We start from the raw sequence: 56,156 nt of genomic DNA, 5'->3' as shown, positions 1-56,156 counted from the left end.
TACTTATATAGGGACAACTTAGGTTCACTGGAGTGGTACTCATACTGGTTGTACGTAGATTTACAAAATTTTGTCTGTCTTTCCACCATTTCAGTCATGTCTAAGCAATGTAAAATGAATATTTGTGATATGGTGACAATATAGAAGTTATGTGTGGTCGCTATTGTGGTAAAATACTACTAGAGTAACACAACGTACAGGGTATGTCATAATAACTACTTAATCCCCCAGTCAGAGTGAGTTGTCAATTATTGATAATCAAGGCTGTCAATCAAGTTATTCTTGGCGATGATTGTTCATCCTCTATTCACAGTGGATGACTTTGAAACACATTACATACATCACTCAGAGATGTGAACAGATGATGGACGCTAGCTGTAGATATAAACTGTGTCTATAAACTCCGTATGGTTAATAAAATAACTTTATTGAAGTCATGAAGTCATTTGGTCTATTGAATAAGTAGTTTTTCCTTTGAAATGTTCTATAAACAAATTGAAAACGGAAATATCATGTTTTTAGTTGTAAAATGAGGCAAACCTAGCTTAGCCTTATTCTACCCCATTTTACAACTAAACATCGTGATATTTCAGCTATTTGTTGTTCGACATTTTTGAGTTTGGTGTTGTTTGATAAGGAACTTAAAATGCTAAATAAAGGTGTTCTTAAAATTTTTTCATAAAATCAGCTATATTTTTAGTAATTTACGATAGCAAAATTAAAGTTGCCACCATTTTGAAATTTTAAGTTGAATCAAGATAACTTTTCGAACTTCAACCTGGAGGCGAGTTAGCGTAGCGAACGAGCTAAGCTGAAGGCAAGTGAGCGCAGCGAACAAGCTCCAACCTAAAGGTGAGGGTGCGTAGCGAAAGAACTTCAACCAGGACGTGATTGAGCCATGCGAACGAACTCATCTTGAAAATGAACGAGCTATTGACATAAAACCACATTAGGACAAGACGACTCTGTCGGGCCAGCTAGTTATTTCATAAAATCAGCTATATTTTTAGTAATTTACAATTACAAAATCAAAATTGCCGCATTTTGAAATTTTAAGTAGAATTAAAATTACTTTTTTCCTAACATGGGTCTCTTCTCTACCTTAACATACATACCATGTTTCATAAAGATCAGTTGAAAAAATAAAAGATAAAATGAATGGCGATACCCTTATAAAAACAATCACATCGGTTTAATTTCTACATTTGCCGGGTTCTTTGTGTGTAATAACGAACATTATTCAGTTATATTCTAATTCTACCATTTAATGAGGATTGCATTAAGTAAGCGAGTGTATAATCGTTCTAGTAGTTCCCTAAACGTAAGCGTCAATGGTTAATTTATTACATATATACACAATTGATTCAGTGTTCTTGATTTTCATTTGCTTTTCGTCCTTTATTTACTTTGAGTAATAAGTTAATTGCATTCAGTTCTTCCGTTAAATGCATATTCTAATTACTTAATATTTTGTGATAAATTATAAATGTAGGCCTAATGTGTTTCGTTTATATTTCTCTTAAATCATAATGTCAGTTCTTATAGCAGATAAAATGTATATACAGGGTGAATCTTCTAAGCTGTCCTAAACAGATTACAGACGAATGGCTTGGCATACAGAGATGAAACAAAACTTTTCCCCAATAATTCATACCCAAGGAACAACGTAAAAATATTTTTAACATTTTTAAAATACAGGGTGTTCAAGAAACTGGGGGTCATGGGTTCGAATCTCAGAGTTTTCAAATGTAAACATATGTCGTATTATGCATCATTTTAAAGCTCTAGACTAGGCAAACAATTTAGTGAAAACATAACTCATTTATCTTTGTCCGTTTGAAAATGGCGGCCATTTTTATAGAAAATATTGATACTTACAGAATACCCTGTATCTTGAAAACCACTAAACTTATTTTCGTTCTGTTTGAAAATTCTTAATCCTCGTAGGTTCAGCTTTAATTTGATATACAACAAGTCAACATTTTAAAAACTAAATATTTTTTCTATGATTTTAATTTTTTTTTAAGTTGGTAGCCTTGTAAATGAAAATTTTTTACTGGCAACATATGTAAAATTGTGTATCATTTTTAAGGTCTTGTAAAAACAAACAACTTTTAAATTTACATCTACCGTCTATCTTTGGTTGTTTTCTAGTAATTAACCAAAAATTCCAATTGCCTATATAAAACTCATGTTAAACGCACAGTATCATGGGAATAGTGTATCTGCATCCATTAATCTTCAGTACTGCACGTTTAAAAATGATGCATAATATGACATAATATGTTTACATTTGAAAACTCTGAGATTCGAACTCATGACCCCCAGTTTCTTGAACACCCTGTATTTAAAAAATGGTAAAAATATTTTTACGTTGTTCCTTGGGTATGAATTAGTGGGGAAAAAGTTTTGTTTCATCTCTGTATGTCAAGCCGTTCGTCTGTAATCTGTTTAGGACAGCTTAGAAGACTCACCCTGTATAGTGCTTTGAGAAAAATATACCAGTAAATTTGTAAAAGTTACAATGACTTAATAATGCAATTTTTAAACCTGGTCCAAAATTCTCATTAGGTTTTAACTATTTGGGTGCAGAGTAAACTCAGACAAAAGAGTAAGTGTCGTCTGATCTGCTAAAAATCTAGATCATTGAAAGAACGACTTGCAATTCTGTCACTCATTGAATTCATTGGATATTTAGAATCCTAAACCAAATGTGGACCTCCTTAACATGAAATGTACGGGCTAAATCTATGCATTTTACATACTCCCCTACATTATATCCTTAGAAATTCGCGGAGTTCAATGTATATTTCCATTAATTTATGTATTACTTTGTTGTAATTCTTGTAAGTTAACCAACAGCAAAACTACGAAAAAGTAAAAGTTACGAAGCAATTGTGTATCCTATGGTACTATGACTTAGCTTAGGTTAAAATTGTGAGGGTTAAGTTTTATCGGCAGTACACTCAATCATAATTTGCTTTAAAACACGCATCCAAACTTCAGATACAAGTCTACTTTGTACGCTACTATCCAAAGTCAACGATCCTCGCCGGTACATCAGCATCGATGGCCTTGGCCTCAGCAATGCTTTGTCCTGATGATGATCGGAATGGGGCGTTACAATTGGTCGTGAAACGTTTATAATTGCACATCAGCCTCAGCACATATCAGGATGTAGCGTCCTTGAAATGGTCAGTTGGGGATCCCCGACTTCGGCGAACTGCTGCACTACATGCCAGGACACCGATATAAACGAGTCCTTCGTCCTGAAGAGTCCTAGAGTCCAACATGAAGGAGATGTGGGTCGTACTCCTGGGGCTACTGGTGGTCCCTGCACTCGCTGAGAACAAAGGTTAGTTTATGTGTAAAATATAGGTTAAGGTGTGGAAATACTTGTTATTGGTGCGTCTTTAATTATTGTATTGTGAAAGTGGATTGGTTGATGCTTATTGAAAGGTTGGTTGCAAAGTTTTGTAAATCAAGTTGTGTTCAAGAGTTTTTATTGAAGTTTGTTTGTAACAGATAAGGATTAAACAAGGCGTATTTATACCTATAGTCTGGACTATTTATTTAAAAGCCTCCATGAACAGCCATGGACAGTTTCGAAAGCGCTCATCTTCTTTTTGAAAGAGCTTCTTCTTCTTTTCTGATCGAATCGGCAACCTTTAAATTGTTGGTTAGTTATGAATCATTCATAAACATTTTGTAATTAAGGTGAAGAAATTTATCCACGCAATTATCTAGCCATTATAGACATCAAAAAGACCAAACTGTCGAAAAGGTTCACTTAGCAAAAGATAGATTTGCAATTGATAATATTATACCTACTTAAACTATCATACTGTACTGCTTTTCTTGTAGGATGTAAAACTGAGTAGGTAATTGCAATACATCCCTTGCTACGATGCATTTTGCAGCACTGAAATCTCTTATCACTTAAATTATCCTTTGAAGTGTATAAACACATATAACTTGAACATTTTGAAACTCTTATGAATTATTGTAGTTGTTTAAATAACAAATGAACCGCAAAGTAGTTAAAACATTTTCTTAATTTACGACGTGTTTAATTCTATTGGATTAATATAAATAAAATTAAGTATAGGATTAACCCCTCAAACTATTAAAGTTAATTAATTTATTTTTGTATTTATGTATAAAAAGGGCATTGTTTATGATGTCCAGTACAATTCTTGGAAGACACAATATAAAATGGAATTCGGATTGAGACCAAATAGAGCACATCTGCAATCATCTAAAACTCAGTCAAATAGGAAAGTCCAGAAAAATACTCATCACGCGTTTATAATGCTCTTATATCATCTTAAGGATTACTTTGAACCTAAACTTCCGAAAAAAATATAATAAAGAAACTGTCCAGGGAATTATTAACAAAGATAACGACTATCTTTATCTAGTCAATGGAATTCTAAGATTAACTACAACATTCAATCGAACTGAAGGCAATAACCTATCTAAATAATTTTAAGTTTTCTATCTAGATACAGATTTTGCAAAAAAAAAAATACTTTTATTATGATCAATCTATTTTCCATCACGTATCATGAATGTGTTGGTGTAATTGCACTGGTATAAATATTACACTACAATAAAGAATATTTGTGTAAAATACTACCGGAGTACATATTATATAGTTTTATATTTAAATTATTATATTATTTCTTTACAGATGATGCTGATTTTCAAGTATTAAATTTAGAAACAGATGCTCAGAAAAATGTAAGTATGGTTTGTTATTGAATTTTGTTGTATGGCATTCGCATTTCAATTTTTTATCTGTATGTTTTTTGCCTTAGTATACAAGTTAAATTTCAAACAAATTGCAGCCTACTGCATATTATTTTAGATACCTTTAAAAATAAAAAGTTATTTGAATTATTTTGCTAACAAAAATAGAGGATTTATTACTAAGGAATTAATAATTCAGACTCGAAAACCTTGAATAACCGTTATATTTCCAACTAGCAACTGATTTGTTTTATGAACGCTTTTTTATGAATTTGTTGACAATCATGACAATGAATGTGACTCTGCATGTTTCAGGCTGCAATAGAAAATGTATCCCCACTGTTAGCTAGGCTGAGGAGGTCACCAACCCATCATCACAAGAAGACCTACGGAGGCGGCGCCTACTGCTCGGTGTGCGCCGGGGGCAGTGGCCCTGGGGGCGGCTATGGGGGTGGCGGCTATGGGCAGTAAGTTACACCATACTTTAGGATTAAGCCATGTAAACGATGTCTTGGTCTCTGATTTAATGACTTAATGACTAGTTAATTAAGTCCCTTAAATGGGGTTACTATCAATACTTCAATTAATCTTTCTCTCAGTTGTTAATTTAAAGATTATTTAAAAGATTGTAGGAGACTTCAAATTTGCAATTTTACTGTTGTATGCTACAAAATAGTCCCTTTCGATTGGGAAATTTCATCAACAGAACATATTTCAGTTTGGCAAGAATAAAACGTTGATGTACAGTATAAGATAGGAAATGGTTCTTGATACACTGAATAATTGGTGCATTTCAGCTATGTACCGTCAATGGCACAGCCTTACTAGAATTGTATACCCCTAAAATAGAATAGTCCATGGAAAAATGTATACACAGTGGTATTGTACGATTTACTTAGTTCTTTAGACTCTGATTACATATGTTTTACCGAACCTCGTCGTCTTTTCGTCCCTAGGGAACACAGTGGCGGTGGAGGTTGCGGCCCCAGTGGATGTGGAGGTGGCGGGGGCGGCGGTGGACATTATGGAGGCGGAGGCGGAGGTGGAGGTGGTGGAGGCGGCACAATAGTCGTCATCCCTATCAAGACTAAGCCAGTTTACGGGGGTGGAGGTGGATACCCAGGAGGTGGTGAGTTATATTCCTCTCATTTACCAATTGAAAAGGAAATTTTAGAAAATGTTTGCTTTTGGTAATTTTTGTAAATGGTATTTTAAGTTTTTAAAGAAAATTGAGGATTTTCCCATTAGGTACCGGTACAGTAAACATTATATTCAAAGTTATATAACATTATATTTCCTTACAATATAACGTAAACATACCAATAGCGTAAAAAGACACATACTAAAAGTAAAATAAAAATCGTGAAAATTATATTATTTTTAAATGAGCAGATTTTGCCATACTTCATCAACACAAATATACTTGCAGTTATGATTGACATTGTTTACATTACTGAAATGTTACAGGTGGTAGCTACTATCCAGGAGGCGGTGGTGGCGGTGGACACTATGGCGGCGGAGGTGGCTGTGCTAGCGGCAACTGTGGAGGCGGTGGAGGATATCCATCAGGGGGTGGAGGTGGACACTATGGCGGCGGAGGTGGTGGCTATCCGTCAGGGGGTGGAGGTGGCTACCCGTCTGGTGGCAACCACATAGGTGGTGGAGGTGGCGGATGTTCCACCTGTGGTGGCGGCGGGGGCGGACATAGTGGCGGGGGCGGTGGCTCATACTCTCAATCTTCTGCGTCCTCTTCTGCCCAAAGCTCCTCAGGCTCCTTCTCCGGAGGATGGTAAGACGGGGTTTTCATTGTCAATTATTAAAAGGCGTTTTTTCCTAGGACGCTAGGCATGAGGCTGGGATTGTTTTTCACATTATATCAGGCCTGACCTAGGGGTTGCGACATTATCACTTATATAAAATCCATTGGTGACTTGGCGGGGATCGAACCCGGTACCTCAGTGACTGAAGTCCCGCGCTCTAACCACTGCGCCAGCTCGCTCCCCAAAAGGAATTAAAAGGCGTTAGAGGTCCTACATCTGGTCACTGCTTATAAAAACCTTTCTCATTTTGTACCTTAATGTTTTTTTTTAACATTTATAAATTGCTCCCATAATCAACATACAACTGAAAAACTTGACACCTTGTAACATTGCATAGCTAATTTAGTTACATTGTTAGGATAGCATTGTACAAGTTAATGGTTTGTGGTTACTATCTTGGTTTCCTAATTGCCTTTAGCGGTTTGAGGTTTGGGTTGTTTTCCCATAAAAAGTGTTAGTGTATAATTAAGATATCAAGAAAAGTCTTTCGTCTAGGTCCTAGGGGTCAAGAAACAACTTTCTATATGCAATGTAATCTCGTAATATTATGTACTGCTATTAAAGTAAGAACTTTGGCAGTCTGTGATAAAAAATATTACAAATTAATCTAGTTAAATAATAATAGTTGGATAAAAATTAGGTTTATATACATTTTTCTAAAGTTTTCTTTAGCTCTTTTAAATTGGTTCATTGTTCATGAATTTGGGTTACCATAACTAACTGTTAGCTGTTGTGGTATTGAGAGTCCCCTATTGAAATCGACAAATAGATTACCTACGGTTTATCATTAACGTTTTTATCGAGTTAATTAAAAAATATGGTATTAAGAATACTGTACGTCTAATAGTGGTTTTATTTAAATGTACGACAATTAATCGTTGGTGCATTGCGCATTTGGAGATTTAAACTCTAACAATTGTTTTAAATCCAAACTAATATAAACATAACTATTCTATAAGTTTTTTTGTTTGTACGTAAATCTTGATCTGACTTCTAGCCAAGGAATTTTCAACTCTAATTCAATTTACAATCATACTATAGCCAATCGAAAGATTAATTTTTAAGGGACAGATTTAGGGATTGACACTCAAAGAACAAACACCGATAGTTCAACATCAGCTACATAGATATAAGTGAAGTCTTGCAGATACTTCATGTCTCCTCTGCAGTAATTACGCGTTTGTTTACAGGTGATGACTGTGTAATGACCTTGAACTTCCTAAAAGGTCAAACTGCTCAAGGATCAAGCTGCGCGTCATCCTCTCTCCTCGATTTTCCCGGTGAACCTCACAATAAATGTTTTGTACTTATGTATGACTGGATTTTTTCCCTTGGTTCATGTACTCTACACTAATTGCTATAGACTGCGTATTCTAATTTACATTGAGTATACAGGGTAACATGATATAGAGATGAGATTTTGAATAAAGGATCGCAATTGTAAATTTACTGTACTCTGACATTGGATCTAATTGACGTTGTATATTGCAAGTAGTTTTTCCACCTTATTCCACAACCTGAAGCCCGTGTTGATGTGGACCAAGTCTGATGATACTTGAGTATCAAATAAACGTTTCTAGTTACGTTTAATAGTGCGTGCATTACTATAATTTGGTTGAAATACCACTATATTATAGAAAGAAACAATTGAATATAGAAGTCAGCCGTGCTGAGGTTACCATAGGGTCTGGTGCACACCGCTGGGAGAGCCATGTAGTTTCTTAGTTCGTACGCCATAACTACATGGCGCTCCTAGCGGTGTGCGCCAGAACCTATAGTAACCGCAGCACGGCTGACGGTCTATATTTAATTCGTTTTGTCTATGACTATATACACGTGTAGATTACATATAGGTAGTTTAACTTCAATTTTGTAATTTCAAAGGTAGTGAAATAAATACCTAAATAGTAGGCTTCAAAGCACTCATCCGGACAAAAACATAACTCAAAACTGCCTTATCCTTTAGGAATATCAATATGCCTACATAGGAGAGCATGTTTACGTTAGAAAGAATTAGTGTATTGAAGCTTATAAAAGGTTACATAAAATAACTACAAAACAGATAACTGAAAATGGTTAAAAAATAAAAAGTCTGTTACATGACTTTTGGAACAATTTCTCAACATTGGCTATACAAACATCTCCGTTGCATTTGGGATTTTCATGCTGGTGCTCATACTAATATATTATATTAATAACTAGCTGCTGTACCCGTGCTTCGCAACGGGAAGAAAGATATGTTTCACAATCATTGAAATAGATGTATAATAAATCATCTATCATAAAGTTTAAGATGAAATAATCCTACCACATAGTTGTGTAAAATATATTTCATTGCTTTGGACCAGCTGTCTGAAATTGTGAAATGAGCAGTTCTGGTTGTTTATATTTTGAATTTCAACACAAAGGTAAACATTGTGAATTTTCTCATGCTTCCATTGAGGCCAATTAATACTTACTTTTGAAAACCTCAACTCAAGACTTTGGACATCCAATGGGCGTAGCCCGAGAGGAACTCAGGAACGTGAATAGGCCTATGACATTCCTGGATATGTGGACCATCTTTGTTCTTAATTTTGGCTGTATCTGTTTAGGATTTTAGTCGTGACAGCTGCCCAGACAGACAGACAGACACCATCTCAATTTTTTAATAGTATGGATAGATAACAGTAGCTTATAATTATATCAACGTATAAAACGGTTGCCAAATAGCTTTGAGATGTGAATAGGATATAGGATATAGGATATAGGATATAGGATATAGGATATAGGATATAGGATATAGGATATAGGATAGGATATAGGATATAGGATAGGATATAGATTAATAACACCAGATCGACGCATACTACTACTAATTTCTCGATCATTAATATTTTACTAGCAGAAAGAGTTCGGTTTCTAGACAATTAGTATTTCTTGAAACAATATGCATAAGTAACAGATATGCAATATGTTATTTTCTTCATGCATGTAAGTACAGGCCTATATTAAAATTATAATCATCTTTTGTACGTTAACATTTCAAGAACGTGATGGTGTGGTTAATGACGCAGTCATTTTCTGAAAATTAGAATTTTACGCGTTGAACGTAAGATGAGACACAGTACATTCATCGTCCGATATTAATAGTAGTAGTTGTTTGAAAACTTAGTGTTGGCGAGATTCCATTGCCTCCGATAATAATTTAAAACCACCCATACATAGTTATCGTTCTTACCTTGGAGGCAATTCTAGGAGAGCGTTGATTGAGTCGTGACCATGTATAGTGACGTCCCATCTTTATCGACCAACTAAGGTTAGAAAAGATTCTTTGAAAGAATATAGTTGAATCACCCCAAAGAGAGCGTACTTTTATCAAAGTTATTCCCTCTTTATGTTTTTCACACTAAAATCCTGTGTAGAAACATAAAAGATAGTGATGCATGATTTAAAAGGTTATTGAATTGACCTTTGACGGCCATATTTATAATTAGGATGATGAATTATTGATATGATTAATTTTTTAAGATTAAAATTAAAAGTAATGTTGACGATTTAAAATTCTGAATACGCACATTTGTCCGTCGGTTATCTTACGGTGGGATAATGTGCTTATAGACGGTGGATCAGGTAAACAAAACCCATATACAGTAATTATATTCATGATCCTTCCTGGGCCCACTAAGCACCATGAAATACACTACCCAAGCATTTAGTGATTCAATTACACTCATAGTAATTAGATCGTGGCTGAATTAGTTATTGAATGTGTCGGTCGGACGTAATAATTAGCTAAGCTACTAAATTCTTTCCATCACATTCGATCCCATCATGCAGTTAATGCATGGGATGAATGCACCATATGGGATGGAAACTATTCAATACATGGAATAAATGCACCATTTGGAATGGGAATATTCAATTCATGGGATAGGAACTATTCAAGGCAAAATTGAATATTTAATTCAAACTGGACTAAAAATACTCTTAAACAGGGCCAAAATCTATGAAAGATCTTAAGAAGCAAAATATATTCCAGTTTTTAGAATCTAATTTCCAGAAATCCTTTTGTTATCACCATGAATATTTTATAGGGACCTATATTTTTTAAATACTCAGTATGTACTAGTAAGGTACCTAACTATTAATCAATCTAACAAAAAAACCACTAAGTGGTAACACTTTCCCCGCCAAGTCAGCAATCCAAAAAAGTTAATAAATCATTACTTTTTCCGCCAAGAAAAACAATGTAATGTATGTAAGTTTGGCAACTTGGCGGCAGACTTTTGCTTGGTTTTTTTCATTTAAGTTACGTTCGTGGATAATTTCACAAATCAACTTCTCTAATTAATTAGTCCAACTAAGTATAATTTATGAAATGTGGCACAAATAAGGTCAAATTTTGTAAAATAAGCTCTCACCTAGCAATGTACCAATGGGAGGGATACTTGCTCAATGAAACTAGTTTTATGGTATTTTTTAAAGGGATCGAGCAAAAGTCTGCCGCCAAGTTGCCAAACTTACATACATTACATTGTTTTTCTTGGCGGAAAAAGTAATGATTTATTAACTTTTTTGGATTGCTGACTTGGCGGGGAAAGTGTTACCACTTAGTGGTTTTTTTGTTAGATTTTATTTATTTTTGTAGAAAATTAACAGTTAAAATAAAAATCCTCTTTTCTCTGATATATAGACCACGGCAAAACTACATCTCATTTAATTTCAATAATATTGTTAATGTAGAACTAAATTCTACATTTTTGGTCTTATCTGCTTTAAACAGATTAAAAACTTTTTGACACACGTACCAAAATTACTATTTAACAAACCCAATGGGCTTAAACTCAGTTTCAAATTTCATCAATGCTCATCTTGAACAACATAAAATGTGTTGATGTTACATAAGTGTTCTAATAATTAAACCCGTATATCTAAAGACTAGTGTAAATTGAGTCCTTATTAGAGATGTAAAAATGTAATCAAACTAATTAGGTTTGTTAGAAATAGCATAAGGCAAAACAAATATTGAATAACTCATTTATCCTAAATTTACATATCACTTTTTAATTGCTTGTTTAACATATGTAGAGTGATTTTCCCGATCGTTTTATTTGTTTTAGTGTATCAAAACATAGAACAAACCTTATACTAGCGTAAAAAGTACTAAGTTTCAAGTTCCTAGGTTTCATATGTTTTGATAAGCAGTATTAAACTGTTAAAAATGACGAGCTGCTGTACCAGTGTACCATCGGTACACTGCATTTTTCAATGGAAAGTATCGGGGAATATCACTGCTCTAAGTAATTTTATATAGTAAGTAGTTCAAATCATTCAGTATACCTGAAAAAAATACTTTATAAAAGTATTAAAATAATTTTTCAGCTGTTCCTATGAATTTCTCTAACATTTAATTAATTAAGATTTAATCGCAGCTGGTCCTTCTTTTGTTTTGATTTTAATCCCATGTAATTTAAATGGGCCAAACTCGTACTTTGAGGGCTTGCCAAGGGTTTATGGGTCAACGCACCGACTTGAGACCCTCAAAAGGCACATCTACACGCTAAGGGCTTTCAAACAACATAAAAAACATTAAAATTGAGCCAGTGGTTTGGGCTGTAGGTCCGTCAACATTTAAGGAGAAGAAGGAGAACACGGAAAATTTGTGAATTTTCAAACTAGTTTTTCTTGGCTCAAACACAACCGTTGTTTAAATTCTTTTTTTAAATTTTGTTGAGAATGATTGCCCCTATCCAGTAGATGAACAATTATTTTAATAGCTTTTGTTTCTTCAGAGCTATAGACGAGTAAAAAAGCCACTTTGTCACGTCATGTATACATACACTGCAGCAGCTGTGTACCGCTGGGGGACTTGGCGGGGCGGAACGCTGCCGCGTTCCTTAATACCTCATTTTACAGCTTAAACAACTATATATAGCACTAACTTGATTAAGCAGCTAAAAAGAAAGATTAAGCTGGCACTGTACTCACATCTTTCTTACTACACTAAGAGGTTTGATACTGTAAACAATGCAAACCCTCAATTCAGATTCCTCTCCACCGTAATGACGTCACAGTTTGATTACAAGTTTGTTGGTCACGTGCCGTTTTACCTGAGATAAGTAATGCCGAGATTGCAGCCGCAACAGAATGTCTGGGATTTTCCCACTTTAATTTTGGATTATAATTTTTTCAATTACTCCATTACTTTTCTACCACGTACCCGACCTTGGTGTTTAGGGGAACTCCTTTTCCCGGTGATTCAAGTCGTCAATTGTTTGGGTAATATAAGCTGCTGCTCCTGTAGATGTCAGCAGTTCGTGCAGATGTGCCCCAGGATGCTCAGGTCTTGTGTATTCTTGGTCCTGCTGCTGGGTGTGCTGACGAGAGGTGATGATGGAGCTACCAACAGTATCGTCCCCAATGGTGAGTTTATGTGCTCTGATAAAACCACAATATGATTTTCTTTACATTTTATCTGGTAAAGTCAACGGTTTTTTGGAATTTGGATCAAATATTTTAAAAGCCCGCCATTTTGAAGATGTTAATGATATTTTATTAGAATACTTTGAAAACATACGTCTCAGTAGAATAAACAGTCATGTAATATCTCACTCTGTACCTTAAACCATTAAGGAGTTATGTTTGTTTTTGTAAAAAAAAAACACACATACAGACATATAAACGGGAATCTAGGCACCAGGGACCACCCTGTATGAATGATCTCAAAAAAATTTGCTGTAAAATGCAATAAGAGCTATGTTTTGGAATTTCTATTATCCCTCATGAACATAAAACCTACTACAAGATAATAATTTCAAAACATCATATTTACTTATTGTTTAATACAAAACAGATTGTAAATAAAACTATGTTAAAAAAAATAATAATAATTTATGAACGTTAACCTCAAGAGGACTCAATTTCAACGTTTTTCTCTATAATTAAGTAGTCCTATACACTTTTTATTTTAAACTCACTTATTAACTTGGTAAATTCTGTGCACATTTGGACTTACCTTTTGGACAACATAAAAATTTGATTTTCATTGTTGGAATGTTGTAAGTTAAACACTTTAATTATCTGGAAATTATTTAATTCATTCATTCTTTGCATTCAAGCCAGCACGACAACTTACACTGAGATAGAGCCAATTTAAATTAGACTTTTGTAAATTTAAACCTAATAGCCATACATTTAAAATTAATCTTCCACTTTATTGTAAGCCCACATTCCATTGTCAGTCCTTTCATTGTAGCCTTTTAAATTTCGTTACCTGTCTGTTAATTTTATTTCAATAAAATAGCTTTTTGCATATCGTTCTGTTTTGTTGTTTTCAAACATAGAATAGGCCTAACCTAGAAGGAATATTGTGTGGAGAATTTACAAAATATAAGTGCTTCAATTAGGATTCATCATTAGCAACACAACGACTGTATTTTTTGTCATTAAGTATTTAAATATTCCTTGCAAAACTTTAACTGACCATTTATACTAGCAAGGCCAGGGAATTACATGTTTCCGTTTCCGGAATAATAGTCGTATTAACGCCACTGAATAACAATCGTACAGTAAAGTTTGCGGTGATGAAAAACCTCCACAGAATATCAATTAGATGGAAGAACTTTTCTGCTCGCTGTACGATGTATTCCACATCCTAAACTTGATCTAATACGTTATTCATTCAGTGTTCTTTGTTTAGTTTATAATTTCAACAATTTTGCTTACTGAATTAAGAGTTAAGATAGTCGATAAGTTATCTGATTACACCTAGATGAATATCTTACTAGTACCATAGATAAAAGGACTCCTTTTATCTATGCTACTACGATGAGATCCATTTTTTATCCATCCTATCACGTAAAAATAAAACTTCCTTCCCATCTCACCTATTAGTAGCTTAAAATATGTGTTTAAATCTGTATAGTTTCACCGCAAAGCCCAACCCGACTCCAACCTGCGATGTCCCTTATGATGGACCTCCCTGAATCCCCAAGGAATGGCCTCGGAGAGTCCCGTGGGATTGTCCAGGATACCCAGGAGTCTCCTGCAGCTCCTATGCCCGCTATTGAGATTCCTGTTTCCAACGGACCAGAAGAAGCCGTCATGGGCCTAGCATCAGGAGATAATTTGGTGGTAAGTAGGAATATCATAGTATGACCACTTTAAGTAGTTTTTAAATATGTTATTGAATGTAAACAAATTATAATTAAGGTAAATTCAAGAGGATTGTGACTGGGTTTTAATGCTGGAACTTTAATTACTTATATAATACTAGTTCAAAAGATATGTGAATTAAAAAGATGATGTACCATGGTTATAATTTATAAGTGGCCAACTATGTTCACATAGAACTCGTTTAAAGCAACAATAAAAAAGTCCGGATCCAGAAAACTCCTCATATTTGTACATCTAATCACCGGTTTCCACTTTCAGAAGGAGATGACCGAAGAGATGCAAGGCAGTCCTCGGGAAGTTCCTCTAAGCGAACAAAAATTGGCGCGGAGGAAAAGGACATTCTCCAAACATAAAGGCTGCATGATTTGTGGAATGATGCCTAAGATTCTGTAAGTAAAAGAATCTTGCTAAGCAATAATTCTTTGGTCATAAACGAGCTATCCTACAGCACAGTTTTGAGGCGGATTTTAATCAGGAATTTTAAACAGGGTAACTTGAGGACGAGTTTAAGATTGCGAAGTTCAAAGTGCTTTTATCGTTTAATATTAAACTCGTTTGTCAGGGTGAGAAACAAGTTCGGATGACTTGTAATTCAAGTCAGTCATACATAAAAAGAGTTGAATTCTTTTGTTAGAATTATTCTTACGTTTAAAAGATACTTGCTTTTCGATTAATGTTGAACACTGTTGCCAAAATGTAGTTACATACAATAGGTTTTTAAACAACTACTACTATCGGACGATTAATGTACGGTCTACTATATTTATGTTCCCTGAGCAAAAATTCTCATCCCAAGCTGTATCTGTTCAGACTGTTGGTGTATCTCCCCATTTACGTTCAACGCGTAAGATTCAAATCTTCGGAAGATGACTGGTTCTGTAACTGGTACAAATTTTGGCCAACGCATCTGAAATGTCAGCCAGTTTTTTTCAGTTCTCTAGAAGGCCCAAATTTGACAGTTTACAGCCAGTCCGTTTACATAGTTCAGTTTTTAACTCTAATTAATAACTAAACATTGGTATTTAGATGCGTTTGCTACATTATCAAATTCCTGTTCCAGCATGAAGCATCCAATGTACGCTCCTCCTCAGCCCTGCTACTCGTGTCAGCAGCAGCCGATGTATCATCCACCGCCTCCACCACCACCTCCCCGTCCTGTGTGCGACCCTTGCCAGCAGCAGCAGCACTACCAGCCACCCCCGCCACCGCCCCCACAACACTACAGCCCCTGTGGAGGCGGCGGATGTGGCGGCTCACCCATGGGTGGCAGCTGGTCCAGCAGCCAGAGCAGCGCTCAGTCTAGCTCTAGCGCTGGATCTTGGGGGTAAGCAGTTGTAGAAATTTTTGCTTGAAACGTAAACATTACTAACTTTATTTTCTAGTCCGTCCAATACTTACTTTACAAATACGTTTCGTTTCACCTTTTCCCTGGGTCAAGACCAGAATGACAATGAGCAAGGTCATTACTATAAAAAAACTGCTGCAAGGATTTTAGACTTTCAATAAGGTATGCTGTTATATTCTTTTTAATATATTGGCATGACAATTTTAAGTAGGGTTTTGAAAGTAAACAGGTCTATAATTTCAAAAAGTTTATGTTTTCAAACTAAATAATAGAGTTACAGTAATTGTAAGCACACACCAGCGCCACTTATACAATTATAAAGGCCTCAAAGCTGCTTAGAGAATTCAAACCCCTTATCTAAATATAAAGGAAAGAACTTTACTTTACTAGGTGGTAAAATAAGGTTTTATTGAAAAATAAAGAATAGGTGTGTACCTAACTATTTTATACAGCAGATCTGAAGAACTTTCAGTTAGTTGTTATATCAGGGAATGTTTGTTTAGGCGGTAGTGGTTTCATGTCCATCAATTAATTTAACCAAACACATTCAATGTGTTTATTAATTACTTCGTATGGTGTGTCCGAACCTTATTTCAAAGCCATTCATCCTTATGAAAATATCTTTAGCGTTTATTTTCACAACAAAAAATATTTTCATTTGGGTTTTAAAGAAACTAAGTATTATTTATTATCTGCGCAATTGTTGTATTAAGTTGTTTGATTGTTTTCAGGAAGAAGAAGTAGAGATGTCTGATAATCGATTTCGCTGCCATACTGCCTTGCTCGTCGGCACTGAGTTAACATGGACGATAACAACTGCATTAGAACTAGATTATATGTCTGTATATAATTTTTTTATAAAACTTTACACCAAAACTATTTCATTTTTGTTCCCTTTACTACTGTCCGTATCAAGAAAGGTTTTACATTCTCCCGGTATTTAGGAGGGAAACCTGTATTAAAATATGATTCTACGTCATTAATTTATATAAATATTTTTAGGCTTGTTGATAGTATGTGCACGGTTGATAGACGATTAAACTACAAACCTAAAAATACATTAACTTAAACCAAGCATTGTAAGCCAGTGTCCATATCAATGTCATACTTTGTGAAGTATACTTAGCAGTCATTACTTTGCAATCACTTGAGTTTTTTTTTAATGTGAAAAAAGAGTTCTTCAAATCTTATAAAATTTGTTTTGACTGTATTTAAAACTATTTAATCCTTAGGACTTGATGTATCAATTAATTTCTGTTTACCTTTGGGAACCCTGGGTTTACAAATATCAATTTTAAAATACTTTAATACATACATGGAAATTTGTCTTGAAGAGTATTTTTTTACGCATAAAAATAATGGGTACCAGTAAATTCGATACTGTGCAATGTCTCTCTTTCTTAGGATTAAACTTATTAGTAGGAGCAATAATTTATTACAAATAATTTTTAGTGAAAAGTCCCCAACTTTTTGGAGACTAAGTACAATCTACACTTGATCAAAAAGTTCAGTAGTTTTAATTTTAAGGCTTACAGTTCAACATTGCCACCATTATACTCAAAGTATTTTTTTACAAATTGTTTTTATTTTTACCGTTCACTTAAACTTCTTATTCTTGACTTTAAATAACGGACTTTAAGAAACAAAAGGTATATATACCCGTATATAAACATAGATAGCATGATGTCACTGCGCCAAAGCGATGATATAAATCCGACGATGGAAAGACAAAATGTGTGAAAATTCCATGTGAACTTTTGTTATATCATTTCTTAATCACTATCTAACGACCTTAGTTCATCTTTGTCAACATATTCAAAATGATTTCCCAATCACAAATCTGATCATTCTTTTCCTCCGGGCAGTTAATATCACAAACGAAGGTGTCAACAAAACCCTAGCTATAAAAGTCACAGATAATTGAGATCATTTTGGATTAAAATTTCACACCAGCTTGGTAGGAGCAGCTTAGGAAGAACGAAAGTGTGAGTATAATAGAAATTTCCTTATCATGTTGCAATATTAGGACCTTCCTAAATATTTACATACTCTGCTACATCCACCAAATTGTCAATGTTTTAATTTATAAAATTAGTGAAAAGGTTTGACAGTCGTAATTTACACTTATGCTGTTGGCTTACAAGACGGTAAATACATGTACAAGTTGGTAAGTGGTGATCGATTTCGATTGGACACTCCAATCATCATCAGACCCAATAGGCGAATTTCAGTCGTAATTTCAAATATTACACATTTTTATCCAATCCAAACATAATATCCTGTAATAATTCAAATAAGAACACTGCTACGAAGTTTGAGTTAGGTTAGACCATCAAAGTGGTGGAAACATTGTTAATGACCACTGACAAGGAAGTAATACTATTTTGTCTTTGGTAGGCTACAACTGTACAATTATCAGTGATCTCATAACATAGTGTATCATGAACTAACCTAAAATGATCACAGCAGTGTGTTTTATGCAATGGTACTTAAAATCATCTTGGTGTCTTACTTGTAATTTGTATTTTTACCAAAGGTCTATATCACCCTATTCTGCATTGTCTTTTAAAATCACCCGAATACACGTACTAAATCTCGCCCTCGGTTGCTTTAGATAAACAATTAAAACTAACTAGTTTTCACAATGAACCTAAAACAGATATTCTTATGATATACATGCTCTAGAATATTTCTCTGCTACATCATTCCTCTAGCTGAATATTTACCTTTTCGCTACACTACTGTGAAATCATCTTTTTCCGTTATGTTTATTACTTGCGAAAATTCACCGTTACATTGTTTTCTGCGCAAAAAGAATGTTTACTGTGCAAAAGTAATGCGATCTTTTTTGGATTATACCGACATAAACAAACAAATATTTGCTATGTTTCATCAACTGTTCAATTTTCAACGACCAAAACTGTACAATCAATGGAAATTTGCACTTTAAATATAAGGCATAACCAAAATAAATCTACTTGTTTTGAAATGTTCCTAACTGTAATAAAGAAACAAACCAATGTCTGTTTTTGTTTTAAAAATACTTTGTCTTTGTAATGTAGCGAAAAGTACTGTTCAAAATACGAGTGAAAGTGGGTCTATATATATTCTCGACCAAATTTGATCTCGCACCTCAAACAAATGGTTTCAAATATGTTATGATTCACTTTATACTCTTGTTATGAAATATAGTAGTCTGTGCTCTTTTTTCAATATCAAATAAAATATATCGATTGTTAATATACCGTGTTGACCACTTTGTGTAGTTTTTGCATTCAAAGCACTTTTGAATCATTTTAACAATTTTGTTATATTTCAACATACAACATGCAAACATGTTGTTTTAATCACAATATATTGAATATTTGATTCAAAAAAACTTTATTTTAAAGAGTGAAATTTAAAAAAAACATGTTAATCTCTGTTTTACCTTAAAAGGTTTGGTTTGCATTGTATTAAACGAACTTAAGCATCCGTCGAGTTTAGATGTTTAAAGAAGAACTTACAAGAAAATGTAATGAGCTTAAAACGTTTAATGCAACTTTCATTCTTTGAAAGTTTTATCCGATTTTCAGTATTTTAAAAATATTCAAGAAGTTGGTAGCTAAACACATCATCTCCTAGTTTTTTGAACCCATCACCTAATTTTGAATATATGCAGGCGAACTCTTATGTGTGGTTATTAGTTTTTGTTTTCAATATTATTTTTACATAAGTGCAAAATATGTACAATAATTAATTGTAAATCAAAATCAAATACAAGTTCTAAAAAAAGTTATTTAGAACCTTGCGAAGACAACGTTTTACACGTTTCACGTTGCAAACATTACATTTTAAAATCCATTTTGTGTTTTGTACTGTATTTCTCATAAGGAATAGCATGGATTTCAACAGATCATTATTTACAATGAGTTCAGTATGAAAACAGTACCTAGAATGTACTCCATCTTTTGTTGTCTTATTAGAGTAATGGTAATGGCAATCTCTTACAAGTTTTAATAAAGCAAGTTAGTTTATACCCTTGACATGTAAACAAAAATATAATTGTAAATCATAAAAATCTGTAAATACGAAAACAGGTGAATGAGATAACACTATTGTAGGTATTTTACTTTTTTATTTCTGACACATGACAGTACATTACCCATGCTGAAATAAATCTTTTTCCAACCACCAAAGATACCAAAGTAACTGACTAAAAATTGTAAAAAAATCAACTAAGGAATCATATTAACATCTTGCTTTTCGCAGTAAAATAAATATAATTTTTCGATTCTATTGGCATTAAAATACTTTCATGTAAGAAGGTTTACATAAACATCATTATTCAAGTTAACTTATAAATAAATGTTTTTCTTACTACTATATATTTAGCTTTTCCTTCAGAATACTTGCTTTTGTTTTGGTCAGTATTTTTAAATGATGACTGAAGTATTGCTTTAATTCCTGAAGAACTGAGATCTATTTTCTTTTCAGGATGACTCCCTTGACTAACCATGGCCAGCGTTGGGAATGACAAGTTATCCGACCCAAAGAGCAAAGGATAAACATGATCCACAGTGTCATTGGCAACAGCATGATTACGATTTTCAAGGTGATACGACAAATCTTCGGTAGCTGGTATCTCATACACAAGCGTGCCAGTATACGCTGGATATTTGAAGTAATCTCTTCCAATCGTTATCGGATTAGGAAGTGTAATTCCGCAAACACAAGTGTCATTACGTACTATCGATGAAGAACTAATTGCAGCAAAATTATTTACATTCATAACTGTACTCGCACCATTACCCGTCGAAGACGCACCCGAACCGATAGTAGACAATTGGCTTGTGTGGGATGATGCACCTGCACTAGACAATGCTGATGATCCAGATGTTGATTGTGACGCACTATGAGCAGCTGATGAACTTAATGACGATGCTGAGGAGTCAGCTGTAGACGCTAGACTCGAATGGGATGTTGCTGCTGCAATTGAAGATGCAGAAGACCCAGATGTAGATTGCGACCCACCATGAGCAGCCGATGAACTTAATGACGATGCTGAAGAGTCCGCTGTAGACGCTTGACTTAAATGGGATGCTGCTGCTGCAATTGACGATGCAGAAGACCCAGACGTAGATTGTGACGCACTATGAGCAGCTGATGAACTTAATGAAGACGCAGAAGACCCAGATGTAGATTGCGACGCACCATGAGCAGCCGATGAGCTTGAGGATGACGCACCCGAACTGGTAATAGACAATTGGCTTGTGTGGGATGATGCACCTGCACTAGACAATGCTGACGATCCAGATGTTGATTGTGACGCACTATGAGCAGCTGATGAACTTAATGACGATGCTGAGGAGTCAGCTGTAGACGCTAAACTCGAATGGGATGCTGCAGCTGCAATTGACGATGCAGAAGACCCAGATGTAGATTGCGACGCACCATGAGCAGCCGATGAGCTTGAGGATGACGCACCCGAACTGGAAATAGACAATTGGCTTGGGTGGTATGATGCACCTGCACTAGACAATGCTGACGATCCAGATGTTGATTGTGACGCACTATGAGCAGCTGATGAACTTAATGACGATGCTGAGGAATCAGCTGTAGACGCTAGACTCGAATGGGATGTTGCTGCTGCAATTGAAGATGCAGAAGACCCAGATGTAGATTGCGACGCACCATGAGCAGCCGCTGAACTTGAGGATGACGCACTCGAACCGGAAGTAGACAATTGGCTTGTGTGGGATGATGAACCTGCACTAGACAATGCTGATGATCCAGATGTTGATTGTGACGCACTATGAGCAGCTGAAGAACTTAATGACGATGCTGCGGAGTCAGCTGTAGACGCTAGACTCGAATGGGATGCTGCAGCTGCAATTGACGATGCAGAAGACCCAGATGTAGATTGCGACGCACCATGAGCGGCCACTAAACTTGAGAATGACGCACCCGAACCGGAAGTAGACAATTGGTTTGTGTGGGATGATGCACCTGCACTAGACAATGCTGATGATCCAGATGTTGATTGTGACGCACTATGAGCAGCTGATGAACTTAATGACGATGCTGAGGAGTCAGCTGTAGACGCTAGACTCGAATGGGATGCTGCTGCTGCAATTGACGATGCAGAAGACCCAGATGTAGATTGAGACGCACCATGAGTAGCCACTGAACTTGAGGATGACGCACCCGAACCGGAAGTAGACAATTGGCTTGTGTGGGATGATGCACCTGCACTAGACAATGCTGATGATCCAGATGTTGATTGTGACGCACTATGAGCAGCTGATGAAATTAATGACGATGCTGAGGATTCAGCTGTAGACGATAGACTCGAATGGGATGCTGCTGCTGCAATTGACGACGCAGAAGACCCAGATGTAGATTGCGACGCACCATGAGCAGCCGCTGAACTTGAGGATGACGCAGCCGAACCGGAAGTAGACAATTGGCTTGTGTGGGATGATGCACCTGCACTAGACAATGCTGACGATCCAGATGTTGATTGTGACGCACTATGAGCAGCTGCTGAACTTAATGACGATGCTGAGGAGTCAGCTGTAGACGCTAGACTCGAATGGGATGCTGCTGCTGCAATTGACGATGCAGAAGTCCCAGATGTAGATTGCGACGCACCATGAGCAGCCGATGAGCTTGAGGATGACGCACCCGAACTGGAAATAGACAATTGGCTTGTGTGGGATGATGCACCTGCACTAGACAATGCTGACGATCCAGATGTTGATTGTGACGCACTATGAGCAGCTGATGAACTTAATGACGATGCTGAGGAGTCAGCTGTAGACGCTAGACTCGAATGGGATGCTGCTGCTGCAATTGACGATGCAGAAGACCCAGATGTAGATTGCGACGAACCATGAGCTACCGCTGAACTTGAGGATGACGCACCCGAACCGGAAGTAGACAATTGGCTTGTGTGGGATGATGCACCTGCACTAGACAATGCTGATGATCCAGATGTTGATTGTGACGCACTATGAGCAGCTGATGAACTTAATGATGATGTTGAGGAGTCAGCTGTAGACGCTAGACTCGAATGGGATGCTGCTGCTGCAATTGACGATGCAGAAGACCCAGATGTAGATTGCGACGCACCATGAGCAGCCGCTAAACTTGAGGATGACGCACCCGAACCGGAAGTAGACAATTGGTTTGTGTGGGATGATGCACCTGCACTAGACAATGCTGATGATCCAGATATTGATTGTGACGCACTATGAGCAGCTGATGAACTTAATGACGATGCTGAGGAGTCAGCTGTAGACGCTTGACTCGAATGGGATGTTGCTGCTGCAATTGAAGATGCAGAAGACCCAGATGTAGATTGCGACGCACCATGAGCAGCCGCTGAACTTGAGGATGACGCACCCGAACCGGAAGTAGACAATTGGGTTGTGTGGGATGATGCACCTGCACTAGACAATGCTGATGATCCAGATGTTGATTGTGACGCACTATGAGCAGCTGATGAACTTAATGACGATGCTGAGGAGTCAGCTGTAGACGCTAGACTCGAATGGGATGCTGCTGCTGCAATTGACGATGCAGAAGACCCAGATGTAGATTGAGACGCACCATGAGTAGCCACTGAACTTGAGGATGACGCACCCGAACCGGAAGTAGACAATTGGCTTGTGTGGGATGATGCACCTGCACTAGACAATGCTGATGATCCAGATGTTGATTGTGACGCACTATGAGCAGCTGATGAAATTAATGACGATGCTGAGGATTCAGCTGTAGACGATAGACTCGAATGGGATGCTGCTGCTGCAATTGACGACGCAGAAGACCCAGATGTAGATTGCGACGCACCATGAGCAGCCGCTGAACTTGAGGATGACGCACCCGAACCGGAAGTAGACAATTGGCTTGTGTGGGATGATGCACCTGCACTAGACAATGCTGACGATCCAGATGTTGATTGTGACGCACTATGAGCAGCTGCTGAACTTAATGACGATGCTGAGGAGTCAGCTGTAGACGCTAGACTCGAATGGGATGCTGCTGCTGCAATTGACGATGCAGAAGTCCCAGATGTGGATTGCGACGCACCATGAGCAGCCGATGAGCTTGAGGATGACGCACCCGAACTGGAAATAGACAATTGGCTTGTGTGGGATGATGCACCTGCACTAGACAATGCTGACGATCCAGATGTTGATTGTGACGCACTATGAGCAGCTGATGAACTTAATGACGATGCTGAGGAGTCAGCTGTAGACGCTAGACTCGAATGGGATGCTGCTGCTGCAATTGACGATGCAGAAGACCCAGATGTAGATTGCGACGAACCATGAGCTACCGCTGAACTTGAGGATGACGCACCCGAACCGGAAGTAGACAATTGGCTTGTGTGGGATGATGCACCTGCACTAGACAATGCTGATGATCCAGATGTTGATTGTGACGCACTATGAGCAGCTGATGAACTTAATGATGATGTTGAGGAGTCAGCTGTAGACGCTAGACTCGAATGGGATGCTGCTGCTGCAATTGACGATGCAGAAGACCCAGATGTAGATTGCGACGCACCATGAGCAGCCGCTAAACTTGAGGATGACGCACCCGAACCGGAAGTAGACAATTGGTTTGTGTGGGATGATGCACCTGCACTAGACAATGCTGATGATCCAGATATTGATTGTGACGCACTATGAGCAGCTGATGAAATTAATGACGATGCTGAGGATTCAGCTGTAGACGCTAGACTCGAATGGGATGCTGCTGCTGCAATTGACGACGCAGAAGACCCAGATGTTGATTGCGACGCACCATGAGCAGCCGCTGAACTTGAGGATGACGCACCCGAACCGGAAGTAGACAATTGGTTTGTGTGGGATGATGCACCTGCACTAGACAATGCTGATGATCCAGATGTTGATTGTGACGCACTATGAGCAGCTGATGAACTTAATGACGATGCTGAGGAGTCAGCTGTAGACGCTTGACTCGAATGGGATGTTGCTGCTGCAATTGAAGATGCAGAAGACCCAGATGTAGATTGCGACGCACCATGAGCAGCCGCTGAACTTGAGGATGACGCACCCGAACCGGAAGTAGACAATTGGCTTGTGTGGGATGATGCACCTGCACTAGACAATGCTGATGATCCAGATGTTGATTGTGACGCACTATGAGCAGCTGATGAACTTAATGACGATGCTGAGGAGTCAGCTGTAGACGCTTGACTCGAATGGGATGTTGCTGCTGCAATTGAAGATGCAGAAGACCCAGATGTAGATTGCGACGCACCATGAGCAGCCGCTGAACTTGAGGATGACGCACCCGAACCGGAAGTAGACAATTGGTTTGTGTGGGATGATGCACCTGCACTAGACAATGCTGATGATCCAGATGTTGATTGTGACGCACTATGAGCAGCTGATGAACTTAATGACGATGCTGAGGAGTCAGCTGTAGACGCTTGACTCGAATGGGATGTTGCTGCTGCAATTGACGATGCAGAAGACCCAGATGTAGATTGCGACGCACCATGAGCAGCCGATGAGCTTGAGGATGACGTACCCGAACCGGAAGTAGACAATTGGCTTGTGTGGGATGATGAACCTGCACTAGACAATGCTGATGATCCAGATGTTGATTGTGACGCACTATGAGCAGCTGATGAAATTAATGACGATGCTGAGGATTCAGCTGTAGACGCTAAACTCGAATGGGATGCTGCTGCTGCAATTGAAGATGCAGAAGACCCAGATGTAGATTGCGACGCACCATGAGCAGCCGCTGAACTTGAGGATGACGCACCCGAACCGGAAGTAGACAATTGGTTTGTGTGGGATGATGCACCTGCACTAGACAATGCTGATGATCCAGATGTTGATTGTGACGCACTATGAGCAGCTGATGAACTTAATGACGATGCTGAGGAGTCAGCTGTAGACGCTTGACTCGAATGGGATGTTGCTGCTGCAATTGAAGATGCAGAAGACCCAGATGTACATTGCGACGCACCATGAGCAGCCGCTGAACTTGAGGATGACGCACCCGAACCGGAAGTAGACAATTGGCTTGTGTGGGATGATGAACCTGCACTAGACAATGCTGATGATCCAGATGTTGATTGTGACGCACTATGAGCAGCTGATGAAATTAATGACGAGGCTGAGGATTCAGCTGTAGACGCTAGACTCGAATGGGATGCTGCTGCTGCAATTGACGACGCAGAAGACCCAGATGTAGATTGCGACGCACCATGAGCAGCCGCTGAACTTGAGGATGACGCACCCGAACCGGAAGTAGACAATTGGTTTGTGTGGGATGATGCACCTGCACTAGACAATGCTGATGATCCAGATGTTGATTGTGACGCACTATGAGCAGCTGATGAACTTAATGACGATGCTGAGGAGTCAGCTGTAGACGCTTGACTCGAATGGGATGTTGCTGCTGCAATTGAAGATGCAAAAGACCCAGATGTAGATTGCGACGCACCATGAGCAGCCGCTGAACTTGAGGATGACGCACCCGAACCGGAAGTAGACAATTGGCTTGTGTGGGATGATGAACCTGCACTAGACAATGCTGATGATCCAGATGTTGATTGTGACGCACTATGAGCAGCTGATGAACTTAATGACGATGCTGAGGAGTCAGCTGTAGACGCTAGACTCGAATGGGATGCTGCTGCTGCAATTGACGATGCAGAAGACCCAGATGTAGATTGCGACGCACCATGAGCGGCCACTGAACTTGAGGATGACGCACCCGAACCGGAAGTAGACAATTGGTTTGTGTGGGATGATGCACCTGCACTAGACAATGCTGATGATCCAGATGTTGATTGTGACACACTATGAGCAGCTGATGAACTTAATGACGATGCTGAGGAGTCAGCTGTAGACGCTAGACTCGAATGGGATGCTGCTGCTGCAATTGACGATGCAGAAGACCCAGATGTAGATTGCGACGCACCATGAGCAGCCGATGAGCTTGAGGATGACGCACCCGAACTGGAATTAGACAATTGGCTTGTGTGGGATGATGAACCTGTACTAGACAATGCTGACGATCCAGATGTTGCACTATGAGGGAAGGATGCAGTTGAACTCGAAGCTGAATTCGAATTCACCGATCCAGACCCAGAATTAGATGATATTAAACCTGAGGTTGATGACTGATTCAAATTATAAATAGATTCATTTGAGTCGGTATTAGTTCGCTCTAACTCATAAATAGCAGCCGTTATGTTGTGTGCTGGACATGTACAACCTGATTTATGTCTTGTTGCTATTTCGACAAGTTTTGAGATTTTGTCTACTACATTATAACTGCTTGATTTATCATCCGTTCTTATGATCCCTTCCAAGTATGTGTGAAGTGCTCTGTCAACCGGATATCCAAAGCCTGTAACACAATTACAGTATTATTATATAAAACAAATGTTATTTTACACGTATTTAGATAAAATATTTTATTTTTAATTTGTCTAAATCTGTATACATAAAATCCAATGTATGTTTGTAGTTTGTCGTTAGTTTGTCCTCTATGCGTTTTTATACCGGCTAACCGAGCGTGATGAAACTTTGAAGAGTTGTTCTATACACCCCCGGGAAGGTTTTTGTTCCATTCCTGTTTTTGAACTCCCATGTAGCTCTGCCCCAGGGGCTCTGGAATTTTCCATGTTTACCTTATTTGAATTAATATTTCAAAAGAATCTATGAATATTGACAGCAGTTTCAAATAATAAACCATTTAGTTGGGTTACTATAATGATCAATAGCATTTAAAGTTACAAGGTTTAACAACAGAGAGCAACTCTTTATTTTGCTGTTCTTCGCGTTGCAAAGCACAGGTAAAGCAGCTAGACCAAATGAAACCCATAAATTCACAAAAAGATTGTAGATTTCCTATTCTATAACTTTATTTTTAGTTCTAACTGTTACCACTAGCCAACCTAAAGTAAAATAGTGATAGTTTTCGTTAAAGAAAAAATAATACAAGGTGAAACTGAAGCAACCCTGCTACTCGCCTGATTCTCAACAGATTTTATCAAGAAAGAAATCTTATACATATCATGTTTAAATGTTTGCCCCTTTCAAAACCAATTTTTCTATCTATTTATCTTTGCAGCATCAAGATGAAATGTTTTAACATATATCAGAGGACATTATGTCAAAAAATTTAGGTTTTTATGTTGCTTGATTCTACTTTATGATAGCCTATCTAACAATGTTCAACAAGGTTATCAGAAAACTAACTGGACTATTGGCGAATTTGGTTTAAGGGTATTAGTGAAAGTAGATAGAACGGGAACAGTATTTTAGTAAAAAGCATTATGATTTTTTTCCAAAGGGAGCAGTCCGAAGCTCTTGGTAGAAAGGCAGTTAATCTTTCAAATGAAGTCCCTATGTCTAATTAGCTTAGGTGCCAACATTTTGAATTGATTTAATACTTGTTACTATACAAAAAAATAATGTATGAGATGATGTTAGCCCGTAGTGAAGTCACAACTTCAGCCGGTTCATAACAAAACTCAACAAATTATGTCGGGCAAAGCCGACGGGTAACAGCTAGTTTATGATAAAACTCCTAAACTGTATGTAACTAAAATGTATATATGTAAATATTTGTGTATATAGTTGTATATAGGTACTGATTATTCTATCCAGTGTAATAAAATATTTCAATAAATCCAACAAACATAGTTTTTTAGATATAAATACAGCTAGTTGACAAATATGATTGAGATAATTTAATTTAAAAACTTATCGTATTCATACATTAATTCTTTTATACGTTCTTCCATGTAAATTATTGTAATAAGTGGTTGGCTTTTAATGGAGGTCATTATGGTCTTTGGATCTATAAAATTAAGGATAACAAATTATTCATACTCCAACCTAATCACTTACTTTTAATAATAGTAATTATTTAAGGTATTTCAAGTAATATTGAAGGTAAATCTAGTATGTATTGTTTCACACTAATACTGAAGACACGGCTAAGTGCGGTATTCAATCTTATGCGAAACATATTAAAAATGAGATAATATGTTATTTATTTCAATTGAATATTATTTACGGGCTAACAAAATATTTATTGGCAACTGATAAAATGTTGGCTACGTTTATTTTAGGTGGTGTTAACAAGGGTGGTCTTAACAAAACAAATGCACTCGTCTGCATTTAACTAATAAATTACCAAAAAAATTTACTTTAATCCTACCCTCAGTATAAATATTAGTTTCAAGACTAATTTCTCAAAAAACTTTAAAGCTGAATCGTAAGTGACCTTTTGGTAAGCATTCAACCTAAAAATTAGTTTCGATAAGATGACTACTTCGATAAGATGATGAAGTACTTCATATAATGGAATTTTTTACTGGTGTTGAAGAGGGATATTTTCAAGTGCTAATTCCTGGGAATTTAAACTAATAGTAATTGGAAAATACTGAAGGGTTTGTTGATGGTAATGTTAATGGGATCTATTTACTTTTAGTTGTTTAAAATCTTCGTTTACACCGAATTACAGATTAAAAATACTTATATTGGTTAGTCTATGACTTAACTAGTTAAGTCTAATGAACTTATTTTTTATGTATTACTGTACTCAACAATACAAAAATGTTAACAATACCGATAACTTGGGACTCTCCATGTCAAAATGAGCAGTACCCGGTAAGCTTTGTTTAGTAAATTATTTCCATACCCCTCGAAACTAACAAGATAAAAAAAAACATGTAGTTTAGACAAACATCTTAGGAAATATAAAAAACTTTGATAAAGTATACTGTTAACTTGCAATAGTGAAGGTTACAAAATAATTCATCAACATTTTTTATAAGAATCCGGAACTTCAGTCCCGAAACCTGGGATCCGAATCTTGTTAATAATGCCAAAGATGCCTCGGTGGTCTAACAACGTATTTATAAAGAACTTACACGTCTTATTCCGCGGTGAGTGGAAATTGGTATTGTACAAATACTCCCATTAAAAGCACCCTGATTTAATTTGATGGATTGCATAGGATAAAACACATAAAGTTGTGTCGTAATAGAACGATTTATACAAGTCGTTAGAAAATCTGCTAAATGTTTGTTGTGTTGATGAATCAGTAAAAAGACTGATGGCTAGAAGGAAACAGAACCATCCATTAGGACCACCCAGTTTATTCTTATACTCATTCTAGTTATCTTCGGAACCAGGATACACGTTTCGGTTAGGCAGAAATATTTGCTGCGTTATCAATTGCAATAAATTTCGCGAAAACCTATTTTGCGTACGACAAATAGTTAGCAATATAACGCTTTCACCAGAGTTATTCTTACTCGCTGGCTAGTGTGATAATTTGGATTCCGTGATGATGTACATTATCTAAATTTGTAAAAAAAAAAAAACTAAAATAAGTGGTTTGTTTTTAGGAACTTTGGCAGGAGATAGAAAAACTGTGGGAAAATTGTGAAAAAAGTTTTTATGAACTCCCCTATACATACCTCCGAAGAACAAAAATACATTTATTTATCCACAGATTATGAAATCCCACTTTAGCTCAAATAAATGACTAATTTAAACTATTTTAACTATTTTATTTTGGTTGTTTTGTGTTTATCGAGTCCGAAAATTATTTCAAACAACTTTCATACGCTATTTGAATTTGACTAGTTAAGAGTGAAAACAAAGTATTTGTTAAATTAAGTTAGAGCACTGTAAACCTCTTGGTTTCTAAAGTAATACGACAAGAGAAAAGACATTTTCTAACAATCTCAATGAAGTACACAATGAGAAAATTGGCCCCTTTAAGGTTTTTGTTTTATGTGCATACATACGGTTGATTTAATATTTTTTTTTCTCTAGGAAGGAAAAGATGTTGCATGGATTCAAAATACATTGCATATGTTCAGAATATTATGAGAACGCACTAAACACCCTTGTGTGCAACAAGTTTTATAAATAGGAATTAAATCGCATTATATTTAGATCGAAGCATAAATTGAGAGTGTTTAGTTTACTATTTTTTTTTTTATTCAACCAATTGTAAAACTAGTCCATCCAATTAAACATTAAATACATTAGCTTATTGAGACAAGTGTAATAAAGTTCAAGTTAAACTTTAAAAAAGCTTAGAATTACAATAGGGTGATATCTATTTTTACTATTCAATGATAATGCCTTAGTGTATAAGAGTAGATTTAGGATATTAAAATAGACATCTCATCTCAATGGACCGGTTGTAATTTGTTGAATCAAGTACAGTAGAATGTAGTCGAATACGCCCCTCACAGAGTTTCTGTCAAAATTTTAATCCTCCCTTACTTTTGGGACTAGTTGATGTGACAAAAGATGAAATTTAACATGTCGTCATTTCAGTTTGGGTTGAATTTTAAATAAACAACGTTTATTTTAACTCCAAAACTTGCTACTGCTATTTAGCAATTAGATTAAGATTAGTTAATTAGATCAACTTATTTAAGTTGATCCTTCTTTAAATAGTCACAAAGGTACACTTTTAATAAGATGGTGAGGACATATTTTGAAAACTTTACACTACGTAACTACCTTTAAAAACATTTATAACTACGACTTACCTGATTGAAAGGTTAACAGAAGGAAGAAAGTCGCCGCCTTCAGACGCAGGGTGTGAGCAGACGCCAACCCCATGTTGCGAACCTTACCTCATTAACTGATCATCGTGCTATTTATACACCCTCCTAGTCCACTAACACATAATCAAATCTAGAGTCGTTTAAAAGCCACTTGTAGTGATTTCGACTTTTTTCCTTAATGTATCAATTTACACGTTGGCTATTAATATTGTTTACTCAGAACTAATAGATGAATGAAAGGGACGCGAGAATTGTCACATCTACGGAGATCGTTGAACTTTAGTGCTCACAATCAATTCTAGATCATACACATTGAAACCTTAAAAGATACGCATGGTTACCAACGTGAAAAATTTATTCAACCTCTAGTAAAAGGGTTAACACTATTTTGAATCAGGATTATACAGTAAAAACAACAGTCTTGGGTTGGCACAGTCTTAAAAGTAATGGACGCAGATAGTATGATGTTACTAAACGATTTCACAAAAGTGCATTGGCATTTGTACATACATTTTTTTTGTAATCAGTCTTTTATTAATGTTATTACGTGAATACTTCTGAAAAATAGAAATTCTTTAGCCTTTAACATGTCGCCAAAAAAGTAATTAAAAGTTAACAATGTGTGAGTGGTAATTTTATGATCTGCTTGGGAATTTTGTTACTAGCAAGTTAAATACAATAACAGCATATAATATCAATTTTTGCCATTCAATAAAATAGTATTATGATATTGTTACGTTTATAATTTAATTTAAAAGAAAATGTCAACATACTAAAAAAAATCAATGAACTGAATGAAACTATTTTAATTATGAAGAAGTTAGTAACAAATTAAAAAAAATGATGTGAATTGTATAAAACATGTTCTAAAAGGGTTGTAAACAACTACTGAAAGATCAAGCCTAAGCATTAAAATGCTAGCTTTTGTGAACATTATGTTAACATTAATTTGGGTTGAAATTTTATGAGTTTAAAAAATTATCGGAGAAAATAAATTAGATATGCCTATAAATAACTTATTGATCAGCATCGTACGTGTTATTAAATTTACGGGAAGTAAATAAAAGATACGTCTTATAACACTTAAAACATATATTCACGCTTATACTCTTACTCACAAGATGGTAAATATACAAACCACTTACCATCTTTTTTGTATATTTACCATCTTGTGAGTAACAGTATAAGCGTGAATATATGTTTTAAATGTTAAAAGACGTATCTTTTATTTACTTTCCGTATATGCCTATAGTCGAAGTCAATGGAACGCCCAAATATAACATTACCTATCCAGATTCTACGTTGATTAAAAGTAAACGTGACTTTGATATTTGTACTAAAATAAATTATATACTGAGCTCTGCTCAGGAATAATCATCATTTACCCATTACATACATTGGTAACCATATACATAAGCTATTCAATTATTTATCCAAAAATTATTCAAAAGCTACAATTAATTGTTTACATAAGAAGCTACGATTCTTCACAAGATTGTATCGCCATTTTTGTAACCAACATGGCTGCCCATGGTCATGGTTTTTAACTGTTAGTAAAATTAACTTTTCAGGAAAAGTATTTCACTTCCATTATTATATTGCAAACCTATACTTGATTAAATAAACGTAATACTCAGTGCTTTATTAGATCTACCTACTGCATGGAAATGGATGATGAAATAGGTATAAAATAATGTACAAAGAGAACTCACAGACGTTTTTGAAAAGAATCACGGAAGAAATAAACATGGGACTTGGAGATTATGCATAAGCTTTGCTTGAAAGAAATAAGTAAAAACCTCTGTACTTTTTGACACTGGTGGGCTATTTACCAGTACTTTAAAACTCAGTAATATACCTTTTGTGTAGCAAATTCAGCTGTTTTCTTAAAACATGAATGCATATTAAATACACAATCAGTACCCATAGCATTGCAATAGAATTGTTTTATTGTCACCGTTGCCTAGCAACTATTTTTTTCTCTGATTCCTCAAATTATATCTTTACATAACCTTAAAGTTGTAGTTGTGTTGACTATAGGGTATAGTGTGGTGAAATAGCGTTCGTACCACGGACCGAAATGGTTTTGCAGCTATCGATCGTTTTAAGTTCTTGACTTCGTCTCGAACTTAAGAACTATCGAGAGCCGGAAAAACCTCATTTTCGGCCGTAGGTACGAAATATACTATTATACTAAGCTATCGATATTTTACTAAAACCCAAATTTTATTAGTTTCATTGTAGTAGCAAACCTAGGTACTCTTTAAACCTAATGTTATTTAAATTGATTTAATTGAAAATGAATTCAGACAAATGGAAATTTGCTTAGTTGGCAGGATTGCTGCGGTGGGGCAAACGTAATAAAAGACCAACATTTTAATCTTTGATACTATTAACATTGTAGTTTTTATTTTTGATCCTTATCAACATTTCAACATTTTCAATGATTTGTATTCAAAATTTAATGTAGAACACGAAAAAAGTCACCATCTACTTAAATCCGTGGGTCGCCGGATTTCTACCCCCGGATATTTACCCCCATGAAAAAACGCCTACGTCACTTTGACGTCACATGAATGGGGGTAAATTTCCGGCCGCGAACTTTTAGGATGGATAAATTATTATTTATTCAATCAACTCGCATTTCACGGTTTACTTAACAGTTGTAATTAATCAAAATGATAATAAACCTGACACCGGAACTTTACCCCCGGAATTCTACCCCCAGACATCTACCCCCGGACATCTACCCCCGGACATCTACCCCCGGATATCTACCCCCAGTGGTCAAATCATAAATGTCCGACCCCGGAATTCTACCCCCGGAAATCAACCCCCCGTGCTACACTACGTATCGGCCAATATTCATTGTTGTAGTTGATTTTAGTAATTGGCTTATAAAAATAATCAATGGCTCTTCGTTTAATAATTACACTCTAATATCTAGTATTAAGCATGTGATATGTCGTTGTCTTGTTTAATGTCATCTATCTTCCCAATTCATTAAGCTGTTACTGATTTAGGTGTAATTTTTAAACTTAAGATTCAATGCAACGCAAATGGTAATTAAAAGGATATTTTGATAAAGGGCTTCAAAAGTTGAACCCATAAGCATTTGATTTATTTTCAGACAGTGATTTAAATGGTTGACCAATTTTCACATACACTAATAGCTAACAGCACATGAACGAGCGCAGATCGTGAAATTTTAAACATAACACTGAAGGAGGTTATTTCCTGATTACTAGTGGTAAAAATGCAATTAATTGTTGATAAAAAGCCTGCCACAGGTTGATTAATGAATTAATAATTTTTCACTATCAATTACCTTCTAGTAATACGAAATAGCATAATCCCTATGTCGTAGACACTATCCGGAGTTTTACATTGACCAAAAAGTCTAGTTGCTTACACAAATAATCAATGGTAAAAATGAAACATAAACATATTTTATGATTGGTTTTGGTTGTCAATGCTGGTTGTAAAATAACGGAGAATAATATAAGAATAAAATAAAATTAAAAGAAATAAAAAAGAATAAAATTGGATATTTCGGGATAGGGAAGGTATTTTTACCTCATGGTTCTTTTGGGTTTACGAATTTATGTAATTGAAATTAGAGTTTAGTACGAACATTGCTCAAAATTATATATTTTTTGGTCCTTTTTACATTTCACACATTAAAGACGCCAAAACAAGTCTTTATCTCAATTTCTGCTTTGTCTGTCAAGGCCCAGAAGGCATTTTACGTGGCCTTCTCCTCAAAAACTAGAGCATCGATCGTGATTCGATTTAAATAGTCTTTTTGGATTCGGTGGATTGACACGAGTCTCTTAAGCCATTAAAATATGGCCTCACTACTTTTGAATTAAAATAAATTTTGTTCAAAACCCCAATTTTTTGCATTTTTGTCTAGTTTACTCCTAATGTTTACCAGTAATTTATGAAATACTAATAATTAGTTTGTAGAATACGACATCTATGAAATAATGAACAGCTGTGAAAGATGAAAAGTTGAAAAATTAAAAATGGTGGATATTCAATCAAAAAGATAGTTTTTAACGCTTTTTTAAAGTCTTTCTAATAGAAAATTAACATGAAAGGCTTAGGGGTCAACCTTTTGAAGCCCTAATCAAAATATCCTTTTTAATTACCATTTTGCTCTGCGCAAGATCTTAAGCTTTAAAATGACACCTCAATCGTAACAATCGGCGAAGTAGGTCGGGTGAAAAAGGACTGTTACAGCTTATTAAATTAGGAAGATAGATAATGTTAAACAAGACAATGACGTATCGCATGCTTTATACTGGATATTGCAAGACAATGATTAACCGAAGAGCCGTTGATTTCCGAGGATAGAATTCCGGGGTCAGATATTTATGATTTAACCACTGGGGGTAGATGTCCGGGGGTAGATGTCTGGGGGTAGATGTCCGGGGGTAGATTTCCGGGGGTAGATATCCGGGGGTAGATGTCCGGGGGTAGATATCCGGGGGTAAATGTCTGGGGGTAGATATCCGGGGGTAAATGTCCGGGGGTAGATTTCCGTGCTATGGCAAATCACTTTATAATCAAACAATTACATGTTGATTATTTAATATTATATTGGGGGTAAATTTCCAGTCGCGGGCAGTTTCTCGACCGTTTATAGGCCCCGCCCCTCGTGACGTCAAAATGACGTAGGCGTTTTTTCATGGGGGTAAATATCCGGGGGTAGAAATCCGCTACCCCAAATCCGTTTGCAGGTAATTGAGGAATTGCTGTATTGTGTTTAAAAACATGGTTATTTTAGAACATATAAAAATAATTCTTTGGAAAGCCAATTTTTACACTTGAAACCTCTTATATGCATCATCACACTTCATTTACTTCGAACTTACACTACCAAATGTTTGTAACAATGATGACCAGGCATCCTCTATAATTCTAAACGGCTTAAGATAACATTTTGGAAATTCAACATTTGTATTATGTGATGACTTTTCTAGCTTTTAAAAGAAATAGACGTTTGGTGTCATTTTTTAGACCAGCCTGTACATAACGGTGGTCTAAATCCTTTAAAAACCAGATTGACGAATGGGAAAAAACTATTTTCAAAGAATTTAAGAAGTCGTTTAAATTATTTTTGAGTGTTTTAAGACTTTTTCAACACACTGTATATGACTTGTTATATAAGCTGTGAATCTTTTGCTTGCATTTTCTTGCTGGTTAGTTATTAAATGTAATTAGTTCTTATATGGAAACCCATAATTTTAATGTTTTAATATTAAAATTACAGTTTATGTTCTTAACGAAAATTATTTGAGGAATCGTTATTTTAGAGGAAATTGTTGGTGCAGTTTCTTCAATCACTGTTCACGCAAACCTCACTCATATTAGGACCATAGAATTATTATCTAAGCATATTATGATATTAATTACTTATAAAAAAACCATTAACACCTGATCTGAACCCATTCAGAGTGTGGTAGTCCTGATCTAAACCTAAATTTACTGTGAACAGTAATATAGTCTAAAATGTGCATCAATAATGGAGATATCTTTCAATTTGGTTAAACCTCACAATCATCACATTACGCACAAACATTTATTTGAGGGCCGCATTTTTTCATTCATTACAGGTTACTATTTTATGTCGTTCAGTTTAAGCTTTTTAAATCTGTTAAAATTAGCTTTATTCCGTACTTAATTTATCAAATTGAAGTAAAAAAGAGTGAAAATATATAATAGGGGGTTTATTTATCAGTTAGGCATCCTCAGTATTAGATAAATGAACATTGTATTTTTATCAGTTGCATTCGAGTCTAAATTAAAATGGATAAATGTTGATATAGAAATGGGCAAATAAAAACAGCGTAAACGCAAGTATTTATTTAACATAGGATTATTTGTAAACATTAGCCTAAATTATGTTTAAGCTAAATATTTAAAGCTATTGAAAGACTTTACACAATACTACATTACTTACATTATTCGTATTTACGAGGGTTGCAATAAATGAGTGTTTTGTAATAAAACAAATAAACCTTATTACGACATTTTTGTGAACATTAAAAGGAACAAATCTTCAAATGTTTAAGTATTATTGAAATTTAAATAAGAGAAGCAAAATTTCCAAATTTAAAATTGTGTACAGTAAATGATTAATTATTCCTTTGTATATTAATATAAGTATTACTTTCGTTCTGAAACTAAATTTTCTACCTTTACGAAATTTCATGTTTAAAAATAGATTTCATTTGCAACTCTTTATACAGTTTAGTTTCACGTTAACTTCCACTTTCTATTGTGTTGGACTCAGTATTCCCGCTAGCTTCTGTTGTTGTGACAGCTGTGGATGAACTGTCTTCCGATGGAGAAGAGTCCTCAGAAGAAGTGCTTTCTCCAGTAGAGGATGACATCTCTTCTGTAGAAGATGGTGACACGTCCGAAGATGGCGATGACGATTCTTCCGAAGGTGTTGACGATGAACCTTCATCCGAGGATGAAGGTGAAGATGTTTCCGACGATGGCGATGACGATTCCTCTGAAGAAGGTGATTTTGCATCTGAGCTTTCTTCTGAAGAAGGTGATGACGTTTCCTCTAAAGAGGAGGTTTCTGTAGCTGGTGAAGCACCATCATCTGTACCTGACGATGAACTTTCTTTAGAGGACGAAGATGAACTCTCATCCGAAGACGGTGATGTACTCTCTTCCGAAGACGGTGATGTACTCTCCTCCGAAGACGGGGATGTACTCTCCTCCGTAGAGGGCTGATTTTCTTGAGAAGCAGGAGTTTCAGGAGTGGTAACTGAATCTGATGTCGAATCCTTGTCTTTGGAATCTGCCTCAACAGAGGCTGTAGTGGTTCCCTCAGAAGTCGACATTTTTTCTGAAGAACTCTCTGCATCAGGTTTTGAAGATTCGTAGGTTGAATCTTCATTAATTCGGTTTGAAATGGAGTCCGTTCCTGAGGCTGCAAAGTAATTTGAGTTAATTTGCAATTGAAACAAACAAATCAAACTAAAGATGTTTCCTAAAGTTATGGTACTTATTTTAAAAGCTTATAACATTCTAGAACAAGCTTTTTTTATTATTAATATTAATGTTGATATACTTTAAACGGACTAACTAAACAATTAATGGACTAACTGAACGACATCAAATGGTTGTTAATAAGTCACGATATTTGCAGAAGAACACGAATGAAGTAGACATTAAAGATCTTGTATATAGATCACAACTTAACATATTTAGGATGCTCAAAACTCTAATCCAATAAATTTTCAAATATGTGTATATCTTATATGTATGCAACTCAGAATCTTTGTAAAAAAGGTTTATGTGATCTGTTAACCGGCTATGTTAATCCCTGTTAACCCCTGTAGACCGATTACGTTGATCCCTTAGAGGTTAATCCTGACAAACTTTTCTTAATTATCAAACCAATGACTAAAGAAAGGGGACATCCTCAGAATAAGAATTTTGGAAAGATCGAAAGAAAGTGTTCTAGAATCTTGACCTTTAAAGGAAACTCAAGTATATTCAATTAAATTAGGAGTGACCAAGCTGGTTTACACAATAATAATTGATACCTTCAAGAAATTACGTAAAACATTTGATTCCAGAAAATTGACACATAACAATGTATTAATTTTCATGGGTCAAATTGGTGTAATATCAAATACCAAGACTATTTAACAACGCCCAAACAACAAAGAATATTACATTTTTAGGCTAAAATACATAGTCATAAAAATTAAACCAGCTAATAACTTTTAAGCTCAAAATGCAATGATTATTACATTTTCGGTATCGAATAAGACCATTTCATCTATATAGCGCCTCTTGTGGGACTTCTCGTATACTCAACTAACCAAACATAAGACAAAGGCCTAGCCCTGTTTGCAAACGTTTTTATAATTTGCTTAAGTTATTTAAATAAATTATAAACTGATTTTATTTTAAGTTAATTTATTTCTAGATTTCTACCTTTTCCTGTAAGTGGGGCTTTCTTAGGCAGCGATCCTTGAGGGGGTATCGCCGGGGCTACAAATGGTCCAACAGGACCTCCAGAGGATGCACTGGGTAAACTGGGCCCAGGAGGAGATCCTGCAAATCCTCCGTTAAGCCACCATGGCGCTCCTGTAGGACTCTGTCCTCCAGAAGGTGATGCGGGTCCCTGGAGAGGAGGACCAGGATACGGACCCTGAGGTACCGCAGGAGGGTAAGGACCTTTCGGAGAACCATTCACACTTGACCCATCTCTAAACGCGTTTCTATAATACCAGTCGTAGTATCTTTTAAAAAACTCATTATATCTGTTGAATGATTCGGCCCTGTAGTAATCCAAGTTACCGAGATGTGTTTCGACTGGCGCAGCTTGAAAATTGTTGTAAAACTGAGCACTTCCTCCCGGCAAGGCTTCCAAAGGACGGTATTTCGTTGCTGCAGGTGTTAGCTTTGTATGATCAGCGGCTACAATTCTGGAGCCGGGTGTTCCGCCCCAATATTCGGTTTTCGTCAGGGAATGCGGATGTTGGTAGTTTTTCTCTGGCGATCGATGGTATTGTTGAACGTAGAAGTTGGAGCCCCATTGCTTTACGGATGTATAAGTGGGGTTACTTTGTTGAGGAGAGAATCCCAAGTTAGTCCCAATCGTTGGCACTCCGTAAACTGCGTGAGGGGTTCCTGAAACAAGCATTCTACCATAAACATAATATTGAATACTCTTTGATATCAGTAAATTTGTATACAGCGTGTAAATTAAGTCTTGAAACAAATCTGTATTTTTTAAACCGAAATAGATAGAAATATTCTGTTTGTGGCGTTGATTGTTAACAAAGGTTCCGTAATTTGTTACATCAAACATATTTGTTTACAACGCTAACAGGGTATGGGGTGACTCATTTTTTTCAAATAGCAACCCCTATTGAGTGACACCTCATGTTGAAGGATTTGTCAAAAGAACACAATGACGCAAAACCGAGGTGGATATCTCATCCCTAGCCTAAATGGTGGGTATCCCAACATTTGATTTATGTGAAAAAGCACCCATTTTGGAATACCCACCATTTCTAGGGGTGAGATATTCACCTCGGATTTGCGTCATTGTGCTTCTTTTGACAAATCCTTCAAAATGAGGGGTCACTCAATAGGGGTTGCTATTTAAAAAAAATAAGTCACCCTGTTAGGGGTGTGAACAGTATTTTTGATGTATAAAATTGCGGAAAGTTTGTTAACAATTATTGCCACAAACAGAATATTTCTATCTATTTCGGTTTAAAAAATACAGATTTGTTTTAAGACTTAATTTACTCACTGTATAATTTACAAATTGCAGTATGTCATTTTAACAGTTGTTTAACTGTTGCCAACACATATAAGAGAATTAACAAAATAGTTGACTGGCAACATATAATTACCTCATACAGAATTATCGCCTGATGTCCAATCGTGTCAACTAATTATTTCATGCTTTTGCTCCACATGATACAAAGGGAAAGTGTCAAAGAAGAAGATCTTTTAAAGTTTTAACTTTCATTATGGATGCGATACTTCCTGGTGTGGATTAACATCTGCAATAGTGAGTACTACGACTATCCCAAACTATCCTAATCAGACCAATTCGTTAATACCAAGGCAAATATGTGGTTCGGATTCCAATATAAGCGGTAGGTCCCTTAGTTGCTATTGTATGGGCATTGTATTAACAGCTGTGTCTAGGGAATATGTCGGCCTTAGTCACTATTAAGACTACAAGATTGCACCACTCATCCTACACTCATCCTTAACTCATATTTGGGTTGAATTAAAATACGCACATAGTGGTGTCGCCATATTAAAAAATTGATAATTGATACTGGGTCTGTTCTAGTATTCGTGATAAATTGTAGCCAGTATGAGGATGGACATGGACGTACAACGTTCAATAAGGTTACTAACAAAGAGAGCTGGTTAATATCAATTAATCATTTCTGTTGATTTAACCAAGATTAACTGAAAATACAGTAGCAGCTTATAAGCCTCATAAACCAACAAATAATCATAAAGTAAGGGATACAATGGATGACTATTCGGTATCTATAAGGCAATGGTTTTAGTCAGTAATATTTCCTGTCTTTAAACTTTTGATATTGCAAAGTAAACAGATAATACTTATCATTTTTTACAACATTAAGAAATATATTTGAACTTAATATCTAAATCACATTCGTTTGGGAACTTAATAGAACCCATCTTTTAGAAATGCTTAGGTAAATTCACCTACTAAGTGCTAATGAAATCTAAAGCCAACATCATTATGTTAATAACCTATAATATTAAACCTACTAATTTTATTACAAAGCTATAACTGTGATGTTAATTTCCACAACATAGATTTAAACGCCAGTAAATCCACCTATCCACCAATAATGTTTAAATCGTAGTAGAGTGGGATTGTTATTGTCATTAAAGAGGATGCACTAATGTTGTTTACTAATGTGTCTTGAGATACCTAATCCAAGCGATTTGATACACCACATCAAATATGTGGTGGAGTTTTAAACCTGACAGAAACAAATATTGCCTTAAAATGTACATTTTAATAAACATTTTCATAGTTAGTTTAGTATGTCGTATGCATCTTCAAACAACTATACTGTAGTCTGAAAATAAGCCACCTTAAAAACTCATGATAATATGGTACGTGTAAACTTGTTTAAGCTGTCGTTGTTTGACAAGTAGACCAATAATAGTATACCATTTCATTACTAGGACCGAAAGTAGCATTTTCCGACGCGCGCTCAAGTTTCATGTGTCCATGTGTGAGGCAAAGCCGAACATGTGAGAGTTATCTTCACGTACGAGGCGAAGCCGAGGATACTTTTCATCACGACACAAAAATACACACATACAGAATAACATATCTCAGTAGTAGTAATAGCTATTTACATTACAAGTGTAGTAAGAGCGTTTTTACATCACGAAGGTGAATGTTGTGCAACGAGCGGAAGCTAGTTGCATAATTCACCTCAACGAGTAACGTACAAGATTTTACCTGACCCGACAATATACATGGGTTTACGTGTACAAAATTTTTCATTATCCATTTCACTCATCGTCTAACAGTAACGTTCTTTTACAAACAAAAGCTAGGTTAGGAAAATACTTTAAAGCATAACAATAACATTCAAGCGCACAGCTGATTTCTAGCGTTGAACGTCGATGCCTCCATAGAGGTATATTTTCTTAAGTTAAGAACTCAATGTTAATTAAATGGGTTTCATTACATCACCGAGTGAGTTTTTTTCAACTTTACATCTTTCGAGAAGTAAGGAAGTTGTATACATCACGCTTGGGATAGGGAAGTTTAACATGGCGGGTTAGGTAAAATAGTTTTAGACCACTCTTTATCATTGAAAATATACTTCACAACGTACATGGTTTCATAATTGTAGATTTTTAGATAAATATAATACTTCATCACTTACTTGAATTGACTTAACATTTTGTAATTTTTACCAGTCTCTAAACTTTCTGTACCCCTCTTCTTATCTTTCTCGTTATTTAGTTTGTTAGGTGATTATACCTCTGAAGCTGTTTTCATCAAATCATCAGTAATGTTAAACATACTTTCAGCTGATTTAATCATTAAAATACCCCCGCCGCAGCAAACCTGCAGACTAAGCGAATTTCAACTTGTCTGATTACATATTTACTAAAATACTTCCATAAATAAGACATATTTATTCCCAATTTAAATAACATTAGATAGGCTATAACGAGTGCTTAGGTTTGCTGCTACGGGGAAGGTAAACAGTGTTTTATGACCAAACGTCAATAGTATAGGATGAAATAAATAAGTTTGCCAAATTTGATCAACATATATCCATAAACAAGTAAACTACAACAGTTTTCATTTTCTCCATAAGAATAACATGGGAATTTTAAATTTGCATTTTTTTGAATTTTCTCCGTGACCGTTAGGCATACAACAATGCTTCAATATACTAAATTATTTCTTTTTTTAAGCTCTACAAAATGGTTGGGAAAGAAATTCTAAAATTTTATGTTTTTAGGGTCAAAAAAGGTTAAAACCCATTTTTACCCCATAAAACCCCCCATTAACCCCTGTTCCCATGGTCCGATTATGCTGGATCGCGAACTCGTTCGAATAAATGTAGGTTTACACATTTGTACCAAATTTCATCAAAATCGGATCATTTTTGCTCGAGTTATCGCGCTAACGGACACACACACACATATATATATATATATATATAAATATATATATATATATATGAATTTGAACGGATGGTGTTTTTGGCCTCTAGGGACCTCAAAACGAAAAAAAAATCGGTCCCGCGTCCAGGTCTTACCATGAGTACTACGGTAATAGCTTATTCCCTATATGGGAAATTCGCTAACAAACCAACAAAAACCAACGACAAAACACTACCACGCATAGTGGATAAATGGAGAACTAATCGAGGAAAGAATCGGCTGATCGTTTTTCCCTAGCTCTAATAGAGCTTGGGAAACTACTACTTTCTTTCATATCAGGTGTTATCGAAAATAGTTACTTTCGGTAAGGAATGATGAAAAGATTTTATTCTAAACGAAATTGGTGAGTAACTTGATCAAAGAGGGATGGATTGTTTTATTTTTACAAACCTTGTACAATTTACAATTTATGATTGTAGACTATTAACATGTATGATAATTGTATTTTAAGAATTGTATGTTTGTATGTTGGCACCTTTCAATTCTGTGGTCACTGGTTGGCACAGAAAAGTTATTCACTTTGTAGAGAAATATATTAAGGTATTCTGGACCTACTACTAATAACTAAAATATGTAGTAGATTAAAATTTAGCAAGCCTGCATACTATGTGCGATTCACCTGATTTTCAAAAAAATATCTCCACAAAAAAGACATATTTATTACTTCTTTAAATGGCATTTGTTTAACTAGTACTTAGGTTTACTGCTACAGGGAAGGCGATAAAATGTGTTTTTCTTTTGTAAAATGTTAATAGCTTAGTATAAAATAAATATTTTTCTCAAATTAGATCAAAATATTTTTAATTTACAGTTTTACTTAATTTCTTAACTATTAAAAGCATAATACTTGAATAAGCTATTTGTTTTGGAAATATACAAAATGACTTGGATAAGCTTGTCTGTGCGGATATATATGAATTTGAACGGGCATGTTTGGCCTCTGAAAGACCTCAAAACCAAAAGTGTATAATAATGAGTATTTATTATTATACAATTCTAACTAAAATAAATTACTTAAAATGGGTTTATAAGTAAGGGATAACTGGTGTTAAGATATAGTGTATAAAATAATATCTCTGGCCGTTTGGGTTACCTCCATATTATTGTTTGTTGGCTAAAACAATCAGCTGTTTTTTAGCTAACCAATAAGCGCAAATACTAAAATACACAGGAACACTATTCTACTCCTATAGGCCTACTCTTATATGAGCAAACTTGCTTGCTTGCACAAAGATATCGAAAATGACTTCGATGGTTTCTTCAAATGTTGTCAATAATTTATTTCTGACCAACGCTGATCTGATCTTAAAAAGTGTTTAATGCAGTTTTAAATGCTGACATAAAATCCAATAAGGTAAAAAAGTTGAAAGTCAAAATCTTTTAACAATGGCTTTATGGGTTGCCAAGTAACTATGATGGTTGAACAAAATTACAAGGAAAAAGTAACCAAAATACGTTTAACATGTGTTTATAACTACAAAATAAAATTACAAAATACAGCACAAAGGGAAAACATCACTTGAGCAAAGATTACACTGAAGATTAATCGATATAGGTGAAAATAGTTTTTACTTGGCTCTCTCCTACCAACACTTAATCCCCGAAGTACTGAGGCAATTTTTAGCAAACTTTAGTTAAACAGTGAAAAATAGTCAAATTTAGTTGTAAATAAAACGTGAGTTCCCTTTACATTGCTTTTACAATGGAAATAAACTATAAAGAGCCATGGCTTGGTCCCCCTTGTACTGTATACCAATGCTACAATCCTCACAGTTTTTCAAAAACATCTCTAATATCTTTTCTGATTAGATAAACAGTGGGAATCACAAATAGACTGGCATGAATTAGTTCTGTAAAGCAGATATGACGTGCTACAGTACGAACATCTGATGAAAGGAAGCTGTACTCACCAGCGTCGACGTACCGGAAGGTAAGGATGAGAATCAGCAACATCACTTGAACGTAGGCGGGAGATGATCAGAGGGACATCGGTGGAAATGTTGATGTCGTTAGGTAAACTCACAAACAAGCTGTGGGCCTTTCTCTCTCCACTGACCGCGGGAAATAAATAAACTGTACAAGACTTGCGCAATGAAACTGAATCCCCTTAGGTTCTAAGTCCGCGTTATCAGTAACAATTAGCCACCTGCTTTAGGAAGACCAAAGCTTAAAGCTTTTTAGTAGTCTAAATCATATGACTTGGAATTAATAAAAAGTGATTGTCAAAAGTTTGCTGGAAAACAGATCTGTTTTGTAAAGTCATTTGTTAATCTATACATCAACGTCTGAAGTTTAAAGTTTCCAAATTAGCTTAAGAGTATTTTTACATCTAGAGACTTTTGTATCTTAACGTTACTTTCTGGAGACTCCCACGAAATTTATAGCTTGTAATCTATGTAAATACGAATTATAATTTTCATTTTAAGTTATCTATAAATAGGCCATCCTTGTTTGCCAGCTCGACTAAAAAAGTGTAGAAGTTTTTCGAAACAAGTACAGAATCTATTTGTCGGTTATAATTTGTGTTTTGTACTCACTTTTAGGATATGATGTATTACACACGAATTACTGAACAACTATCATGTTCAAGGTTGTTTTCAACACAAATAATATCATAAAAGGTAAACCACTAACTTTGTACATTATCCACTATCATTCATTACATTAACTATTAAGTTAATGTAATGTATGATAGGTTATTCATAGACATGGGGAAATGACGTCAAGGCACCGCAAGAGAGTAAACCACAAAATACCCGTTTGTGAGACTCAGAAACACCCTCGCCTCGGGCTGATATTCACTTAGGGTTGACCTTTTACAATATATTTTTGGATTTTACCAACAAAATAACCAATTGTTATTTCTTGTACGATTTACACGTACTCCTGTCAAGAAATTGTGTAAGGCGGGTTTCACATATAATGTCTATACTCATTACGAATATAACATATTTTTACTCCCCTCCCCCATGGTTATTAAGGTTCAAATAGTGTAAAATTGAACGAAATAAAAAATGGATAGGTTTTCAATATTTATTGAAAATGTATTACATCTTTCGTTCCCACACATACAGTTCATGAAAATCATATTCACTTTGTGTATAGCAATTGTTCATTTTTTTTTTAAATTTTCATTGAAGTTAGGAAAACGTAAACATAAACAATTAATTTTTGTACGAATAATTTTTTGGCTAGTCATTTACATTCTCTTAATCCACGTGTGAAAAAAAGTGCTTTTCAAGAGGAGAAAAAGGTTTCTCCATGACGATGTGTCTGTCCATACTTGAAGGTCTGGTTTGAAGTACAGTCAAACTTGATTGTTATCCAGGGGGGTGAAAGAAATCACCCGGCTGGTAGTTGGGAGGCTTGTGAGGTATCAATTGTGGGTAAAGATCACTCTCTGATCCAGTATTTGTGAAGGTTTGCGAATCAGGATCAGCTGGTGGTCCTTCCCCAGCGTCTGTCCCAGACTGATAGTCGCTGCCCCCGTGGTATCCCGTGTAGTTAGTCGCTCCGATGCTGTCTGAGTCTGCAACCAGGCCAACAGCTTTAAAATTACCTTTCTATGCTAATTTACAATGATATATTTGGATATATTTACTGTAAATGTGAACAGTTTGTGCTATCAGCATAATAAAACAAGGTCAATATCCTTTGGTTGTTATAAATAGTAGTTGTTTGCAAATTTTAGGACTCACGTGATATAAAGTACGGTCAAAATTAGTTTTAAAATAGTTATATTGATATATTCCGTTTTACATTCATAAATTTCAATGCGTATTTGCTATTTAAACTTGTTCATAAGTATCGAAAACTCATGGAACGGTATATCCAATTAATCACATTTTAGATAATCTCGAACCGAGGAACTTTAAGGGTAATTTGAAAGCTAATAAATCTAGAGAGAATAAATGTTTTTTACACTACGTACCTCCAGGAAAAGCTATAGCAGGAGGGTCAGCGCCAGAATATCCATTGTTTGAAACACTAGAACCACTTTGTGCACCTGGAGATAAACCCACTGGGGAAATTGAAGAAGCGAACGCTGTACCAAAGAATCCTCCGTACAGCCACCACGGAGCGTGAATGGCTATCACCACACTGGGATTTCGAGGAGGTCCTGACGTACTGATGGAACTATAGTAGGATTCAGTCCCATTTCCGTATCCTATAGAGGTCCAGCTTGAAGTCATTGAATTCAACCCGTTGCAACCTCCTCCATTACCACTTGACGAATCAACACTCGTTTGTCCTGAAGCTGTGCCTGTACTCGTGGAACCCTGATTACCAGAGTAGCCACCGTAGTTACCCAAATACCCACCACTAATACTTGAGCTACCACCTCCAGAGCCTGAGTTAACGGAGCTACCTGAATAACTTGAGCTACTACCAACACTTCCTGAACCACTATAACTTCCTGTATTACCACCAGAACTACTTGAGCCACCACTGAATCCCCCTGAACCACCAAAATTCCCTGAGCTACCTGAACTACCACTAACACTTCCTGAACCACTATAACTGCCTGTATTACCACCAGAGCTACTAGAGCCACCACTGAATCCCCCTGAACCACCAAAAGTCCCTGAACTACCACTAAGACTTCCCGAACCACCAGTACTACCACCAACACTTCCTGAACCACTATAACTTTCTGTATTACCACCAGAACTACTTGAGCCACCACTGAATCCCCCTGAACCACCAAAATTCCCTGAGCTACCTGAACTACCACCAAGACTTCCCGAACTACCTGGACTACCACCAACATTTCCTGAACCGCTATAACTTCCTGTATTACCACCAGAACTACTTGAGCCACCATTGAAGCCTCCTGAACCGCCAAAAGTTCCTGAGCTACCTGAACTACCACCAAGACTTCCCGAGCTACCTGGACTACCACCGACATTTCCTGAGCCACTATAACCTCCTGTATTACCACCAGAACTACTTGGGCCACCATTGAAGCCCCCTGAACCACCATAACCTCCTGTGTTGCCACCAGAACTACTAACACCACCGTTGAATCCTCCTGCACTGCCAAAGCCACCTGAGTTGTTTCCAAGGTTAGCCGAATTATTCGATCCTTCTGCGTTGTTATTCGATACGCCTACGTTATTATTCGTGTTCGTATTCGAATTCGAATTGCTTCCAAAATTACCAAAGCTACCTGAATAACTACTAGAACCACTTGTGGTACCAGACGAAGTTGAAGATCCTGGTTTATATTCTATCCATGGTCCGGTATGGGAACCGGTTGATGAACTTCCGACAGAAGATCCAGATTGTGTTTGAAAACCGGAAGAATATCCAGATCCTAGTTCTGCCTCATTTCCAGAAGACGAGCTACCCGAGGATACAGACGAGCTACTGCTAGTGGCAGCCGAGCCGGATACAGCTGATGCAAATACACCGTTGAGCCACCAAGGAGCACCACCACTTCCAGTCGAAGAGGATCCTTGCGAATATCCGGTCGTACTTGGAGGAGCTTCCGTTGAAGAAGTTTGTGGTCTGTACTCGTAGTTTCCTCCCGAGGTCGATGCTGAAGACTCACTTCCAACGCTGGGCGGAGTGGTGGGTCTGTAATAATAGCTTCCATTATAATAGCCAGCCCAACCTGAAGGCCTGTTTTCACATCCTGGTCTATTGTAGTTGCCTGAGTAACAACCAGTTGTGGTGTTGTTTGCTCCCACATTGCTGCTTGATGTAGGAGCTGGTCGGTTATGATAGTAGTAGTATGGGTAGTTATACCCTGAAGTACCATTCGGACTGTACCAGTATGAGTAGTATCCGGTCGGCTTGGATGATGTTTGTGCTGGGGTTGAAGACGTTCCTGAAGTGCCAGCCGCTCCTGAAGATCCTGTATAATATCCACTCGAGCCTCCAGCGTTGGAAGGTGCTGATTGGTTCCCGTAGTATCCGTAATATCCTCCTGAGTTCGCTGAAGCGTTTGCAGATGCTGTTTCTCCTGATCCTCCTGATGATGATGACTGAGCACTAGCCCCTGAGGCTGATGACCCCGAGCTGTAGGTCATTCCTCCTGCGGTCGCTGAGGCTTGAGCAGTGGAGATGGAGCCCGGGGAAGGTTTGCCATAGCCTCCGGCCCAGCTGGAAGCCCCTCCGTAGCTGTAGGCCCCTGATGGTGACGTGTGGTTGGCTGTTCCGACTCCAATCACTTGCGCTTGAGATGGAGGCCGCCATTCTCGGGAAAAGCCCGGATCTGGAATCAGTTAAAAGCATCTAAACTTTTGGGCCAATTAATTTTTAGATGCTATATTTCTTAAACAATATAATTCTGACAACCATATATACAAATCACAAACGATCACGCTGTCAAAAAAGATATTAATTGATATTATAAGGCCTTACCTTAGAAATCCTGTTTTTTGCAAAAAAAAAAAAAAACTGTTAAAAAACAGGATTGCTAAGGTAAGGCCTTATAATATCAATTAATATATAAGCAATCCAGAGGCTAAAATGATTGAAAAAGATATATAAAACAATATCTTAACAGAAATATATGTTAAACTGCATTTCAATCCTTTATGTACGGAAAAATATTTTCATATAAAAACATTTTGCTTGACACTATGATTTTCGTACGATGGTCATGCATTTAGTAATTTCTAGTTATAAACGAAACTACTAAATCAGCTTTCAAAAAGTTAGGAACAACTAGAATGGTTTTTACCCAGTAAGTTTCCATTGCTGAATGGAAAACTTCTAATTAATTTCCCAGTTTTACACACCTGTAAGTCGAGGCCGTCTATAGTTTTAAACTTAAAAATGCAAATCTACCTCAATATCCTTATAGATGTAGTCTTAATAACTTTTTAAAATTAAAGTTTCTTTGGAAATAATTTAAATAACGTAAAATACATAGGGCATTATTTAGGGGATGGTAGAACATCAACAGGTTTTAGAGTATGTTGTATGTCTATGAATGATAATTCAACGCCAATCCATTCTATTTATCTATCCACAAAGTATCAGGCTATATCATCACACATACAACATGACCAAAATGTTTTCACGTGTAATACAGACTGCTGTACAACCATTACACAAATTACCAAACACTCTTGACTATTGAACTGTGATGCAGAAAGGAAAATATCCTTTGCAAATATATATAACCCTGTTAAATATCATGTGACATATAATTAGATTCTTAATGAAAAGATATAGTTACATTAAAGTGCAAAAACATTAATAGTTTGTACACGTATGGAAAAAAACCAATGGCTATAACGAATGCATGGACGCGTAACCAAATTAACCTAGTTGATCAAATTGACCTAGTGTTGTTCTTTAAACAATGACTCGTTGTACTAAAAAATGGTTTTATAATTAAATAAGTTTACAATAAAACTATTTACCAGCTAAAACATGAGGAATGAAGAGCAGCAGCAACAGCATCGCAAGGTCACTGAAACTGAACCCGCTGGCAACATTCGGTGGTCTTCAGGGAAAATCAGAGACTATTAAGATAAACATTCACATTTAGGTTCACTGACTTACTCACTGACTAACACTGCTTACTTATTACACTTAAGTATATACTTATGAGTGTGTAAGCTATGTATAAATGCAACTAAACAAACTGTACATTTAACGAAAAAACTTCCATAAAGGTATGTTCTATGATGAAATTAGCTACAATAACAAGGTTATTGTTAGCACACCGTGAAAACCCCATGTTGTGTGGGTGGAGATTGAACCTGATTAACTTATATAATTGGTATGAAATAAACTTTAGTAGAAAATATTTTCCATGGAATCCTTCAATAATTGCTTTCCTTGTTTTAAAATTCTTAGAAAGCTTGCCTTCAAGCGTTTCAATAAATCTTTCTCTGTTTTCCTCCCGAAACAGTATTATCATTATGTGATATTTGTATGTAAAATGTATCTTGTTTATGTTATTTTTAAAATATATAAGAAATATTTGCTATAGATAAGTTTGTTATGCCATTCATCCACAGTATTTATAAAAGTTATTCATCTCATCTACCGAACACAGGGTGATTTTTTAAGGCATACACTAACTCATAGGGTGGATACCAGCTTCCAGGTGTCAAGCTATTTTGGGTTGCATTTAAAGTGGTTTGAGGTCTATGTTTTGTGCTAATCTAACTATCACATATTCATAATTTATGGCACTGATACTAACATAGCGAAGGTTTAGGATAGAAGAAATGCTAGATGAGTGAAAATGAAGAATTTTTAGCTTAGTTACGTATATTTACGACCCTAATCTAATCAACTGGGAACAAAGTGTTCTACCGAACAATTACAATATCAAAAATCAAGCCTAATGATTTATACTACCATTCTCCTCGCAGAATTTTATTTGTCAGTGCTACAGCTTGGGTTATCACAGAGAAACGAATGACTCAACTAAAGAAAACATGAAACGAGCAAACTGCGAATAAAGTGTTAAAAGAAAAAGACCGAATTGATCCTTGACAAGGGTCATCGCATTGATGTAAGATATCATTGATGGATTAGGGAAGAAAAACAATATATTTTAGTCATTGTCTTGATTGGTTTTTAACGATGTTGGCCGAAACGATCAGGCGATTAGAAAAAAACTGAAAGGCTAAATCACTCGCGAAAACCACCATTCATTTATTCATTAATTATTAAGTGAATTTCCCTATAGAGAAGTAGTTATTACCACTTCTTCATTTTTATAGCCCTAGAGGTCAAAAGCACTATTCTATCACGTCTATGATACGTCCGTGAATGCGATAACTAGAGTAATTTTTGTCCGATTATGATGAATATCTTTCTGTAAGATGTAGGAGGAGATAAGCTTGAATGAGTTCGCGAACCAACATGATCAGACCACGGGAACGGGGTTTTATGGGGTAACAATTGGTTTTCTCGTTTTTGACACTCAAACCCTCAACATAGAATTTCGCAATATAAACCATTTTACAGAGCTTTAAAAAAACTAATGATTTAGTATAACGCTGTCTTTTACCATTATTTGTTGCGCAGAAATAAAAAAAATTAAATTTAAAATAATTCAAATGTAATAACATCTCATATTATTCAGATTGGGAGATTGGTAAACAGTTGTAGTTTGCTTGATTAAGGATAGATTTTGATCAAACTTAGCCAAATTTATTGAATTTATACTAAGCTACTAATTTACTAAAACACACTTTATTACCCTCCCTGTAACAGGAAACCGCTAATGTTATTTACGTTTATATAATTGATCTAATAATGCAAATGCAGATTCTTATATTTTGCAGGTTTGCTGCGGTGAGAGTATATAATACAAGGTGTTTCAGAATTCGTGCCGGATATTTTAGGGTAATATTACCAGGTAAGAAAAATATCAAAATATCATAAGTCCTTAGTTACTCACAAAGCGTCCATTTTGTTTTTTCACTTATTAATTATTTTCAAAAGTGGTAAAAGATACGAAATTGAAACTTTGCACAAACATCTTACTGTCTTTAAAATTCAAACAAAACACGCAAACTTTTTATATCAGTTGTGGTGAAAGTCAACGTACTTGTTTCCAAACTAATCAGCTGATTTTATTGTTGTCTGAATTTGTTATTGTTTATTCAATGTAGTCAGTTCCTCTAACTTTTTAAACTCACTTTTTAAATGTTACACACTCAGTGTAAAAGTTAATAGGAACTGACTACATTGAATAAACAATAACATCTTCAGACAACAATAAAATCAGCTGATTAGTTTGTAAACAAGTACGTTGACTTTCACCCCAACTGATATAATAAAATTGGGTGTTTTGTGTGAATTTTAAATTCAGTAAAAAGGTGTGCAATTTTAAAGCCATCCTAACAATAGATAATTGAAAAAATACATTTTTTGGGGTTATGATTTATTTTATTATTGTTTGAAATAATCTAAAATCGCTTAAAAACAACTTGCAAGGCGGACGGAGACTGATGCATTGTTGTGGCAGACTTCAGCTGCATGCCTCGACATGCACTACAACTAACCTCCAGCGGTCACGTATTACTAAAGCTGCCATAATATTCCGTTAATATTCGTCTAATCTTAAAAAATAAGGTGTCAATCAATTTGTAATTAAATTGTCTTGAAAAAGTTAAATCGTAAAAATTTGGTAAAATCAACGGTTTTTGAGTTATTTAAGAAACAAAATTTTAAATGGCTGCATTTTGTGTTATGTATTTTAAAAATTGTCATAATTTTGTTGGAGATTTGTCAAGTTGTCATAAATTGTTGTGCAAAGTTTCAATTTCGTATCTTATACCACTTTTTAGAAAACAATTAATAAGTGAAAAACAAAATGGTGGCTGTATGAGTACCTAACGAAAAACTTCCGGACAATTTAAATATGATATTTGGATATGGTTCTTACCCAGGAATAATACCCTAAAATATCCGACCGAATTCTGAAACATTTTGTATATTTGTATCCAGAATTGTAAGGCGTAAGGTGTTGTTTAGTACTAGAAATCTTTACACTGATCTTCGTTGTTAGTACATCATAGGATTGTCCCTGAAAAATAGTAAAAGACAGTGAAATTGTTTGATTGTTTCAATCAATCATCACACTATAGATGTTGTTTGTAGTGTTTCATCAGCTAGATTTTGTAACGGGTTCAAAATTTCGCGAATAGATCATAGGTTAATATCATACCTAATTTGAGATTTTACCTAAACAGTAATGTTACCTTAAATAACAACAACAAGTACATTCACCTTAAACTAATATGAGCATCTCGACATTCAGCCAAAGGCATTTACCTCACAATGTTCTAATAATTGTATTTACGTACTCTTTGTAATCTACTCTTAGTCCTATACTCTAAAACGAGCAAAGTCTGTTTGTCTATCTGTCTGTCTCTCTGTCTGTAATATATATCTCGAAATCCAGCGGAAGGATTTTGACAACATTTTGGAATTAGGGACTTACAGCCTTAAAAACATGATTGACGACAGCCACTACCTCAGGAAAATTCTTATTTCGCTACACTACTCATTTGAAAATTTAAAAATTTTACATTGGCCTTATAGGTTGCCAAATAATTATGTTGGTTGAACAATATAACAGGTAAAAAGTAAACAAAAAACTCTTAACATGTGTTTATAACAAGCCATCCACAGTATACTAGCAAATTACAAAATACAGTACAAAGTGATAAACATTTATTGAGATTATACTGAAGATTACTCGATATAAGGAAAAAAAAAGATCAAGTCAGTGTTGATGGAATGATGAGTGTTTACGTGTTGGTGCCGTTTGAGTGCACTGGCGTCAACTCAATGTTTCACTCTTATTTAAGGGTAGATTTTTCAATTCGATTCTTCAAACTAATAAATATATTTTTGAACTTAAATAATAAAAGCCAAAATTAGTTGAAAATAAAACACGAGTTTCCTTTGCTTTTACAGTCGAAATAAACTATACCAAACCATGACTCCTTCATCTGGTACTTTTTTATAATTAGGAAAAGCGAAGTGTACTATTAATTTTAGCTATGCCTTTCGCCAAGGATGGTATATACCTATAGATGTGGAATACCCGGGTATAAATAGCTGTGGTTAAATACCCATTTCCCATAAATGCCCTGCTCACAAGTTTTAATTTAGGATTTTCTCATTAAATATTACTGTGATGTGTTTATTATGTAAATTTTAGTTTATTTGTTCAAATTATTAGAAATGTAAAACATGTAATGCATATTACGTGGACATTTACTATTACATTTAGATATTTTAGGAAGGTAACCAAAATCCTAAAATGCATATAGTGAACTAACAGATGTATTCGTATAGGCTGATTTATATGGTATATTGAATAAGCTTATTTTTAACAAACACTGTTTGATGTTTGCATTGGAACCTCCTTAATTGAAACTAGTTCAGAGTCGCATATTGCAATAGGCCTGTTTTATTGTCACCGCTGTCTAGCAACTATTTATTATTATTGTTGCTGATTCTTCTGAATATTTCTTCTCATAACCTTAAAGTTGTAGTTTGTTGAAGGTTAGTGTGTGTGTATTGGGTATTTTTGTATAATGTGGTGAAAAACACATTATTTTAATACTTAAATACTTTTTATTTAAATGGCAACCATACAAAGTAGATATTTTAAGCCAAATATGAATGGAGATGAGTGTAAGATGAGTGGCGCGATCTTGTAGCCTTGTTAATTTTATTTTACAGCACTAAGGCAAACATATTCCTTAGATACAGCTGTTAATTAATAGCCCATACAGCTAATGGCAACTAAGGGACC

At 35.8% G+C, this 56,156-nt stretch overlaps 3 protein-coding genes and 1 long non-coding RNA gene across 5 annotated transcripts; 2 read left to right on the top strand and 2 right to left on the bottom strand.

Moving 5' to 3' along the window:
* Positions 1–5,782: 5,782 nt before the first annotated feature.
* LOC128990698 (uncharacterized) lies at positions 5,783–7,879 on the top strand. Its single transcript, XR_008490556.1, has 3 exons — positions 5,783–5,881; positions 6,220–6,541; positions 7,763–7,879. It is a non-coding gene; the product is annotated as an uncharacterized LOC128990698 (long non-coding RNA).
* A 4,925-nt stretch (positions 7,880–12,804) lies between these two features.
* LOC128990773 (uncharacterized) lies at positions 12,805–16,937 on the top strand. 2 transcript variants are annotated; one of them, XM_054413348.1, is made up of 5 exons: positions 12,805–12,977; positions 14,479–14,687; positions 14,991–15,118; positions 15,790–16,053; positions 16,806–16,937. In XM_054413348.1, exons 1-5 carry the CDS (start codon positions 12,878–12,880, stop codon positions 16,816–16,818), a joined length of 714 nt encoding a protein of 237 aa, XP_054269323.1. In that variant the 5' UTR covers positions 12,805–12,877; the 3' UTR covers positions 16,819–16,937. The 2 variants fall into 2 exon arrangements, with proteins under 2 accessions (XP_054269323.1, XP_054269321.1); XM_054413346.1 differs by having other exon boundaries at positions 12,809–12,977; positions 14,988–15,118.
* A 3,253-nt stretch (positions 16,938–20,190) lies between these two features.
* On the bottom strand, positions 20,191–31,712 carry LOC128989532 (platelet binding protein GspB-like). The gene is made up of 3 exons (XM_054411429.1): positions 31,640–31,712; positions 20,570–27,459; positions 20,191–20,196 (listed from the first exon to the last, which is right to left on the bottom strand). Exons 1-3 carry the CDS (start codon positions 31,710–31,712, stop codon positions 20,191–20,193), a joined length of 6,969 nt encoding a protein of 2,322 aa, XP_054267404.1.
* A 6,214-nt stretch (positions 31,713–37,926) lies between these two features.
* Positions 37,927–51,322, bottom strand: LOC128989531 (uncharacterized transmembrane protein DDB_G0289901-like). Its single transcript, XM_054411428.1, has 5 exons — positions 51,283–51,322; positions 47,835–50,123; positions 47,250–47,432; positions 39,629–40,327; positions 37,927–38,612 (listed from the first exon to the last, which is right to left on the bottom strand). The coding sequence occupies exons 1-5, from the start codon at positions 51,320–51,322 to the stop codon at positions 37,927–37,929; spliced, it is 3,897 nt and encodes a 1,298-aa protein (XP_054267403.1).
* Between the last annotated feature and the right edge of the window lie 4,834 nt (positions 51,323–56,156).

The sequence above is a fragment of the Macrosteles quadrilineatus genome, unplaced genomic scaffold (assembly GCF_028750875.1).
Source record: "Macrosteles quadrilineatus isolate MER2022 unplaced genomic scaffold, UCM_ALF_1.0 Scaffold_3__2_contigs__length_128488019, whole genome shotgun sequence".
Lineage (NCBI taxonomy): Eukaryota > Metazoa > Arthropoda > Insecta > Hemiptera > Cicadellidae > Macrosteles > Macrosteles quadrilineatus.
This window is presented reverse-complemented; position numbering and strand designations above follow the sequence as displayed.

Coding starts and splice junctions, on each gene's coding strand:
- LOC128990773 (XM_054413346.1), top strand. CDS start 12,878: ATGTGCCCCAGGATGCTCAGGTCTTGTGTATTCTTGGTCCTGCTGCTG. Junction 14,688..14,987: donor CATCAGGAGATAATTTGGTG/GTAAGTAGGAAT, acceptor TTCCACTTTCAG/AAGGAGATGACCGAAGAGAT. Junction 15,119..15,789: donor GGAATGATGCCTAAGATTCT/GTAAGTAAAAGA, acceptor TTCCTGTTCCAG/CATGAAGCATCCAATGTACG.
- LOC128989532 (XM_054411429.1), bottom strand. CDS start 31,712: ATGGGGTTGGCGTCTGCTCACACCCTGCGTCTGAAGGCGGCGACTTTC. Junction 27,460..31,639: donor TCTGTTAACCTTTCAATCAG/GTAAGTCGTAGT, acceptor ATTGTGTTACAG/GCTTTGGATATCCGGTTGAC.
- LOC128989531 (XM_054411428.1), bottom strand. CDS start 51,322: ATGCTGTTGCTGCTGCTCTTCATTCCTCATGTTTTAGCTG. Junction 47,433..47,834: donor TGCTATAGCTTTTCCTGGAG/GTACGTAGTGTA, acceptor GCCTGGTTGCAG/ACTCAGACAGCATCGGAGCG. Junction 38,613..39,628: donor AGCCCCACTTACAGGAAAAG/GTAGAAATCTAG, acceptor ATTACTTTGCAG/CCTCAGGAACGGACTCCATT.